Source organism: Sprattus sprattus, assembly GCF_963457725.1.
Source record: "Sprattus sprattus genome assembly, chromosome: 1".
Lineage (NCBI taxonomy): Eukaryota > Metazoa > Chordata > Actinopteri > Clupeiformes > Clupeidae > Sprattus > Sprattus sprattus.
In genome coordinates this window covers 49,070,301-49,142,389 of record NC_137920.1, presented here as the reverse complement: position 1 = coordinate 49,142,389, position 72,089 = coordinate 49,070,301, and the positions used below count along the sequence as shown (strand labels likewise).

Below are 72,089 nucleotides of genomic sequence, written 5' to 3'. Positions count from 1 at the left end.
TTTGTTGTAATTATCGGGAAAATAGTTGAAAGCTTGTTTGAAAGCTATTGTAGCCTAATTGTCAGTATAAAGTCTGAGTCTGACTACTTGCTAGATCATTGTTTATAATAGTATTGTGTTATCTGTGCATTGTATTAACTTGTTTTAAAACAAGGTGAGATATATTAAATTACTTTTAAACGTACAGGATACTTGTAGCTGAAAACTATATTAAAAATAATGTATTTGATCAGTGCACTTGCATTATAAGAGCAAAACAGGATTACAATGCATATAGTATACATATTTGGTACTGTTTAGAAGTTACCTTAAAATGGTTATAAGATACCATTGACTAGGCAGGCCTATGTATAAGATTGAAAAAAACCTAAACTTAAATAACCAGGACTACATCATGAAAGCACAGGTTTTACTTCACTTTAAATCATATCTTCTGCAGACATGAACCCTCTCAAACTGTCTATATTTGTATTGGTGCTATTTGTATTAACAGTGTAGGCTTATATTTTTTATATTCTCCTATTTTGGATTCAGTATAGGTCCAATGTAGTCAAATTATGCCTAATTATACCTATTATGAAGTCTCTGTTGAAATTCAAGAGGAAATTATGGATTAATAGTGGTTCCATGTCTTCTATTGACCAGCCTCAGATTATATACCTGATGTGTGGTGGTTAAATCAATCTTAGTGTTATTTTCTTTTTGAGTATGTATACTCTTCACTAACTGTTGTATATCACCCCTATTACATCTCAAAATTGTTCTAAGTAGCTTCACACTACGTCTTTGACCTTTTGGTCTTTCATAGGGCCAATAAATAGCTGGGGAAATTGGAAGTAACACTTTCTTTTACTAGAGAGAATAAATTGCAGTGCTATCCTATTGCAAGTGAGGAACTGTTTTTTTCCCTCTAAACTTTTTATGTTCAGTGTTCTTGAAAGGTGTAACATTAAGTACATTACGCTCCCCTCTGCCATACAGTTTAGATAGATGGATACTTTATTAATCCCGAGGGAAATTTAGGTCATCCAGTAGCTTATACACAAATTCCCTCTTCCTCCCCTTATGAGTGGCGTTATAAAGCTGAATGGCCCTGATGACAAAGGACTTCCTCAGCCTGTCCGATGAGCATGACATCGACAGGAGTCTGCCACTGAATATGCTCCTCTGTCTGTTGAGAGTACTGTGTAGTGGTTGGTGGACATTGTCCAAGATGGTCAGCAACCTACTCAGGGTCCTTCTCTCCGATACTGTTGTGAGGCAGTCCAGTTCAGTGCCAACAACAGCTACCGCCTTCCTCACCAGACTGTCCAGTCGCCCTGCATGTGTCATATGGCCCTGCCATTAAAGATAGTGCATTTTCGCCTGTTTGTAGGCCTATGTTTAAAGTATTCTGGAGCATTCAGGGACGCAATTCACATCTTCATCACACATTTTATTTAATGTTTGGAGTGTCCTGAACATATTCCATCCAACTTTTATTGAGACACAATCTTTAGTTTCTTCAGCAAAGTGTGATATGTGTCATATGGCCCTGCCATTAAAAATAGTGCATTTTCACCTGTCTGATCGCCGATGTTTAAAGTATTCTGGAGCATTCAGGGACGCAATTCACATCTACCTCACACATTTTATTTAATGTTTGGAGTGTCCTGAACATATTCCACCCCACTTTCATTGAGACACAATCTCTAGTTTAATCAGCATAGTGTGATATGTGTCATATGGTCCTGCAATTAAAAATACTGCATTTTCGCCTGTGTGTAGGCCTATGTTTAAAGTATTCTGGAGAATTCAATGACGCAATTCACATCTTCATCACACATTTTATTTAATGTTTGGAGTGTCCTGAACATATTCCATCCCCCTTTCATTGAGACACAATCTTTAGTTTCATCAGCATAGTGTGATATGTGTCATATGGTTCTGCAATTGAAAATACTGCATTTTCGCCTGTCTGATCACCTATATTTAAAGTATTCTGGAGCATTCAATGACGCAATTCACATCTTCATCACACATTTTATTTAATGTTTGGAGTGTCCTGAACATATTTCACCCCCCTTTCATTGAGACACAATCTCTAGTTTCATCAGCATAGTGTGATATGTGTCATATGGTCCTGCAATTAAAAATACTGCATTTTCGCCTGTGTGTAGGCCTATGTTTAAAGTATACTGGAGCATTCAATGACGCAATTCACATCTTCATCACACATTTTATTTAATGTTTGGAGTGTCCTGAACATATTCCACCCCCCTTTCATTGAGACACAATCTTTAGTTTCTTCAGCATAGTGTGACATGTGTCACATGGCAATACCCTGGCATTGGAGATAATCCTTTTTCACCTGTGTGATCTGTGTGTCAAGTGTTCTTTCACAGTGAATGACCAGAATAATTACTGTTAAACATATTTTACCCTTTCTTTACAGTGTACTGAACATGTTCAACCAACTTTAATGGAGGTATAATCCTTTTATCAGCAGATTGTGGTGTGTTTTACTGTTTCTTACTATAATAATAGCAAAATGTCCTGTTTAGTCAGTGTTCCTTATATTTAAACAAGAAAATCATAATTTTTTAACATCAGTGAATCGTTTTTAACCAATTTTGATGTTCCTATGAAATTAATATTTCTGACAGTTAAAGAAACACGGGGCTAAAAAGGCGCTTTTATTTTGAAAAATCGTAACCGGAAGTTGCCGGAGCTCATTTGACTACAGTTGCTCACAGAACGCTGCTTGTACACGGTTAAAATCTGTATATCTACGGTTGAAAGGCCATCATCTAAGCTCTTCAATGACCCCTTGCTTATCAGGATAACCCAATCAGCCAGCAAGATACGCGAACCTGTAACTAATATCATAGGTTGACTGACCTGTCAGTCTGACACAACGCGTGCACCCAAGAAGCAGCGTTCTGTGAGCAACTATAGTCAAATGAGCTCCGGCAACTTCCGGTTACGATTTTTCAAAATAAAAGCGCCTTATTTACCCCTTGTTTCTTTAACTGTCAGAAATATTAATTTCATAGGAACATCAAAATGGATTAAAAACGATTCACTGAAATTATGATTTTCTTGTTTAAATATAAGGAACACTGACTAAACAGGACATTTTGCAATTATTATAGTAAGAACCAGTAAAACACACCACAATCTGCTGATAAAAGGATTATACCTCCATTAAAGTTGGTTGAACATGTTCAGTACACAGTAAAGAAAGGGTAAAATATGTTTAACAGTAATTATTCTGGTCATTCACTGTGAAAGAACACTTGACACACAGATCACACAGGTGAAAAAGGATTATCTCCAATGCCAGGGTATTGCCATGTGACACATGTCACACTATGCTGAAGAAACCAAAGATTGTGTCTCAATGAAAGGGGGGTGGAATATGTTCAGGACACTCCAAACATTAAATAAAATGTGTGATGAAGATGTGAATTGCGTCATTGAATGCTCCAGAATACTTTAAACATAGGCCTACACACAGGCGAAAATGCAGTATTTTTAATTGCAGGACCATATGACACATATCACACTATGCTGATGAAACTAGAGATTGTGTCTCAATGAAAGGGGGGTGGAATATGTTCAGGACACTCCAAACATTAAATAAAATGTGTGATGAAGATGTGAATTGCGTCATTGAATGCTCCAGAATACTTTAAACATAGGCCTACACACAGGTGAATATGCAGTATTTTCAATTGCAGGACCACATGACACATATCACACTATGCTGATGAAACTAAAGATTGTGTCTCAATGAAAGGGGGGTGGAATATGTTCAGGACACTCCAAACATTAAATAAAATGTGTGATGAAGATGTGAATTGCGTCATTGAATGCTCCAGAATACTTTAAACATAGGCCTACACACAGGCGAAAATGCAGTATTTTCAATTGCAGGACCACATGACACATATCACACTATGCTGATGAAACTAAAGATTGTGTCTCAATGAAAGGGGGGTGGAATATGTTCAGGACACTCCAAACATTAAATAAAATGTGTGATGAAGATGTGAATTGCGTCATTGAATGCTCCAGAATACTTTAAACATAGGCCTACACACAGGCGAAAATGCAGTATTTTCAATTGCAGGACCACATGACACATATCACACTATGCTGATGAAACTAAAGATGGTGTCTCAATAAAAGTGTGGTGGAATATGTTCAGGACACTCCAAACATTAAATAAAATGTGTGAGGTAAATGTGAATTGCGTCCCTGAATGCTCCAGAATACTTTAAACATAGGCGATCAGACAGGCGAAAATGCACTATCTTTAATGGCAGGGCCATATGACACATATCACACTTTGCTGAAGAAACTAAAGATTGTGTCTCAATAAAAGTGGGGTGGAATATGTTCAGGACACTCCAAACATTAAATAAAATGTGTGAGGTAGATGTGAATTGCGTCCCTGAATGCTCCAGAATACTTTAAACATAGGCGATCAGATAGGCGAAAATGCACTATCTTTAATGGCAGGGCCATATGACACATATCACACTTTGCTGAAGAAACTAAAGATTGTGTCTCAATAAAAGTGGGGTGGAATATGTTCAGGACACTCCAAACATTAAATAAAATGTGTGATGAAGATGTGAATTGCGTCATTGAATGCTCCAGAATACTTTAAACATAGGCCTACAAACAGGCGAAAATGCATTACTTTTAATTGCAGGACCATATGACATATATCATACTTTGCTGAAGAAACTAAAGATTGTGTCTCAATAAAAGTGGGGTGGAATATGTTCAGGACACTCCAAACATTAAATAAAATGTGTGATGAAGATGTGAATTGCGTCATTGAATGCTCCAGAATACTTTAAACATAGGCCTACACACAGGCGAAAATGCAGTATTTTTAATTGCAGGACCATATGACACATATCACACTATGCTGATGAAACTAGAGATTGTGTCTCAATGAAAGGGGGGTGGAATATGTTCAGGACACTCCAAACATTAAATAAAATGTGTGATGAAGATGTGAATTGCGTCATTGAATGCTCCAGAATACTTTAAACATAGGCCTACACACAGGTGAATATGCAGTATTTTCAATTGCAGGACCACATGACACATATCACACTATGCTGATGAAACTAAAGATTGTGTCTCAATGAAAGGGGGGTGGAATATGTTCAGGACACTCCAAACATTAAATAAAATGTGTGATGAAGATGTGAATTGCGTCATTGAATGCTCCAGAATACTTTAAACATAGGCCTACACACAGGCGAAAATGCAGTATTTTCAATTGCAGGACCACATGACACATATCACACTATGCTGATGAAACTAAAGATTGTGTCTCAATGAAAGGGGGGTGGAATATGTTCAGGACACTCCAAACATTAAATAAAATGTGTGATGAAGATGTGAATTGCGTCATTGAATGCTCCAGAATACTTTAAACATAGGCCTACACACAGGCGAAAATGCAGTATTTTCAATTGCAGGACCACATGACACATATCACACTATGCTGATGAAACTAAAGATGGTGTCTCAATAAAAGTGTGGTGGAATATGTTCAGGACACTCCAAACATTAAATAAAATGTGTGAGGTAAATGTGAATTGCGTCCCTGAATGCTCCAGAATACTTTAAACATAGGCGATCAGACAGGCGAAAATGCACTATCTTTAATGGCAGGGCCATATGACACATATCACACTTTGCTGAAGAAACTAAAGATTGTGTCTCAATAAAAGTGGGGTGGAATATGTTCAGGACACTCCAAACATTAAATAAAATGTGTGAGGTAGATGTGAATTGCGTCCCTGAATGCTCCAGAATACTTTAAACATAGGCGATCAGATAGGCGAAAATGCACTATCTTTAATGGCAGGGCCATATGACACATATCACACTTTGCTGAAGAAACTAAAGATTGTGTCTCAATAAAAGTGGGGTGGAATATGTTCAGGACACTCCAAACATTAAATAAAATGTGTGAGGTAGATGTGAATTGCGTCATTGAATGCTCCAGAATACTTTAAACATAGGCCTACAAACAGGCGAAAATGCATTACTTTTAATTGCAGGACCATATGACATATATCATACTTTGCTGAAGAAACTAAAGATTGTGTCTCAATAAAAGTGGGGTGGAATATGTTCAGGACACTCCAAACATTAAATAAAATGTGTGAGGTAGATGTGAATTGCGTCCCTGAATGCTCCAGAATACTTTAAACATAGGTGATCAGATAGGCGAAAATGCACTATCTTTAATGGCAGGGCCATATGACACATATCACACTTTGCTGAAGAAACTAAAGATTGTGTCTCAATAAAAGTGGGGTGGAATATGTTCAGGACACTCCAAACATTAAATAAAATGTGTGAAGTAGTTGAGATTTACGTCCCTGAATGCTCCACAAAACTTTAACAAAGGCCTACACACAGGCGAAAATGCATTACTTTTAATTGCAGGACCATATGACACATATCACACTATGCTGATGAAACTAAAGATTGTGTCTCAATAAAAGAGGGGTGGAATATGTTCAGGACACTCCAAACATTAAATAAAATGTGTGAAGTAGTTGAGATTTACGTCCCTGAATGCTCCACAAAACTTTAACAAAGGCCTACACACAGGCGAAAGGGCATTATTTACAATGGTAGGGCCATACGACACGTTTCATACTTTGCTGATGAAACTAAAGATTGTGTCTCAATAAAAGGGGGGTGGAATATGTTCAGGACATTCCAAACATTAAATAAAATGTGTGAAGTAGTTGAGATTTACGTCCCTGAATGCTCCACAATAATTTAAACATAGGCCTACCCACAGGTGAAAATGCATTATCTTCAATGGCAGGGCCATGTGACACGTATCACACTTTGCTGATGAAACTAAAGATTGTGAGGAGAGAGGTGTGTAAAGATGTGGACAAGGGGAAAGGTGCTGTGAGAATCATGTTCTTTGATATATCCAGTGCCTTTAACACCATCCAGCCCCTCCGACTGAGAGTGACAAGCTGGTGCAGACGGGTGTGAACGTCCACCTGGTATCCTGGATCACTGACTACCTGACGGAGAGGCCACAGTTTATGAGACTGTGCTGTGCAGCACCGGCGCTCCGCAGGGGACTGTGCTCTCACCGCTCCTGTTAACCCTGTACACATCGGACTTCACCTTCAACACAGAGTCATGCCACATCCAGAAGTTCTCTGATGACTCTGCTGTTGTGGGATGTATCAGGGATGGACAGGAGGGTGAGTACAGGAGCCTGGTGGACAACTTTATGCAGTGGTGCAGGCACAACCACCTGCAGCTAAACACCGCTAAGACCAAGGAGATGGTGGTGGACTGTAGGAGGTCTCAGCCTCCTCTGCTACCAGTCTCCATCGAGGGGGTCAGTGTGGAGGTGGCTAACACCTACAAATACTTAGGAGTGTATCTGGACAATAAACTGGACTGGTCAGCCAACGCTGATGCAATCTACAAGAAGGGTCAGAGCCGGCTCTACTTCCTGTGGAGGTTAAGGTCCTTCAATGTCTGCAACAAACTCCTGCGCATGTTTTACCAGCCTGTTGTTGCCAGCGTCCTTATTATGCTGTGGTGTGCTAGGGTGGCAGCATAAAGAAGAGGGATGCAGGGCGACTGGACAGGCTGGTGAGGAAGGCGGTAGCTGTTGTTGGCACTGAACTGGACTGCCTCACACCAGTGTCGGAGAGAAGGACCCTGAGTAGGTTGCTGACCATCTTGGACAATGTCCACCAACCACTACACAGTACTCTCAACAGACAGAGGAGCATATTCAGTGGCAGACTCCTGTCGATGTCATGCTCATCGGACAGGCTGAGGAAGTCCTCAGGGCCATTCAGCTTTATAACGCCACGCATAAGGGGAGGAGGAGGGAATTTGTGTATAAGCTACTGGATGACCTAAACTTCCCTCGGGATTAATAAAGTATCCATCTATCTAAACTGTATGGCAGAGGGGAGCGTAATGTACTTAATGTTACACTTTTCAAGAACACTGAACGTAAAAAGTTTAGAGGGAAAAAAACAGTTCCTCACTTGCAATAGGATAGCACTGCAATTTATTCTCTCTAGTAAAAGAAAGTGTTACATCCAATTTTTCCATTTATTGGCCCTATGAAAGACCAAAAGGTCAAAGACGTAGTGTGAAGCTACTTAGAACAATTTGGAGATGTAATAGGGGTGATATACAACAGTTAGTGAAGAGTATAAATACTCAAAAAGAAAATAACACTAAGATTGATTTAACCACCACACATCAGGTATATAATCTGAGGCTGGTCAATAGAAGACATGGAACCACTATTAATCCATAATTTCCTCTTGAATTTCAACAGAGACTTCATAATAGGTATAATTAGGCATAATTTGACTACATTGGACCTATACTGAATCCAAAATAGGAGAATATAAAAAATAAAAGCCTACACTGTTAAAGTAAAACCTGTGCTTTCATGATGTAGTCCTGGTTATTAAAGGTTAGTTTTTTTCAATCTTATACATAGGCCTGCCTAGTCAATGTTATCTTTTAACCATTTTAAAGTAACTTCTAAACAGTACCAAATATGTATACTATATGCACTGCAATCCTGTTTTGCTCTTATAATGCAAGTGCACTGATCAAATACATTATTTTTAATATAGTTTTCAGCTACAAGTATCCTGTACGTGTAAAAGTAATTTAATATATCTCACCTTGTTTTAAAACAAGTTAATATAATGCACAGATAACACAATACTATTATAAACAATGATCTAGCAAGTAGTCAGACTCAGACTTTATATTAGGCTACAATAGCTTTCAAACACGCTTTCAACTATTTTCCCGATAATTACGACAAATGCAACAAAAACTCGTTCCATAAAAAAGGTTTTTATATAACCCAGTCGATTTACAGGGCTGTTTGTTGTAAAAACCTTTCATTTGGTACAAAAAACGTATTTTACTTCCTCGTTTACTTTTACTTCCTGGGGTTATTGTGGGTTATCGTTGCTGAAAGAACGGAACTCACCCAAGACTAGTTAGGTTTCCTCCGGTAGGAGGTAACCTATTGTTATTAGGTTTCCTCCGGTAGGAGGTAACCTATTGTTTCTGTACCTCCTATTGTTATCGTAGGTATTATTATTCTCCTGCCATGGGAGTTAATGGCAGCCCCTACAACCATATGGTAACTTTTTGTGAAATTTGGCACACTCATTAAGGACAGTCCCTTCTTCATTCTCACCAAGTTTCATGGCTCTCATTACACCACTCTAGCGCCACCAACAGGTCAAAGTTGGACTTTTGTAACACACACAACTTTTGAACCGTATGACCGATTTTCATAAATTAGGTACCATTGGATTCCCTGGATCAAGACGAATTAAACCCACCCCATGGCGTCAATTTCCGGTTATATAGATTTTCCGCTATTTCCGGTTTTATCAAAAACCTTTGAAAGCCTTCTCCTCCTACAATTTTTGGCAAATCTTCTTCAAAATCACCAGAGATGATCTTCAGACCTAGCTTCACAAAAGTTATGGAAAGAATTTTGATCCTCACAACCGTTTGTCCGGTACAGCCACTCAAATTCAGCTGAAAAGTCGCCAAACAGGGAGTGAAGTCATATCTTGGCAAATCTTTGTGAAATCAACACCAAACTTGATATGTCACTGGAAGACACTACAACATGTTCCCATGTGCAAAGGCAACTTCATATCTTAAACAATGATTGATATAAAGCAAATTGGATACATTGTTAACGCTAAAATAATGCTTTTCACATCAACAGGTCAAAAAGTGATGATTCAATCACAAGTTCATGTGAAGACACTTGAGAGTGTTAAAGGCACCCAGTGCAACTTTCGAGGCTTAAAAATAAACATTCAATTTCTAGTCTTTTTTACACGTAGTAAGTTTCAATAACTCCATACCATTACATACCGACATTCAAGCAGCAAAGATGAGACGTCGTTGTGTGGTGAGAACTGATAGAAAATCGATAACAACAACAATCGCCGCCATTTTCTTTATTTTTTGGTAACCTACAATAAACAAAGCAGGTTCCAGTCAATGGAAAAATGGCTTCTCCCCACCGGCGATTGTTGTTGTTTACGATTTTCTATCAGTTCTCACCACACAACGACGTCTCATCTTTGCTCCTTGAATGTCGATATGTAATGGTATGGAGTTATTGAAACTTACTACGTGCAAAAAAGACTAGAAATTGAATGTTTATTTTTCATTGAATGTTTACATAAAGTTGCACTGGGTGCCTTTAAGTACGCAAATCTGAAAATAACTTGACTGTAAGATGAAAAGTAGATTTTTGGTGAATATTTGAAATACGCATGGTTGAGTAAGAGCTAGGGTGATTCTCAAAGGAATGTGTGCCTTTGCGCCGCGTGGTTTAGACACAGTGACGACACATGGTACCCATAACAACGCTGGAAGGTGAACACTGAACAGACAACCAATTTGTCACTGAGTGAGGTAACGATTTTTTTGGGGAGTTTAGAAGATTGTCATTTACATTTGACCGTAAGTAATGGAAGCATGTCTACTACTGTTTAATTTGTATGTTAACCTCAATACAATTGTATTGTGTTTGTATTCTCGGTTGCTGTGTAAAGTTGAGGTGCTGAATTAATGTGTGTTCGTAAGCAATGGGCTATGTCTTTTAGCATAGCAAGGTATAAAACATTTTGACTTGTGGGACGGCGAGTGACGTTAATGTAATGTATGTGAATGTGCATGTACGGTTAGGTTATTTGTTCGTCATGTAGCTAATTGTGTTGTTTACATTTTTGATTTCCAAGTGTTTGTGACTGTTCTTGCAGCGCACTTGTTTTTGGTCGAAATGGTAGCCTGCTAGCAGAGATAGTTTGTACACACGTGGTGTGTAGTTACTGTATTGTGGACTTAGTATTGCATGTTTTTAACTTCGCGGTTCATGTCTTTCCTTCCAGTATGCTGGTGGTTAGTAAATAAATGGCGACTGTATTCTTTATGTGTTTTTGACACATGTGTACAGCACATACGTTTTTTGGCTCCCTTCGCAACATCCAAACTATCTTAAGCATCACTGTTGTCTCTATGTAGCTCTACCATACTCTCTTGAAGGAGCCGCGCCATTTTAAAATACGTTCTTGCAATGTGAATGTTCCCATTTCAATATGCTACTTAACGTTTTGTGCACGCATGTGCGTTTAACAGATCTTGTTTTGATGAGTGAGCATTTATCTGTTGATGCCCGAGTGTCACAAAGCCAGGCTATTCATATGAAACGTACGTTAATATGGCATTCAGTGTTTCCCCTAGGTTTACAGCTTAGGGGGGGGGGGAGGGGGGGGGAGGGGGACGGCAGCAGGGGCGCGATGCGCCGCGGCGGCGGACACAAACACTTAAATGAATTATGATGTTCATGTGTTTCTTTGAATGACAGCAGTCAATAAGTATAATTTTAAATGTTTTATGGTAAAGGTAACCTTAAATGACTTATTTTGTGATCTGGCGCTATATTTATAAAAAAAAAAATAAAAAATAAAAACAATTTTTTTTTACTTTACCTTCCAGGGGGGGCGGGCGGGGCCGTTGAGGGGGCGGGCCGCCACCCTAATATCATTGTAGGAAACACTGGCATTACTATAAACAATTGAAGCTATAATTTTTTTTTGACTTGTGTGAGACGGCGTATGAAATGAATGTACTGTATGATCAGGGTTTCCGCTACGTTCATTTCAGCGTGGCGGGCCGCCGCACCTTCGTCATTCCCCGCCACGCATCGGAAAAAATCGGAGCCCTGTTTTTTGGTGTGTTATTTGCCACATCAAAGGATTCGTCTGCCTTTCCCGCACTTGATCAGCGTTCCACGGCATCCACGGCTTACCACAGCCGGTTTACATACTCCCCCCGCCCCCTCTCGTTTCTGACACACTGGCCCTCAAACTAGAAACCGAACAACTGGATCAGAGGTACGTGACGTTGAATTAATTTTATTTTACATGTGAGAACAAGTTGTTGAACATTGTGCAGGGGTTACATCGTAGGCCTAATATGTTGTAGACGTAGACGGCTGGTTTCTCACATTGCGTCTATTTCGGGAGGCTAAATGTAAATAAGCTTCAGTAACGGTCATTTCTAAACGCACAGCTGTGTGTGGTCCCTCAATGAGCCCTGCACTTGTAGCGGATGACAACAGAGCAAAGTTTGTTAAAGGTAGCAAGTCCGAGGCCTGCGTGGTTTTAAAATAGGCGGACACCTTCGCAGAGCTCATAGATCTATTAGTTAGGCTAAGGACAAGCCGACCAACTTAGCGATTTCGTTCGTAATAAATACAAGAACAGTTAAACAAGTAGCCTAATAGCTAGTAATTCCCGCCGGAGTTTTCGAATCCAAAATGTCAACGCGTCCTCTTCAAAGATAATAATTCTAATGCATTTAGATCGTCTCACTCTGTCCTCTTTTTCAGATGAGTTTGCTGAAATACTTCACTAAAAAAAGGAAAGAGCCAGATGACGAAACGGAACAGGGTAGCCTACGATTCATTTCTCAAATTAACCTCGAGATATCCTGTGAATTCATAACCCCACTTGGACATGCGTTCGTGTGTGTGTGTGTGTTTTGCCTTTCAGCACCGCCTTCTCTTGTTTGACTTGTTGACCACTTTGCGGCACCCTGCTTAATGACGTAGTTGTAGCAAGCGCTGTACAGCATCATTAGGCTTCAGCAAGCAGGCTACTATGCGTGCAGTGTAAATATCCCCAAAATAAACACCTGCCCCTTTTGCTAAATCTTCTTATGATGACAGTATCAGTAGTCAGTAACAATAGTCATAGTAGTCACACAATGTATGTGAAGTAGGCTACTGTAAACAGTAATATTTTGTCATCATATTTCAACATGTAATGTTTTGAAATGAAATATAGGCAGGTAGTAGTAGTGGAGCTGGAGAATGCTGCCTAGAACCAAGAGAGTCAGATGTGAGGGAAGACAGTGAGAAGAGCCAGCCAACCAACAACAATAAAAAACCTGGCAAACACAGGGCTTCAGGTTGGGACCCAACATGGGTTGAAAAGCCTAGGTTTAAACCGTGGCTGTATAACACCGATCATGGCAAGTATTGTGTTGTATTTAGAAACAAAAGTACAGTTCTGTATTGAGCTGAAACTGGGCCCACAATTCGGTTAAAATGCAGGAAATTGCGTCTAAGAAATACAAAATTTTCTGGGGGGGGGCCCCCAGACCCCCCGCTGAGGTGCCACCGCACCTTACAGGAAATCCTGGGGGAAACCCTGATTTATTTGCGGTAGTTTTTACAGCGCATGTGTTTTTGGTCGAAGTGGTAGCTAGCAAGCACAGACAGTCTTTCGACATGCGGTTAGTAGTTACTGTTAGCACATGTATATGTGTGCTGCTTGTGCTGCTTGTGGAAAAGAAATGTAAGGAGGTGTTTAAGGCACAGCTGCTACACCTGGATGGAGACATCGATTCCCATAAGAACGATGCCTTCAGTAGCATCCAGGATGTTTTTGAGAAACTCCTGAATTGTAAGTATGCTTTAGTACATTATTGAGGACCCCACTTTGAGAACTACTAACAGCAGTGTTTTCTTGTTACTCGTTGGGATATTATAGGCTTCAACACTACCACTAAAGCCCTATGAAACGATATTAAATAACATAGTTTGTATACATCTTATGGGCATATAGGTGAACAAAAAATACATAATGGGCTTATTTTATAGCCTTATACTCTTACATTTAACAGGCTCCTCCGCATTACACACAACATTGATTATAATATGATTGGGAATTTGTAATGGATATAATGTATTAAATGTATGTATTGTATTTATTACATGTTATGATTATTTCACAGTACCAAAGCCAGTCTCCACCAGCATTGCACCTGCCCCCACCCTCCCTACTATCTCCACTCCCACCCTCATTACCCTCACCACTCCCACCCTAACCACCCTCCCCACTCCCACCCTACCTACCCTCCCCACCCTACCTACCCTCCCCACTCCCACCCCAACGACCCTACCTACCCTCCCCAACCCCACCCTACCTACCCTCCCCACTCCCACCCCACCCACCCTACCTACCCTACCCACTCCCACCCTACCTACCCTCCCCACCCTACCCACTCCCACCCCACCCAAACTACCTACCCTCCCCACTCCCACCCTACCTACTTTCAAACCCCGCCACTTTCCCCACCCACCCTACCTACCCTCCCCACTCCCACCCTACCTACCCTCACCCCACCCTCCCCACTCCCACCCTACCTACCCTCCCCACTAACACCCCACCCACCCTACCTACCCTCCCTACTCCCACCCTACCTACCCTCCCCACTCCCACCCTACCTACCCTCACCCCACCCGACCTCCCCACACCCACCCTACCTACCCTCCCCACTCCCACCCTACCCACCCTACCTACCCTCTGCCCACCCACCCTACCTACCCTCCCCACTCCCACCCCACCTACCCTACCCTAACACCACCCACCCCACCCACCCTACCTACCTTACCTCAACCAGCTCACCTCAACCTCCACCACCCTCACCCCGCCCACCTCTACAACTACAAGAATGGTAGGATATATATATATATAAACATACTTTTTAATTCCACATTTGTGGGAGATATATACAGGAGAAATTTAAATTCTTCTCTAAATATAATTTTTCTGTTTTTTTACAGAATACGGTCCTCCCTCCAGCACTTTCAATCAGTTTAATTAGCAGTTCTTTCAATCAGTTCGAATGATCAGTTCTTCCTATCAGTTATTGTTCATTTTTAGAAATCTATTCAAAACTTGAACTGATATTTATTATTTGTTTGTGAAAATCTCTACCAGTGGAGAGGTTTTATCGTTCATTTTTAGAAATCTATACAAAACTTGAACTGATATTTATTGTTTGTTTGTGAAAATCTCTACCAGTGGAGAGGTTTTATTCATTTTTAGAAAATCTATACAAAACTTGAACCGGCTAGTAACTGGCTAACAACTAGCTGTGTGCATATTTTGAGTATGTAATAATATATTGTTAATTTATTAAATGACATGTCTTCCTATAAATTGTATATCTTGTGTGTGTTTTTGAGGTGATATTTGTGATAATTGTGTTGTGTAACTGCTGTTTGTAATGACCACAATGAAATTGGGTGGAATATAGCTTATTATAACTTAAATCACTTCTACACATCTCAAGCATTGCAAAAACATATGATTTAGGCTAATTAAGATGATCTATCCTTATATAACACTCTTAAAAACTATGACACGAAGATCATCAAAATTTTGTTTTCATGGTTACTAATTGTGTTTTGAGTACTTCAAGCATGGCTCAATATGCTCTGTTGTCAATGCCACAGAGCGGGTGGGATCAAATGCTCTCCTTATCCAACGCCGAATCCGAATTGAACAAGCCACCTCAATGCTTCAGGAGCAGACAAGGCCAACCACCAACCATCCCATATCGCTGACAGAGCGGTCATATTCCATGACGATGATGAAACAATCACCCCCCCCCCCCACCCCACAAGAACAAAACACAAGAACAAAACACAAGAACACACGTTTACGAAAAGTATTTATCTCGAGACAAGGCATCGAAGAGCTCCACTTTGGCTGAAACAATTTCTGTGCTAAAATCAATTTTAATTTCAAGCACATGTACAAATTGTCTAATAAAGATTTTTCTTCACTGTATTGTAGTTTCTTTAAAGTGCATTGTTTTTAGTAGCACCTGGGTATTGACTGCAAACTTCATACAATACATTGGGTGCTGTATGTAGTGAAGAATGAAGCTGTGCAGAGATATGATATGATTTTTAATGCACACCAGCTGTTCAATCGCTCTGATTAAAATGTCTAGATGGGCCTGGATACAAAGATGTGAGTTGTGCTGAAAATTAACCCATTTTCACTGACCAGCATGGCGGCTGCCCACTGCTCCAGATGTGCCTCCAATATGTCTGAAGTTGACCCTGAAAGGGTCTGAAAATTCATGCATGAGTACCAGAAGCCGATAAATACAATCTCCTTGCAGACAGTAGTGAGAGGCTACTTCGACCTGGTTGGGTGATAACAATGTCATGACTCGATTTATAGCAGACAAACTATTGAACTTCATAATCCATAGTGAGTAACAACAAATACAATTTCCTTCTATCATACAATGACTCCATGCTTAATGTAGGCTACTTTGGGTGATGCCAATATTTAAATTGCTTTCTTTATGCCTAAGCCTAGGAATGCATGTTTGAAAATGAATGCGTACTGAAACAGTGAAAGTACATTCTATGTACTGTCCCCCCAGACAAGGCATGGATAGATATGGGACATGTCTCAGTGCATAGGCCTATTAAACTATAAGCAAATATGAACGTGGCCTATTCGTTACTCTTCAACCAAGCTAGTGCAGGGCGTTCCCTAGCAACCGGGGTCAGAATTACACGTTTTTCGATATTTCGACGAATTATGCTTCTTTTTATTCAATATTAATGTTGTGACTCATGTCACAACTTGCTTGAAGTATTTATGTGCATATTTTACACACTAAAAATCGCCTGTGCCAGTGTTTACAGCCCTAATCGTAATTTGTATATATTTTAAACAAAACCGCTTCATAGAACTACAAATACAGCGCCATTGTTGTAAGCACCTTTGAAATGAACGGTACACGTCGGTACACGTCATGGGAAATGTAGTCAATTTACAAAAATGGCTATATTGTCAAAAATGCATAATAGTTTTATATATAACATGAGGAACATGCTTAAATGACTAACATTTGCCACCTTCTTGAATATAAAGTCAAAACCTTGCGACATTGCTATTTTTTTTTAAATAAATGTTATGTTTCCATGTTTCCACATGAGGTACACCCAGTGGTCATTGTAAAAAAAAGCCAGGGGGGATGGTGGATCTGTGATCCTGCTAGGGGGTTCCGGGGGCATGCCCCCTCCGGGAGATTAAAATGGTGACTTATATTTTGATTATTGTTTAAGCACAAAGATAATTATTATATTCTATTACTGTAAAACAACATGCATGCTATGGATCAGTGACGTGCGGTGAGGTTCACAGCTGGTGAGGCACAGAAACCGGAAGTGATTACGTCATTCCGATCTCTAGTTGTTTAAAAAAAGAAAAATAGAAATGTATACATCATACATGTATATGCTTATGGTTTAAAAATTGTCATGTCACCAGAACTGAAAAAACATCATGTTTTATTGTCTAATACTATTACTTTTAAACGATTATTATTACAAGAAGTTATGCGGCTCAATAGTTAACTGACTTTTATGACAGCTAAACGTACAATCGGTGTGGTAATTGAACTTTTACACCGTGTCAAATAAGATATTAATCGTTACAAGGAAGCGTATGTAGCCCTCCCACCAATGATATGGCTCATTTCAATTTGTCTAGGGAAAATATAACCTTTTACATAACTCGGCAGTGATGGGCAGTAGCGTCACTACATTTGTCAGTAGCTTGGCAGTTACGTCGCTATTTACAAAACCAAGTAACTTTTCAGTAGCTAAGCTCTTTTATTGATCAAGTACCGCAGTAGCGTCCTCGAAAGCTAATTTATCCTGGACCTTTCTGATGTTCATTCATAACAGGCTTCCCTGCAGCCATTAAACACAAAAAATAAGCAGTACATCACTTTAGGCGAGACGAGTGAAAATATATAGATAGATATCGTCATTTCAAGTACACCAGACGCTGCTCATACATTTAAAATGAATTCTCCCCTAATTTTAAATGGGTAGTTTGCATGCAGATTCTAGGCAACCGGATAACTAGAATGCTGTTGATATTTAGATACAGCTGAAGATGATGAAAGTTAAAAAGTGAAAAGTCCGTGCGACGAGTGAAACTAAATATGTTTTCAGATGCCTTCTTTGTAATCCAAAGAAAAAGTTCCTGTCAACGTCAATGACATCCAACACAAACATACGAACACACGAATTTCATCCATTCAACCGTTTTTATCTGACTGACAGTTGTGTTGATCCCTAAAATTGAATTGACTTGGCATGCAGTTTGTTTAACTGAAAGTAGCTTCTAATGTATCAAACTACTTTTGACAGGTTTATGTAACTTAGCTTGCTACTTTTTTTTGAGTGTCTGTGTAGTGAAGCTGAATTTATTGTAGAGTAGCTGATAGCTTAGCTCACTACAAATATCAAGTAGCTTGCCCAACAATGCAACTCGGACACTTGAATTCGAAGTTGAGAAAAAAACACTTACATATTTATTTACACAACGTATTAACAAGCAAACAGGTAAACACCACAGACATAGCACACAATACCAAAATGTTCTACTGACCGGTATAATTTAAAGTTGGTGCACTCGCAAGCTCCTAATCCATTCACGGCTCCCTGCACCTAGCAGCCTTTAGCGAGGTTTGTGTTCCGCATGAATATGTCCCGTTGGAAAACATGAAACACTCCAATGCAATGTCAATACCTTCGGTCCCGTCGTTTGAATCAAACATTTTAGCTCCGCCATTGGTCTCCCATTATTAATCATTTCACGTTTGGACTGCAAGTCCAATTTTGAGAGCTGCTTCAGGTTAGCAATGCAATCTTCCATTTTCGCCGTCAAGGTCAAGTAGAAGTGTGTAGAAGAAGACAAGTCCAACGTAAGACTATATACCCGAGAATTGCGCTCTCGCTCGCCCCCTTTACTGAATCAGTGCTACTGCCTGCCTCAGTAAGCAATATTTTTCAATGCATTTTGAGCTCAACTCAAAGGTTCTGCGCTTGCGCACGCATGCGTAAAACCCAGTTTGGAGTGATTGCGCAATCCCTACTGAGGCACTGGTTCAGCTGTCCATAGACAGCAATGCATTTGCCTCAGTACACGGTGTAGCTGCCAAATGTGAGGACCTGCCTGATGTGAGTCCGCATGCGCAAACTTTGCGACACTATTGTAGTACAACGAGCCAGGTAATGCTGGTGTAGGCTACAGCATGAAGTGGAATGACAAGCGCATTTGTTTACGTTTGAAATCCACCAAGGTTTATGATGTTAAGCTTCATGTTTATTGAATTATTAGTTAAGCAGTGCATTCATTAGCCTACTAACAGTAATACAACACACTGAGCCTTATGCTGTAAACCGTTGACAAAATTATAAAACACTACGTTAAATAAACCTACATTATGCGTTAAGAGAAGCCAGATACGTTGATATTAAACCATGTATGAGAATGCACGTCTTGGATAGTTTGCTCCTGAGCATTCTGCCGTAAACCGTTTGTGTTTGCGCATGCGGACTCGCATCAGGCAGCGGCGGACTCACATCAGGCAGGGTCCTCACATTTGGCAGCTACACACGGTGTAGCTGCCAAATGTGAGGACCTGCCTGATGTGAGGCCGCATGCGCAAACTTTACTCACATCAGGCAGGGTCCTCACATTTGGCAGCTACACACGGCACGTCTACTGTCCCTGGGAACCGGAAATGCTCAAATTCAGCGATTTTGATAATAAAAATGCTCGAAATGATCGGAATCATGCAGAAATGACACTCGTAACACAGATAACTAGAGAAATATGAATATTTATTTTATAATACATAAATATATATGATTATTATAATTGAAAAAAAATATATTTTTTTAATTTTTTTTTTTTTTACTTTTCAAAATGACAGGTGAGGCTCTGCCTCCCCTGCCTCCTATGACTGCACGTCCCTGCTATGGATATATTACGTGTCAGATAGTCCTGACATTGATCTTGACCAAGGCACCTCAGCATTAGAGTTGGTCCCATGGCTACCACTTAGGGTAAATGCAGAGGACAAATTGGTGCAAGTGCAACTTCATACTCATGATACTTATAAATCTACTGGGAATTCATCCATTTAATGTTGAAACAAAACCTCACAAAACATTGTAAATGAACATGAATCCTCTCAAGTCAAGTCCATTTTAATTCAAGTGCAAGAACATGGATTAAACAAATGTATCATTTACAAAATCTGAAAATACTACATATAATATGATATCAGGGGATTTTCTAGAAAAAAAAATAGTATCAGGGAGCGACACGGCCCAGGCGGGGGATGGTGTGGAAGGGGGGTTACCCCTTCCACGGAGTGAAGCATTTTAAAAATTGAAGCTTAAATGGTACATTCTGAGGCTATCTTAGAGAGAAATTCCAGCTCTTGTGGTCATCCTTAAAAACAAGACATTATCAACTGTTGAGCAACGGTTTAACCTTTGATAGAAGTGTACAACTTTACTTTGTAAATGAACACATTTCAAAATATTGGCCAAACTTTTATTTACTAGGCCTTGGATTGTTCTTGCATACACAAAAAGATGTGTCTCTTGCAATTGTACACACTAACCAGGGTTATACCACTAGTTCAGTTCATAGTTTATAATAAAAAAAAAAATTCACAGCTCCAAAAAATTAACTTTTTTTTCAATATGTTGAGGGATATGATTTTTTAAAGTCTCTATCTGTCTGCAATACCGCTCTCTGCCTCTACGCAACTTCGGCGCTCTCACGCACGGGCATTGACAGTAGAATGAAATTAAATGAGATCAGACACAACACTGCAGGTATTACAGGTTCATCCTCATCAGACGGTTCACTCTCATCAGTTGCATTTGGCCTCTGAAAAAAGCTTTTAAGGCAAGTCTGCTTGGCCATGTTTGATCCTTCTCACTCAGCCGCTCCTTGTTTGTAACCAACGGTTTGCGCTTGATTTAAAAATGCAGCATATGGGTGTTGTTTAATAACTTTCAGACGGCAGAATAGCCTGTTCCATTAAAACATAATAAAGGCAGTGCACGTTTGCTTTATAGGCCTTAATATTAGGATTGTTGTTAAATTCAGATTGTGTTTGCGGGGCGGGATTTTAAAGAAATTCCAATCAGACAATTTGACCGTTACTATTGCTGACGCTAACTGACGTGACATATTTGCATACATAAAAAATGTAGAATGTTGAAAATTAAAAAGTGGCAATATTTCCACATTAATTGATCAAATAACAGGGGATGGGAAGGGGGGATGGCCGTTTCATAAGGGGGATGGTTTTGACCATTTTAATACCTAAGGGGGATGCCATCCCCCCCATCCCCCCTCAACTCGACTACTGGGTACACCAATGACAGAAACATTATTTATAACCCATATCTTTAACAATTAGCATACCAAATTTCAGACATATTTGACCTGTAGTTCTAGAATTTAGGCCTTCCGAAACCTGCTCTGTTTCCACCTATGGGTGGCGCTACTGAGCTAACCGGGGGGGTCCTGGGGCAATAGAAATTCCTCAGATGCTACTTTACATCAGGCTGAATAACATATGCTTATTTATTTCAGTCTATGCATATTTTCATTTTTCATCAACCGGGCATAATATGACTACAATTTGATGAGCATGACATGTAATCATCACGACCAGAAAATGTAAAGCAATATTTACAATTTAGGCAAAAAAATTTAGGCCTCGTGAACTTGTGTGCATCCAAAACTGTCTGAAAACTCAGCCGAATAGCTGTCTGGATGATACTTTGCAGGGTTGTCGCGTAGGTCAAAACTGACCAGCAGGGTGATGACATGCAAATCAGGTTTATTTCATATCAGAACACTTACATATATCAGATAAAAGTACAGTATGGATGTTTCAATGTGTCTGGTTTGATCCGTGAACTTGTGTGCATCCAAAACTGTCTGAAAACTCAGCCGAATAGCTGTCTGGATGATACTTTGCAGGGTTGTCGCGTAGGTCAAAACTGACCAGCAGGGTGATGACATGCAAATCAGGTTTATTTCATATTAGAACACTTACATATATCAGATAAAAGTACAGTATGGATGTTTCAATGTGTATGGTTTGATCCGTGAACTTGTGTGCGTCCAAAACTGTCTGAAAACTCAGCCTCAACTCAGGGTCTGCCAGATGTTACGGCCAGCTTGTTACCAGGCCGAAACAGAAAAGAGGGACACAGACAACAGGCTTCAAAGCAAATAATGATTTATTGAGTTACTTATTCATTCATTCATTCATTCATTCATTCATTCATTCATCGCAACCCTCTTCTTCTTCATCATCTGAAGAGTCTTCAGATACCGTGCTGTCCTGCAGAGGTACCTCCACTGCCACACTGCCACCCACGAAAGCAGGACTGTAAACCAGAAGAGCTTCAGTAATATTGGCCTCCAGCTCGAAGATCTTTCTTCTTACTCTATTTTGAAGTTCTGGTTTACCTGAAAAGAAAACATTTCACTATCATCATCACTGTTACATCATCAGGGTAATAGACTTGACTTCCCTTCCATGGACATCAACAACCGAACGCTGAAGGAAGAACGCACAGATCTCAGGTAGAGAGGTCAACAGATCCTCAGGGACACACACCATCAGAGCTTTGTTTTGTTCAAGTGGGTGTACACAGGCTACAACCTAACACCATAGGCCCGTGAGCTTCAGCTCGCAGAAGATCTGTCTGGACAGCAGAATCTTTTCTGCCACTATGAGGTTTGTGGCAATGTTTAAATTAACACTGTACTTTACATTTACATTTAGTAATTTAGCAGATGCTTTTATCCAAAGCGACATACCGGGAGAATAACATTCAAGCTACAGACTGTAATCTAGCTGTGCAAATGGCAACAAAATGAATACTTTTATGGCCTTTGTGGTTATGGTTCATGTTGTTGTTGTCATAATGTAGACATGTTTGCATAACTCAAGTTCTGCAGATATGTCAGCAGAGAATTAATGTGATTATGACTAATTGCTATCGGTAAAAGCCATCACACAAACTCATATTTATACAACATATTTATAAAGTGGTCTGTGAGTGTGTATTATTATGTACTTAGTTTCCTTTATACATGATGAAGTTGTCCTTTGTTCTCTTAGCACAATACTGTAGTTGGTCAAGCCTCATCCATAGACAACTTAGACAGAATGCTAAGAAAAAGTAATGTGGTGCAACCTCAAGACAGTAGTAAATACAAATACGTGTGTGTGTGGGGGGATCGAGTCCCTGATTTCTATGATTTAGGGAATATAGTCATGTGAGCAATCTGATAGTTGATGTGGGGGGATCATAGCTACTGAGGATAACAGTCCTTGTGTTCCACTACAGTTTAGTATGCGCTATGACTGCCATACCAACGGGTGGTGTCACAAAGGGTGGTGTCACTGCTCTGTCCCTTCGCTACAAATGGTGTCAGATGTGAGATGGCTTGCTGTGAGGTCATCGGAGCTTGCCCAATGTGTGAGCCGTATATGACACCCCCAGGATAGGTTGACCCTGGTGTGAGGGATGTAAGGAATTTTCGTGTTCAGTCAGCTGGAGGTATCGGAGTTAGGAGTCAGAGATCAAATCGGATAAGTATACAAGAGTTTAATGTAGAGACACATCAAAGTTCAACGATACAGGAGTAAAGTTGGAGAAGGCGCGTTCTGGGTAAAAACAGTTGGGCAGCTGCTTTCATAGTGCCCGAGCTGGTGACGTCTCGCAAACTCCTGTGTGACATCTAGGAACAAGCTGGACCTGGGTTGACACTGACTTCCCTGCCCTCACCCCATCAATATCGTCCCTCAAGCAGGCTATCAAAACCAACCTATTCAGATAAACCAACCCTGCATTACTGTCAAGTGTATTATAGCATTGACTCAGAATTGAATGTGCTGACATTTTAACAAGCAATGCATGCCCACTAATTTCGATTACACATTCTATGACAAGGTAATAAAAGAAATGTTGTGAATGATTTCCAGACATTCTTATCTTACCTGCCATAACTACTAGGACCAGTCTCTCACCGGTCAGTTGTACCTGTGCGAGTGGAATAAGTGCAACTTCTATGACAATCTTCCTAACATAACTGGGCTGATTCACTCATGCTAGTAATATTAGCAATTAAGCCATAGATATATAGTTAATCTTGTTCACTAGAGGATCAATTACTGACTGCTACCAACGCTATGCTGGGTTTAAATACATGCTAATGATACATGTCTTTAAACTTGTACAATCACTAGCTTAGCTAGCTTCGTTATAGCATGCTATCTTTTCTAACAAATTATAGATTATGAGGTGGAAGTTTAACAACTGTAACAACTCTAAACTTTCGGGGCTGTACAGCAGGCATTTACAGATACTATAGCATAGGTGGATGGTATTTTCAACAAAAATAATAATAACTCCCATGTAAACTATTTGTTGAATACTTACTTAAAAATGAATGGTAATCTGACAGCCACAATGCTCTTTCCGAGCCTTCAGAAGAAAATCTCGTGAGAAACGATATTTCACATCGCCCTGATTGGCTAAAATAATGCAAAAGGCTTACATTTTCAATTGCTTGCCCTGATTGGCTGAAATAATGTAAGACGCTTACATTCTCGGCCGTGATATTTTGTAGAGGGGTTACAATTCCACTAGGAGACCGGGTTGGTTTAAAGGACCCATCGTATGCCCATTTTACCACAAGTTGAAATGGTTCCTTGGGGTCTTTATGAAATGCCAGTAAAATATTTTGGTCAAAATACCACAAGAATAATTTAATACAGCACCCTTTTCACCCTGTCAAAAACAGCTCCCTACAGATTGACCTGTATTGAGTGCCTGTTCCTTTAAATGCTAATGAGCCAGCTCCCCCCTCCCCCCTCTCCCCTTCACTCCTCCCCCTCCTCCAAGACATTCGCTCGCTTTAGCCCTCCTTAGCCTTAGCCTGCACAGCCAACTACAATATGGCTACTGCAGAAGATAGAATCGAACAACCGTATCTGTTTGAGCCAGAGTCAGACCCAGAAGCAGAACATGAGGCTCCCGAACATATTCAAGAAGTTAGGGCTCAACAAAACGTTTCTGAATGGTGAGTAAACTTTGTAAACCTCCTTTTTTTGTTTGTTAATGGGCCACAGTCTCGTTCGCGGTGTTGGTAGCATAATGGTGCAAGTGAATCTAGTTACGTTAACCATGTGTGAATGTAGGAGTATGTAGCAAATACAGTGTGTTTATAAGTTCCTGTTTGTAAATGTTTATGTAAATGCAAGTAACGGGAACGCCATAAAGATATAATTGCTACATGAGTACGTTCTGTTGTGAACATTCACTCAACTTACCTCAGGACTCCGGAGTTGCATATAGTAGATGTATAATGGGCCCACCCACGTCCTCGCAGGTTAGAGAAAAGTACAGGCTCTCTCTCTAACGTTTTACTTGCATTAATTAGCGTTTAAATCGTTGTATTTGATGACTTATGTCTGTAATATGAACACAACGTTCAAATAAAGTTTACCTGCAAGGTTGTCACTTGATAATACTTTGTTTATACAGGTGTACTTAAATGCCTACAGAGCCTGAAAATGTATGCTGCAGGGAGATACCACAGGTAGAAGTATTTGTGAATTACATTGACATTGTAAATATGCAGTCATCATCTGTTTTATATTCCACGTCACTTACTCTCAATATTCAAGGTTACAAGAAGAATACTTCAGCTCGAGAACCCGACAGCATGCATGGTTGACCATCCAGGCCTTGGACCTGTGTGTTTGAATGTCTATTCTTTGCAGAATGCATAACATATATAGGGCAGATTATGGGCCTTTACGTGAAAGAGGAATAGAGCAGTAAGTTGTTTTTTTTGTATACATGAGCTATCAGTCATTTCTGCAATACAAATATGACCAAGGAAAAAAATACAATAAATTACCCTTCCCTCTGTATTACTTTGCTAACTACTCTTCTAACATGTGTCAATTTTTGACATGTGACTTATCAAACACTGAAGGCACACAAAACTGTGTATACACACTTTTATTGTCAGAAAGATTGCTAGAATGAATGCCATAGAGCTTTTTAAACATAGTTATTAAATGTAATGGCTGGTACATAGGTAATAAATACAAGGTATATTATAAATACAAAGGTATATTAAAAACATTGATTACAAAATTACACTTTGTGCTATCAATTGCCATACTGTTAAAGGCACAATATGCAACAATTATGCTTCAGGATTAGGGTTAGGATAAGCAGTTTAACCTTAAAATAACAGCTTAAAAAAAATTGGGGCGCTACAATGACTTTTAATATGGAGAATTGCGTCCGTGCCAATGGCATAGCAGGGTCGATAGGCATATAACTGCCTTCTGTAGTTTTGCCTGCCGATGCCCGCCGACCTGACTTTGATTACCTTCTGCCGATCTAGTAAGTAGCTTATTTGCCGTCTTGCTTAGTCTTGTGTTGCACATGATTGATGTTTAACTGTGTAAGGACAGTCGTTGAGTAATTAGTTTGTCATAATGTCTAAGTCAGCACATTTCAAGAGATTTCGTTAGTTTTAGCTCCTAGCATACCTTTAGCGAATAGCTATTAATCCTTAATGCACCTTTAAAAAAGGAACACTTTATATGTGTGTAACCTTTTATTCTCAAAACACAGTGTAACATTTGTTCAGACGTTACAGGTACAGAAGTTTTGTTAGCTGGTGTTGGGGCTATCTGGGCCGAAGAATCAGAGTGGTCCTGCCCTCTTGCGTTGTGCTCCAGATACGCAGAGTGTTCCCTGATGCACAGGGAAGGTATACGGGGTTCAGACATGCCCTTGATTGAACCTGGACACATAGCGGTCTATAACTTCCTGCTTGTCAGGTTTCTCAAACTGGGCAGAGAGAAACGCGGGTATTGGGATCTTCAGCAGCTCATTCACATATGGGGCCGGGTTCTGAAAAACCTTGTCAAAGATGAGGTCCAAGAGGTTATCCACGTACCCTATAATACAAAAAAACAATCCAAAACTTTTACATTGTTGCACATTTTTGTATATTATTTTATTTTATAATTATTTGGTAATTATATTCTATTTATTATGAAGACTATTTAAAAAGACAATGTTATGCTATTTATGTTTCACATACTGTTTGTACATTGTTTTTGTGGAATTTTTTGTGGTGCCAGTCACGGAAGGTTGGATCTGCTTTCACAGGCTTTGCAGTGCACTCGCCCTTCTTATATTTTGGGAAGTTCACTTTAAATAGCGGCTCACCAGCTGAACTTGTTGCTTGGGGACGCCCAGCATTTTCATTGAAATGCAGGGCTGCCAGGTAGAGAGCATGTGTGTATGGGTGTATAATAGTTAGTATAATACATAATAGGTATACATTTCTTAGAAAAGATTATTGTACTGTTACCTGCATAACATTCCAAGAAAAGGAAAGACTACGTTTTTTGGCGCAAAACGCAGAATGAGTCTGTGGAAAGCCTCCAACGACGAGGTCTGGTAGTGAGGGCTCAGCTTCCCCACATCTTTCAGGACCCTCCTGTTAGTCAACGCCTTCTCTAACTTGAAGAAGGCTGGTGTCCCTTTAAAAAAAAAAAACTATAGCTTCAAAGTGATTATGGCATTGGTTATTTGGTTTGTTTATACATGTATAGATAAACACAAGCCTTACATTTACAATGCAAATTGGGTGAACATACCTGCTTTCAACCATTTGCTTTTGTCACTTGAAATGCGTGGCTGATGCAAACACTGTGGGTAGAGAGGGTCATCATGGGAGTGGATGTCTTGGAGATGGTTCAGGATGGAGGTCCACTTAGCCTCTCTCTCTGGCCCTGAGTAGAGGTGCTTGCCTAAACAATAAGAGAGCAGTAATGTTATGCATGTTTTGGTAAATGCAGGTGAGTCTCTTAGCTGCTAATCACGTCGTTCATGAACAATTAAGTGCCCATTTAACATGTATGACCCCATCATTGTTGTGTGGAAGGTGTCACCAGCAGGATTAATTGCCTTCGTATTTGCAGGGGACTATTTACACCTCCCTCCGCCCCAGCACAAAGCATTTTCACAAGGGAATGTTGTGGATGAGAAAACCATTTCTCGTAAAGACACTATATACTTTGACACAAATTCCCCTTCATAGACATCCAAACGAACCATCTACTGTTAACCAAGATTAAATAGGCTAGCCTAACTGTTCACACAAAAATTCGTTGGCCACTTTAGCAATTGACCTATCGCTAAGCCCCGCCCCCCATTGTGACAGTTGCTAAATCGGACACTCTATCAGAGCTGACTAGAGTTTACAATGGCAGCTATCAGTGACAAAACTATATCCCAAGAGGCTCTAGACAACTTTTGGAGACAAAAGGACCTGATTTCGCCTAGAAGCCTTCAAAAGGGACTTAATTATGCAATAGAGGGATATGTATACAATTTAAAACTCGATATGGTGGATAACAAGCTTACATTTGAGGCGAGAATTTACAGAGCCCAATGCAAGAGGGAGAAGCCTCAACTCACGGTCATCGCGATTGCAGATAAATATATCCAATACCAGCATTGTTCATGCACCGCATGGGAAAGATACAATGATTTCACATTCAGTTAAGTTAACTAATCTGGAAGGCACCGAGATGTACACCTACGTTTATTAACTAGCAGGAACCTGCCCCTGACAGGACAGTGTCCTAACCATAGGCTATGGTCCTAACTGTCTAGCTTGTTAATGTAACCTTGTTAATTACCGGCATGCGTGTGTTTCGTTCACGTTGTCATGTTAATCCATTATTAAACCATTCGTTTGTTTCATAGAATGGCCGATTTTTAATAAACTGTCCCATAACTGACAAAGTTACGCTAGCGCAGCTATTGAATCCTTAACGTTAGCTAATTTGAACCAGAGATAACTTGCCTAAGCCTAGCATAACATCAGTGGTGAAAGTAAGCAGGTACTGTGAATAATGAGTAGGCCTATGCCTTTTATCATGTAGGCTTAGTTGATTGCTTTAGCAAAGGGAAATTCTAACAAGAGTATGGCAGAAAGCTAATGAACGTAGCGTTCACTTTGTGGTCTGTCACACAGCTTAATCCACTGGAGATATTTGGACTGGTCTTGTTTTCGTTTAGGATATGAGATACAATATACCCCATTGCCTATCTTCTCACGATAACTCGTATCAGTGTTGTATCTACCCCATGCACATCGTTTGGCCATTTATGTTGAAACTACATTACCACAATTACACACTTGTTTTTGTCCCGTTGTGGCTTGGGGAAAGGGATGAAATATACCCCATTCTGCAGCCTATCGGGATATCTACTGTCGGTGTTACATGTACCCCAAGCACATCGTTTGACCATGTTTTTTTTTTTTCATAAGCAACATCAATCGATCATTAAATTATTGTAACATGTCTCCTCCCTGTTGTTTTCAATGGAGTTATCGGAGCTGATGTCCGAGTCCAGTTCAGGCTGGAATGTCATTGGTTCATCTGCGTTCTAAGGGAGGCGCTTAGCGACAGGTCAATTGATGTGTCAGCTGGCTCCTACACACTACAAGATGCTAATGTCGCTAACTTGTACACGACGAACTACTAACGGCATACGGCACGCTACATACACCAGCTGGCTCAGAGGCAAGGTCTTATGGCCGGTTCACACTACACGATTGTCGGATATTCCTTCACGATTTAACATGTCACCCTATGCTAGCGCTTAGACCTATGGAAGCATAGTAGCTAGCTAGCCTCGCTGCTAAATTGATGCTAATAAGTGTAACGTTAGTAAGCTGATGAAGCAAAAGTAATGCTTGCCTCCAGACTCTTTTCCCCGCCGTTGTATATAAGGCCAGCCATTCGAAATAGGTTCTACACATACGTGAAATACATTCCCTATGTAATGGATACTTTTTACAAAAAGCCTCCACACATTGCCCACATTTCTAGCGAACTACTAAGCTATTTACACCAGCTGGCTACGAGGCAAGGTCTTACACGCTAATGTTACAAGTTATTGTTAGCGAAAACTACATACACATTTCCCCAAAAGCAACAATGGTAACATCTCTAACCTCCCCACATTAACGGTCAAAATAAGTACTTTTAGAGATACTTACAATTCCCGCGACTGAACTGCAACGAATAGATGGTACAGATCCCGCTTGCAATTTCAATCTTGTTGCCAGTCCAGCGTTATATTGGCCCAGATTCGTAAAACAGTCCAATTCAAAATGGCTTGCGCACACCAACAGACATTTGCCAATTCTTTCCGGCACATTACCATTGAATATGAATTCAATCCATTTCTCTCTTGTTTCTTCTGAGGCCGGGAGATTATGTACAGATCTGTGCTGAAATGTACAACCGACCACAGAGCATCTTGAGGGCGTAGTTGGCTTCATGCTGCTACTTCGCTATTCCAAGTGAATCCCAGAAATGGAGTGAAGTGAATTGAAAAATATCGTATCTTTAATGAGTGTAGGGGGGGCGGGGGGATGAGATGGGGGGACGGGCCAAAATCAGTATGACAGCCTAATGATAAGGAAGTTCATTGGCAGTCACTCAAGCATGACGTTTCTGACCTACGAGAACAATAACAGATCGCGGGATTTGTTTTTTACCGGAGTTTTTGGGTCGGTAGACATGCCAGATACTCAAATTAACGTGTAGAAGCACTATAAAGGTGGAATTTTCATAATATGGCCCCTTTAAACTTTAAAATAGTCTCACGCGGAAAAACCGTTTATGTCCACTGATGAAAATGGAGAGACGCCGGCAACGTTCGTGTCCGCTGCAGACATTAAAAGGCAAAACCTTGGCAAAAAAAGGAAAGCACACATAAATGAATGGAAGGACAGAGCCAGGAAAACTTTGAGTGATGCTGGGAAACCATACGTGAACCGAAGAGGAGTCCTGAAACGAGGGAAAAGTCCACCGAAAGAGGTGAGTGGAAGAACCGTTTATGTACAAAGTATCTACTTAACGTTAGCGGTTACAGTCAGAGGGGCGTGTAGGCTACTGAACGTCTACTAATGTTCATACAGCTCAGTCTATTTAACGGATCAAGTCATGAATGGGTCAAAAGCTGAGAAACTGAGGATTCAGTGGATGTTTAAAGCATGTATCTACTTCTTATAATCACGGAGAAATGAATCGAAACGTATTAGGTGTGTTTGATGTCTCCGAACGCCAGCCCAGCTGTGTCACGTAGGCTAGCATAGTAGTGACTTTGTTTCTGTTAAGGGCAAGGTGTGCAAGGAGACGTGTTCCAGACTGTGTTCAAGTCTAACAGAGCAAAGAAAGCTTCAGCTCTTTACAGAGTTTTATGCTGTCTCTTAGGAGAGGGCTATCATTCTTTCTGGTTTGGAGCAGGTAAGCGAACTACACGATGCAACACAAATAGGTCCATGAAATAACAAACGTGTTACATAAAAGAGAAGCAACCGGCCCTTAAGACTTAGGCCGAATCTCGATTCTTCCCCTTGCCCCTTTTGCTTTGTCTTGTCTTTGTCTTAACCCTAGCACTTGCAAGTTTAAGGGCCAAGGGCTGAGATCCTTCCCCTATGAAATGAGACGCCACTCGGTTTCGGGTACGTCATGCGTGACTGTATGAGCTATGAAACTAGCGATTTAAAAAAAGTCTAATGAAGAACATGGTTGCAAATATATATGTATACAACTGTGTAGAGCACGAAACAAGACTGTCGTCATTTTTAAATTAATTATAAGCCAAAAATACTTACATGTAGTGTATGTAGCATGATAGCTGGCAGGCTACCATATAAGCCAATGGAGTGGTGGTATACGCGCTAATTGTATCCTAAAACTACCGTTTGAAAGCTTCAGTTAAGACCTACAATACTATGCATCGTTCGAGTAGCACATTTCAGATCAAACCGAGTCATTATAAACATATAAAAAGTTGTGTAGATAGCTTTATTCATGTAAAATATTCCTCGCTTCAAGCAGCCGTGTTTTTTTTGAAAATTCCAGAGCTGGTTTCGTGGTGTGCTCTGGGATAGCCCTTGGAGGAGCAAGGTAGCTCTCCGATCATCTCAAAAACAAGGGCCATACACCCCTTAATCTTACCACTTAATCTTGATCAAAGCAAGCTATCTGGCTACAACTTAAATACATTTACACATTTTTACATTTACATTAAGTCATTTAGCAGACGCTTTTGTCCAAAGCGACGTACAAAGGAGATGCTACAAGCAATAGAGCCTAGTGTAACAATAAATACTATTTCACACAAGAATCAACATGCAGAATTGTAACAAGTTAAGTAGCCTAATAGCTGAATAACGTTATGACAATCAAGGTAGAAACAGAGCACTGTCTTTAATAGCATCTAAGACAAGTGTAGTTAGCTAGCTATCCAAAAATAGTTTCTGACTAGGTTTATGAGTTGAATTCCGCTAGGTTGGTAACGTTAAGCATGAAAGATTAGGCTTTACGTTATAGATATGATACAGCTATCAGGTAGTTGCACCCATAGACATACAGGTTGCACCACTTCAGAAACTGTACGCCAAAGACACATTGGTAGGGCGGCCAGTTGCTAACGTGATGATGGACCAGAGGAGTTGAGTTTATTCTCGACATTTCGACTTTATTCTCGACATCGAACGCATTTAAGAAATAAGAAGACACTTTTAAACACGCAATTTGAAGAATAAATACATTATTTTCGGTACCCCCCAAAGTTTCATTTTAATGCCATTTGGGGGGTATCAAGTCTCAATCGGGACCGTCAGACCCCCTACCCCCCCCCGGTACCCCCCGTAATTCGAACACTGCTTTTAGGGTCTCTCAAGAGTCAACCCTGAAGCAGCAGAACTTAGTGCAGGTTTTTAAGGGCCCTGTGACCTCTGGGCTGTTGGGCTTGTGACCTACAGACCCGTGCGATAATCTAGGCCTGGAGAGTGGAGCAGGGGAAGGTGTGTGAATATGGGGGTGGACTTTAAAGGTAGCGCCGGCCATTTTGATTTATCACGTGACCGTGGTGCGCACTATTTTTCCGCCATGCCGAAAGTACTACAGGGGATGTTGTACGGAAGGCCGTGTAGCCCCAGTCGAATAAACATCGAAAAGGACTTTGGCCCTGTGCAGAACAAAGCAATCATATAAATACAAAGTAAAAGTGGTCGAAAAGGGAAATTTTCACGCCTTCGCTCCTGCAAAGTCGTTCAAACTTCTTGTGTCACTTCCTGGGCAAGGGTTTAAAATAGTGTGAGCCAATAGGAATCTGTAGCTGAAAGTTCCAGCCAATCGTGATATTTTGTTTGGGGGAGGAAGTTTGTTTCAGCCTATCATATTCAACGAGAACCATTTCTTTAGGTTGTGACGTCCCACTTTTCCAACCCTTTGTAACCCAATAACCCAATTTTTTCTGCAAGGCTTCTCCGAACTGTCCCTTTACTAGTTACGGTAAGTTATTAACGTACTGAAGAATACAATATTGAAAAAGTGGGTCTGGGTTGTTTGCAACCAAGTCTGCATTTCAGTTAATTTGGAACTGCATGTATTTTACCTAACAGTAGCTAACTGTTAGCGATAGCTGTAGCTAAAACAGGCTAGTGTAATGTGGCCATGAAAGCCTTGCCCGCAAGATTCGATTAGCAAGCTAACTTTGCGATCTTAATATCCTAAATGTAAGGGTGAACCAATTCAGCTGATATTCATCAGTTAAAGTACGTACACAGATTATTTACGGCTTTTCTGCAGTCAAGAAAATCTAAGCCAGCTGCCTATCGATAACTTCCTTCATTGTGTGTCTAGTTACCTACTGTTAGCCAGCTGTTACATTGTCAGCAGATGAATCAAGAGCTCTTTGTCATAAACACGATTTATCTTTTACGTGATGGACATTTATGGAAAATCCACAATAGGGTTGGTTAACTCATCAAGCATTCATGTGAACTGTTAGCGGTAATTTGGATAGCTAAGCACAACAACAAAGATGTCCAATTCGGTCGTGATTTATTTGTCTGCGTCACTGGCTCAAGTTTAATACAACGAGGCTTATTTTCTTTTAAACTCGATCTCAAACATTTAACGCTACGTCTTATTCAAAAGATGCAAGGCAACAGACAAGGACCCCGTCCGGATCAGCAGAACCATGGACCTCCACAGAGAAGGCCTAATCATATGGACCAACAGAGGAGACCAGGTGGCGACAGTAACGGACAGCATTTGGAGAATAGTGAGCCGCCAAGCGCAAGTACGTGGCATCTAAGTAAACTTGAATACGTTAATAAATATCTTAATTACATATCTGTACATAGTCTCTGATTTGGAGCGTGTTAATGTGGAGCTTTCATGTGCTCTCGATTGTAGATGCTGGCATTACCATCGACCTTCAGAACTTTCGCAAGCCGGGAGAGAAGACCTTCACCCAGCGCAGCAGGTTGTTCGTGGGCAATCTCCCAACAGGCGTCACAGAGCAGGAGGTGGAGAAGCTCTTCTCAAAATATGGCAAAGCCTCTGAAATCTTCATCAACAAGGACAGAGGATTTGGATTCATCCGGCTGGTGAGTCTCTCTTTTTGTCTATCTTTCTCTCCCAGACCTGTCTCCGGTTATAGACTAAGTAAAGCTCAGGTATAGCCCGGGTATAAGCCGTCAGGTTTGTTGACAAGGCATTTTGTAATCCCTCGTTCCCATTCTGCAGGAAACCAAAACAATGGCAGACATCGCCAAAGCAGAGCTCGATGACACCGTGTTCCGTGGGCGTCAGATCCGTGTGCGGTTCGCCACGCACGGCGCAGCACTGACCGTGAAGAACCTGCCACAATTTGTCTCCAACGAGCTGTTGGAGGAAGCCTTCTCCATGTTTGGCCAGATCGAGCGTGCCATTGTGATTGTGGACGACCGTGGGCGCCCAACAGGGAAGGGAATTGTGGAGTTTACCTCGAAGCCTGCAGCCCGTAAAGCACTGGACCGCTGCTCAGATGGAGCTTTCCTGCTTACCACGTAAGTGTGCAGAATGAAGCGCTACTAATGGGATGGAATAAATAGCAACACTCACACCTTTGATTAAAGCACCTGATTGGAAATCCAAGGCACTGGCATGGGAGATTTTTTTTTAAACAGGGCTGCAAGAAGTGGGTCGAAGGATGTAGATCGTGAAATGTCTATCTAAGTAAAGATTCCCACCCTATCTTCTCAGAATGCCTGCTGATGTGGTTGTTATTTGGTGGGCATTAATATGTCGAAATTATGTTCTTGTAGCACGGCTCATAAAACCGAGTGCTATCAAAACCAAAGTCTAGAATTCATTCCCAGGGATTTAACTCATTGATTAAAGGGTTTCTATATTTGTACTGTAAATGGCTTTAGATAAAGACATCTGTTAAATGAACAAAAACCCTTGTCAGGTGGCCAGATAGCAGAGACACTGATCATGTCCTTTTCCTATGCTGTATGCCAAATGTTTTTGTTTCTGCGAAGCACATATAAAGGTGAATGTTGATGTTTGTTCTAAAACAGATTTCCCCGTCCAATTACTGTGGAACCGATGGAACAGTTAGATGATGATGAGGGTCTGCCAGAGAAACTTGTCAACAAAAATCAACAATGCCACAAGTATGTAACTAAAAGTCACTACTGTCCTGGTTGCTTAAATGCCTTTTGGTATGTGTGGCAGTGTGTACAATTCTAACAAATATTTGTATCCATTTTCCTATATTTCAAGACAGTTTCTTCTGATATTTTTTCATTGTGGTTTGAAAATGAATGCTTAATGTTTCTACCTAAAGTGCAGTTTTATGAAGCATGTGCATATTTGGTGCATTTACAGATTTGAGTAAAGTACTGTAAACAAACCACGTAGATGATTCATTTCGATAATGGCCCCGGGAGTGGCTTTTGTTAGTGTTTGTAAATGCATGCTCCTTAGAGAACTGTTATTAGTCCCAGGGTTTTTCCTAATCTGAGCCTCCATCATTAGTGTCCGCGAATGCATGTTCCTTGGAGAACCGTTATTAGTACCAGGGTCTTTCCTAATCTAAGTCTCCATCATGGCTGTGTTCCATCAGAGAGCGTGATCAGCCGCCACGCTTCGCCCAACCGGGCTCCTTTGAGTATGAGTATGCCATGCGCTGGAAGGCCCTGCTGGAGATGGAGAAGCAGCAGATGGAGCAGGTGGACCGCAACATCAAAGAGGCCCAGGAGAAGCTGGAGGCTGAGATGGAGGCCGCACAGCACGAGCACCAGGTCATGATGATGAGGCAGGGTGAGTCAGCAAGCCTTTGTCAAGCCAGGGAAGAGGCTCCCTGTTTACCCCTATTTAGATTCTTCAATTCAACTTGATTTATTTATTGCCATAACAATACAATTGTCTCAAGGCGCTTTACAGAGCCTGGACCCCCTTTAGTGCAAGCACAATGGCAGCAGGGGCAAGGAAAAATTCCCTGTTAGTCAAGTAGGAACCTTAGGCAGAACCACGGCACATAAGGGGGGACCCATCTGCTTAAGGTCGGTCGGGTGGAGATAGGAAGGGGGGAAGAGTTGAGTGGCAGAAGGGGAAAGAAAACAACAAGTGTTGTACACAGCATGCATTTAGTAGATTGTTGCCATAATTACATTTCGGGCAAACAAAGCAAAATGATGTTACTGTTAGTAAATGAAATGTCTGTTTCCAGCTTTTGTGTTGATATTGCATTTGTTGGGCAGGTCGCTGCTATAAATGTCATTGGCATAATGGCAGACACCTGTTAAGGGGTCTAATTAAGTCTCTCTTTCAATATGCATGTCTGAATGATGATCGTCTCCGATGGCACTTATCAATCATAATTCTTCAGTGTGAATTCCTATGTTTGTAAACAAACAAGACATAGCAATACCTCAGTGCAGAAAGAGGACAGTAAGCCAATGTCATGTTAGCTACATACAGTACTCACAAGTGACCGCAATGATGAGAACACAAATACATGAAATACATGCAACAGTTCGATCCGGTTTGAACAATTCATCAATGTCTGAATGGACAAGAGGCAATCCATGAGTCAGGGTATCCTGGAGGAACCTCACTCGGCCTCCTCTGAAACAATAACCGGGGAGATTCATATTTTATCCCCAGCGTCTGACCTGATCTGACTGTTTTATTTGTTGGTTTGTTCCATCAGACCTCATGCGCCGGCAGGAGGAGCTGCGGCGCATGGAGGAGATTCACAACCAGGAGGTGCAGAAGCGGAAGCAGCAGGAGCTGCGTATTGAGGAGGAGCAGCGCCGGCGGGAGGAGGACATGCGCCGCCATAATGAGGAGATCATGAGGAGGCAGCAGGAGGCTGGCTTCAAGGGAGGAAACTTTGGAAACCCAGAGAATGTCAGTGTTTGTGTGTCTGTGTTCATGTCATTTCTGTGCTGTAAAGCACTTTGTGCTACATTGATTTGCATGAAAGGTGCTATAAAAAAAAATATTATTATTATATTATTATCTCTAATATTTACATACACACCACTGACTTCAGTTATGTCTGGCGAATATCTGGAATTCCAAGTGTGACTGATATCTGTGTGTGTCTGTAGATCCTGCAAATCTTTATGATCGCTTTCCCTCTCTCTCAACTGTATTTTTAGACTTGGGATTTGGTTGGGTTAGTGAGTGAATATTTTGTATGTTTGTATACAGTGATCACTTAAGTGAATTAGCATGTACAGACTGAATAACAATGCACTTTACATTAATGAATGCGTGGCTATTCAAGGGGTGTTGCTAGTTAGCCAACACCACCATGTTGCCACTGCATTGTGCGCGGCATACAACAGATGTTCTGTACTACTTTGTGGACAGGCTGTGGAAAGCTAATGCTACCATCCACAGATCATGCTGTAATAGTCTTTTTACCCAGTGGGTGGGAGAGCTGATTAGATAACACCAATATGGTGACAGTCTGCTTGTCAGACAATGCTTGGGGACAGAACATCAGGCATGTATGGTACTGTGTGTGCTGGTGAATTAGGTCCAGGTCAGCCTATAGCATTAAAAGGCACAGAATGGTCGTTCGCAAAGCTATCAGCCACTATGATTGCTAACTGTCAAGACTTCAACATACTAGAGACTTTTGTTGCCTGAGTATGAGGTGGCTTAATTCAAGTTCAAGGAAGATACATGTTTCCTGTAATCTGTGGTAAGTGTTGACTGTGAGTAATTACTAAAAGTGTTTTATTTCTTCTATCCTGCAGAGGGAGCAGGACATGAGGATGATGCCAGGTGAGATGAACACATCTTTCTTTTTTCTTTTATCTCAGTATTAGTGATGTCAGTTTAACGCGTTATTAACGGCGTTAACGCAAGCCCATTTTAACACCGTTAATTTTTTTACCGCGCGATTAACGCGTTGTTAAAAAAAAAAAAAAACGTTTTTATTAATGTTCTTTTTGCTCTCCCATACTCTTTAAATGGCTAACGTTACGTTTGAGTGAATGGTGAGCGCGATACGGCGAAATGGATGATAAAAAGCTTCTGAATAGAAAGTTTACCTTTAAAAGTTGTGTTGTGCAAAAAAAGCGAGCTTCACTGTTGTATGAAAATGTCAACAGGCAGCTGGCTGAAAGCACAGAAGTAGTAGGCTTACCTTTTATTGGTAACCTTACTGTTACGGTTCATTGTTTTTGAAATAAGAGGCCTTACTTCTATGTTCACAGCAAACTTGAAAAAAAGAAAATATTAAGCCATGGTTTAACTGCACTATAGGCTGAGTCCTTGTTTATCTGAAATGTGCATTTTATAATTTTATTTTGTACGGCCCTGTTTGGCAATGTTGTTTTTCAATAAAATAAAACATTGCATAAAGCAAGCCAATCCACTTTTCCATGTTGATAAGAGCATTAAAAAAATAAAAATATTGAAGGGACATTTAGAATAGATAAAAATGTGCAATTAATAAATTTGCGATTAATCGCGATTAATTTTGAGTTAACTATGACAAAAATGCGATTAATCGCGATTAAACATTTGAATCGTTTGACAGCACTACTCTGTATATAATATATAGATATTTGAGCTCCACAGCCAATCGAATTGTTCATTTACAAGTTTCCAATAATTGGTTCAAAGTGTAAATCTACTACCTACTAGGTAGCCTGGCCGTTACCAGACTGTGACTCCATTTCATTCCGTCAGTCAGTCTGGGCCAACCCAATGCATTTTGGTTTCCGAGATGGGCGGGTGCTTATCTTGAGGTTTAAAATCATTGGAGTTCCCTTAACCAATCAGCAACGTTTAGTAAGCATTCGGTAGATTAAACTCTTCCCAAAGCCAGTTGGGAGAAGAGCTACGACGTCCTTTCCAATCATAAAACTTACAAGAAAATACTCTTGTTCTCCTTTTAATTTTCTGATGTTCTCCAGAGTTGAGACAACTTCTCCGATAGCTTTTCGTGTCTCTTCCTCCGTAGCCATTTTTGCTATACTGTTAAACTACAAACTCGGCTGGACTACATGCAACTCGACAAGGCGAGTTTTGCGCCACAGCTCTGAACTGTTCGCTGATTGGTCCGGCAAAATTTTGAGTTCTGGAAACGATTGTCAATGGGGCTGGGCCAGACTGAGTATGAGCTTGAAATCAATTCAGGCGGAAATACGTAGGCTGGTGTCACCAGGCTACCTACTAGGGCTGGGCGATAAAACGATACAAATAATTATCGAAGTAATGACTTCCCTCGATAAAGCTATCGTAACATTAATTCATTTTCAATAATATCGAGAATGTCGATAGAGAATAATTACAGGGTTCCCGCGGGGTCTTAAAAAGTCATAAAAGCATTGAATTTATGAATTTGGAAATAATACCTTAAAAAGACTTGAAAAGTCTTGAATTTTGATATCAAAGTCTTAAAAAATTCTGCAGTATAATTTCTCCGTATCGCATTCTCCTCAAAAGTTCCATTTGTCAACCACTATTATTTTGATTAAATAACGTAGCCTAAAAAAGTGGCGGAACTCATAATTGAGAGCGCAACGCTTCCCGGGTAGCAACCTTTTCTATGTCAATGGTCCCAACACGTCACTTGGCTATAGCAGTGCTACACAGGCACAGACCACAAGCAACAAGCCAAGCAGAAGTGCGAAAAATCAAAGAAAGAACACAAGAAAGTTTCACTAACGACGTTATGTTATTTTCTAACTTTTTTACGTTAGCTTGCTACCCATTTTATGCTGGGGTTATGGGGAAGTGTAAGTTTAATGAAGCGTGGAAGGATAAGCAAGCATTTTGCCACTGGTTGAGATAACCAGCCAGCTGCTAGCACTAGTGCAGCTCTTCCAGTTACAACCGCTAAGGTGGATCTGAGCACATCTTTTGGGTCCACACCAACTATGAAAGCAGAGGTGTTGTGGACCCTTAAAACCATCGCCAAACACCAGTCCTACAATGGAAATCCAAGTAATCTGCAAACACAAGCTGTCATTCAGGTGAAGGCATTTTCAAAAAACGTTTTAAAACTTTTTAATATGACATTAAACGTTGGTACGCTGCAAGGTCGTTTGGCTATGTAAGGTAGGCTATCCTGCTAATGTCAGACAGTTCTCTGACAGACGCGTCGCAAATCACATTAACCATTTTTGCTGGTTAGTGGTTACAATAACGGTGTTGACGGATAGTACAGTGTCTATTTCTCGGTCACTTTGGAAAAATCTAAGCGCTAAAACGTCGAAAAATGTACATAAGACACGTCGTCAGCGGAGTTTGGTTGCTAATAAGTTACAGATGCAGTATCTTAAATAACCACTAAATTGGCAGCTTGCAGATTGATGACGGCACCCTGAGGGGTTTCTAACTTTTCCCATTATAGTTTTATGAGTTAAATCGCAGAGACTATAACATCAGATAGATCACTACCTATAATTTGATGCGAATTTAGCTCTTCTATTTAGCAACCAGAAAACACAACTTTAGCTGCACATTTAAGTTTAATTTCTCAAAATTAGCTCACCAATAAAAAGCAGTCTTTGGCTTGTGTGGTTTTAAATTCACATTAAAAAATCCAGGTTCCAAACATTTTCGAAGCAATTTGACCTTGAATGTGAGGTAATTGATAGAGTTATCATCTGCCCCGTCTTTTGATGCAATCCTTTTAACTCTGGCATTGGTCGCTGTATTCATCACTTCACTGGATTGGAAGTCAACTTTCCAGGCTCTCGCACGCCCCCTTCAGTGATGCAGAGGTTACGTTTGCCTCCCCTATCTGCTTTTTCACTGAGGTTTTATGACGGATCAGCAAGACTAAATAGCTTCTACACATACATTATATATTCTATGGATACAAACGACGTAAAATAATAGTGTCTACAAAATTTCAGTGATGGTTGGGTTGGCCTGTGCCCGTGCAACATTTAACACATGAATGTTTATGATTAAACTGTTACCAGGGCCCTGTTCGGCGTACAACTGAAGCTAAGATAATTAATTTAGCTCGCAACTGGAGATTAACTAGCTCGCTAAATGAGAACAGGCCAAGCCGGTCTGGCGACGGGCGCTAATTTATTTTAATTTCAAGTTAATTTATCTCGTCAGCTAAATTGCGCGTGCACGTCCTGCTTTAAAAGGCATGAAAGGTCGATAACCAAAACCAGGATTTTTTGAACGGCATTATAGTCTAAACTCAAAGAAAAAGACTCATTGTTTTCTCCGCTAAGGCGGGATATGACCATGAACGCGTTATGAAGAATTCAAGACCATAATCATGTCAAAATTCATCACTGTCGCGAGTGCAACAGCATTAAAGAAACTGTCCATAGGCTGTCTAATTAGTGATATCTTTTCTTGACCCTAACATGTGACTGGTACAGCGGGCAGAGCGTAGGGCTTGCATGCAGTAAAACGCCGGTTCGATTCCCTTCACCTTCGTAAGAATTGTAGTTTTAAATCGCTTTGAATAAAACCGTCTGCTAAATGACTAAATGAAAATGTATTAATAAGAAATTCAATAAATTGAAGCAATCCAAATAAATTGTGTTTCTTTCTCTCTTCTTATCATGCACCCACCTTACCATCCACCTCCACCATCCACCATTCACTACCGCACAAACACTAGACACGTTTGCAAAACTAAACGTTTGCAATGATGTAAGTTAAAGTAGGTAAAACATCTTTAGCCAATATCTATTTGGGTTATGTGCTCAAATTTCCTGGGATCAAAGAAAACGTTAGTATTCATGTGCAAACTAAAAATCACGTCTCAGGCTGCATTATGAAAGTTATTTCGGGTTTATCAACTATACCAATGTCTCAACTCTACTTTAGGCTACCACTGTCGGTGGTGCAATAAATGACTCGAGAAGGTCTTCTAAATTAATTATTCCTTGTCGGGTGGATCGGTAGCGCTCATACAAGAACTCATCATGATGGAAAAATGGATCTTCTTGGCGATCGCAAAGAACTCTTCCTACGCTAATCAAACTATGACTCCTTGTCAATGGGATCCCTCCTTTTGGCGTGGGTGTGGCAAGTTTAGCCAGCTAAACTTTGCTTAGCCTGCCCTGGAGCAGGCTAGGGCTAAGCGATTAATTACCATGGAAATTGAGCAAAAGTTGCTTCGGCGAATCCGCTAAAGCGGTGTTGTCTTTTTTTAGCCTGGAGTTTAGCTCGCTAAACCGCTTAGCGAGTGTCGGCGAATAGTACCCAGAGCACAAAATAGTTTACAACAGCACAACGTTCTTCATAGATCTAGCCTCATCATTTTGCTGTCAAAGTTCACCAGATTGATGCATTGCACTTCAAAATGTGAAACATTTTCTAATACTGTATATTAAATATACTCCCCGTGGATCATGCCCCAGACCCTCCTACAGTTGAGTTGAGTTCATTGTTCATTGTTGAGTTCATTGTTTATTATTTATACTCCCCATAACCCCAGCATAAAATTGGTAGCTAGCTAACTTAAAAAAGATAGAAAATAACATAACGGCGTTAGTCAAACTTTTTGTGGTTGATTTTTCACGCCTCTGTTTGGCTTGTTGTCTGTGGTCTGTGCTGTGGTGTTGTAGCGTAAGTGCAGTCCACATTTTCACATTCGTGTTTTTCACAAAATGTTTTGTCTTTGCCGGTAGGTCTGTGAACTAGGCCGTGAAATAGGCATTAAGTTTTTATTTAAATGGTCTTAAAAAGGTCTTAAAAAGTCTTGAATTTGACTTGGAGAAACCTGTAGGAACCCTGTAATTAGGAACAGCAGTCCATTTAATTTCTGTGATGCAGCAGGAAGTTGCGGAGAAATGGTATCAGGGTGGCCGCGGGGCAATAAAAAGTCTTAAATCGTTGCGTTGTCTATGGTTAGGTCAAAGCGTAAACTACTGCGCAGCTAAAGCGTCTACATACAAGTGACTACAGTGTTTCCCACAGAAATTTTGGAGACTATGGGGGGGGGGGGGGCGCACATGTCCGGGGGTGGGGGGGGGGCGCGGTGGGCGCATGTTTACCGGTTTACCACTTTGGGGGGGGGGGGGGGGGGGGGGGCCTAAAATTCCTGATTTCGCGGGAGCTTCCCACTTTTGGGGGGGATAAGCCCCTACATAAAACCTGTTATTTTTCCTGTGACCCAACAAAACTAGGGGGGTCTGGGGGCATGCTCCCCCATAAGATTTATTTTTTAAAATAACCTTTTAAATAGTGTCCTCTAGTGGGTTTTAGGAAGATAAATTAACAAATTGAGATTTAAAATATGGCACAAATATAAACATATTGAAGACATCTGCTGAGATTTTGTTTGGGATTTGTGTGAAGCAAGAGCACCCTGACCCGGGAGAGAAAGCTTAGGAACAGCTACTACACTTTGCCGCCACATATTAATGTGAGGCCTCCTTCTCTGCAATGACTGATCAAAACAAAGCAGAGAAACAGACTGTGCCTGGAGAAGAGCTTGATATCAGCAGTTGCCTCCCTTTGTTTTAGGAAGAGAAATTAACAAATGTAGATTTAAAATATGGCACAAAAATAAACATATTGAAGACTATAATGGTCTAAAGGTGCTCATTATAGTTAATGTCAGATATCCTCTGTTCAATTTTCAAACTCTCCCTCACTATATTACTTTTTTGATCGAGCAATATTCCATGACACCTGATACGATGCCAACGTGACCGTTTCAGAGTACTTAGCCGAGTCTGACTGATGTATCAAAGAATGTACCTTGTGCTTGCCCAGCTCTGCTTTTAGGAACTCCTGGGCTATGTTAGCATCCAAGTTCAAGGCTTTAAAATGCGACCGTGACGTCTGCATATTAAGCAAAGGGGTTTTCCATTTCGCTCCGCAAATAATTCCTCCCATTCAGGCAAGAAGGCCCGGTGTTCATATTCATACATTCGTTTAGCTCTACGCTTTGCTGGATCCATGGCATTCTTTCAGTAGCTAGCTACCGCTAGTCTGGCTAGTAACTTTCTGAAACTGGGTGCACACATTAGAATGTTTCACTTTGGAACATTAACGTTACTTGAAGACATCTCTCAAGATCGAGTGATGACAAAATACACATGAATAAATACCCCCATTCAAATCGGACAGCTTTTTGACTGTATTTCCAAATATATTGCGAGCAAAATATGCATTTTAGATGGTTTAGATGGCCGGCAACTACTAACTGCTATCTTATCTTCAAACATAAAGTAACGTGTGCGCATCGGGGCAGAAGTCCGCAGAGGACAATTGTAAACTCGCGATCATCTAGTGACAAAAATGACATGCCGTTGTGCAAATAAGATAAATAACACAAAGCTATTTATTGTGTTTAATAAAATAACAAGCTATAGAGTATAGACCTGTTCTATAGGAAAGGTATCCTTAACTGACTTCCGTTGTGATCTGGCGCTTTATAGAAAATTAAATTGAGCAAAGTTAACTTGACCTTTCAGGGGGGGTTGCCGTTGGGGGGCGGGGCACCCCCTTATACAATGGTAGGGGAAACACTAACATATCTCAACAGTGTTTTGTTTTCGGCACAGTCGCAGGCAGACAGCCGAACTTCGTGCTCTCATGCAATCCCAATGAGAGCGACACGAACTTCGTCTGAGCAAAAAAAAAACTGTGCACGCAGAGACTATGGCGGCCGAAATTAGACTATGGCGGTGCGCCATAGTCTCGTCAATATGTGGGAAACACTGGACTAGATAGCCTACTAGCTGGCTAGCCTGCTAACTAGCTCTCTAGTCCTGTCAGTGCTATTTCCACACGCTACACCACGCCCGCTAGCAATGTATTAATTTTACCTTACAACGAACTAACAGTTTATGGAAATTAAACGAAGGTCACTTAAACATAGTTATCACAGTGTGAGACAGCAAAAAAAAAAAAAAAAAGTTTTACATTTACGTTACGTTCTAATATGTGACCGTTAGCACACCATTCATTCAACTCCATTGGTAGCTAACGTTACCACTTATTAGCCAGCTGTGCTGTAATCTGCTGTTGCTCTGATTTTGGGAGGTGGTCTACCTGTTGCTTTGATCGCTAACTTGCCACTGTAACTCAATCCTTGGAATGGTTTGAGTAGTAAAAGCATTGAAACCTTTGGTTTGTACAGGCGTTCTTGTCTGAAGCAAATATGCACCTTTGAAACAGACTTAATTTATATCGTCTTATATCGTTATCGAATGAAAATATAAATATCTATCGTGATCATTTTTTACCCATATCGCCCAGCCCTACTACCTACTGATTGGTATGTTTTGTCTTATTTTGCTGAAGGTCCTGGCGGGATGCCTGGGATGAACAGGAACCCATTGGCAGGCAATGCTGTACCCAATGCTGGAAACAACGAGGTAAGGTTGTTGATGCTAACTGGAACAGTCTGTTTCTGTTGGAACATAGATTTACAATTTTATGGTCCTGCAAATATTAATGTTAATGTTGGCTTATATTTATAGTTATATAAATAAAAACGCTTTTAAAGGCAGGAAACCTAATCAGCTCTGTGGCCAAAAATAGATAAAAGGTTTATGTTTTGATATTAAACATTCTGTATTGTATATCTGGCAACTGGATGAGATTTTTTCCGGTTTAAAAGCCAGTTACTTAAGTTATTTAAATTACTTGGATAGTAAACAAGGCAACTTGTTGTTCCCTGTGAAGCTTCCTTTGTTGGGATGTTTCATGTCCAGCACCATGGAGATTGTATTACATAATTGGAACTGTTTAAGTGAAACTTTGTTAAGAGAAAACAATTAACAAGATGCGATTTAATGAAAACCTTAACTGATATGGTGGAGTTGCCTTTCTTCTTTTGCTTACAAAAGAAGTCAAATAAAAGATACCACCCCTGACGATAGCCGTATTTTCCATTATCGGGCCAAACTCGGGCAAGCTTGTCCGTGCCAAGGCCAGTTGCGTCCCCATTGTCACCTCTGGGGCTTGGCGGTGCCTTCTCTGGGCTTGCAGCTAGGGGCTGTGGCCTGACAATTACCCTTGGGCCAAGCAGGGCATACTGGTGCTAGAGGTGTATCAAGGTGAAGGGCGGGGTTAGCAGAGTTGGGTAAGAGAGGTTCATGAATGCTATTTTATTGCAAGGAAGGATTATATGTAGGTGGCCCAGCCATGTTATGAATAACGTTGCATTGATGTTTGGAATTTCACTTTTCTTTTGATCAAGGATGTTTGATGACAGTACAAAACTCAGCCGGCTCAATTGAATACAATATGGATGTTGAATTAGCATCAAATTACTGCGTTATTGAAGCTAATGTATTGCAATGAATGATTTGCATTCTATTTAAGCCACTGTGTGCTTTAATCACAGGAGTTAACTTTACTTTTAGACAATTGAGACTAGCTTGCTATCTAACATGAAGTATTCCTATAGCTGTCTTATATTAAAAGCAATACTGCGCTGCTATCGACCCGGTAGTATAAATGAAAACAGATTGTTCTTGTACTTGAAGCCCAAGGCCATTAGCCCGGGTTGGCCCAAAGATAGCCCTAGCCCGCTCTGGCCCGATAGTGGAATCACGGCTAATGTTATATTCCAGCTTTCAAATCTGACTGACAATTATCTTGTATTCCTGTGAACCTGTCCATATTTTTTCTTATATCAAGGTAGTTTTAGTTTGTATTCATGGTTTGTTTTTTTGTGTCTCACCTTGTTGTTCATGCACCCCATCCTCCAGTAAACTTCACCTCAGTCATCTGTTGATGTCTCTTTCCAGGGTGCTGCTGGAAACCCTCCCATGCCAGTAGGTGGCGCCCTCTTCCCCAGGGGCCCCCCAGGACCTGCTGACTTTGCCCACAACAAGCGCCGTCGATTCTGAGACTGTACATTTTGTTTGTTTGTTTTGTTGTCCTTTTTTTTTCTATCTCATTTTGTAAGCCCTTTGTACACTGTAATTTTTGTTTTCTTTTTAAGTTACAAGCGACACAGAGTATTTGTAAAGCAGTATACATTTTTTTAAATAGGGAACTGTTCTTTTTATTTCTAGATCTTATGCTTTATGCTGCCTTTGTATAGACATGATTTGCTTTTCCCCCTGCTTGTATTTTGAAGATCAACATACTTTTATATAGTAGTAGGTACAGTCTGACAATATGCTTTTAACAACCTTTATTAAATCCTTACATGTTTTGGGAAAGTTGTGTTATTTTGTTCACTTCAGATTTAGCATATTTCCACAGAACTTTGTAACAACGGGTAGAGGATACTGAATAACCAGATGGACCTTTAAGGAAAAACACCCTGACTGGATGAGCTGGAGTAGACTGTTAGGCATGACTGGCTGGCGGGCATTTAACACTCTCCTACCAAACCACTAACCCAACAATTAAGAATTATATTCCATCAAAACTCCACCTAACAGGCAGATATCAAGACATAATGGATCTCTGCAATGTGCAAATAACAAGAAGTGGGATAGGAAGGACACTGTATAAAAAGTATACGCCTATAGTGTCCAAAGGTTTTTCCAGCTGATTTACTCGACACCATGTCAGTTCATCCATTGCCCTTGCTCTGCTTGAGAAGCTGCCCAATTATATCCCTATGCTGTAGCGCACCATGCGCATGTTCAACTGCTTATTGTGGACTCCACTTCCTTCCTTTCCATTGGAGCAGCGTTCTTAACTACTGGATCCTTAAACTGTGACGGTCATCTCCAGGCTGATCTTCGCACATTCAAACTCCTCAACCAAGCTGTTCATTGTTAACTCCCAAATAACTTCCATACGAATCTACAGACAATGTGGTAACCCAAGCCATTTTGTAACTGCCCTATTCATGACACTGTCAAATGTATCCACCTCTGAAATGGCAACTTCATACACAGTCGAAGGCCTCCTTGTGTGGCAAGAGCCCAAACTGCAAGCACCACAATTTCAGGTTACCAGGCAAGAATGTCTTATCAATAGTACTGATACATAGCCTTAAAAATAAATTCTTTAAGCCCCGAAACCCTTCTACATTTGCAGGAATTCACTTTCACCATTTCCCCTTTCATAGATGCTGTCCTGCAGTCTAGTTTCACCACCAACAGCCCATTTAGAAGCCCTTCAAATTACTTTCATTGCCATGGTAAAAGCCAACGGTGAAATGGTACGTTCCAGCTATGATGCTAATCTCCAAATAGTGCAGTTACTTCCTCAATATATGCTCTGAATGAAAATGACAAAATAAATAAATAGAGATCTCTGCCTTCTGTCCTTGCTGCTCATCATCAAATCATGCTAGCATCCAAACATTCAAAAAAACCCGGATTCCTGCCTTCTGCACGGAATTAACTCAAAAGTATTTGCCTTCAGATAGGAGACAAACCTTGCTACAACACTAAAAAAGATCTTTCCTTCAACATTACAACTAATTCAGATTTGGTCTACCACCTGCCTGACGCCACATCCTAGGAATTGTTTCTTTTTTCCATTCAATCACCATAAGCTTCCATAGATATTTCAAAACATCAGGCACACCTTAATAGCCATGATAAAGTTCCCCATCATCTGCCCATTACCATTGCTTCTTCACCTGCCTCCTTTCTCATTCAGCTCGTCGTCTTGAGTTGGCTTGATCTGGCTTTTCCTTCCTAGCTTTCTGACGAACTCCATATCTTTCCATGCCATAATTATAGATGACCTCACTTGTGTGGTACAATTTATTCTTCGCTGTACCCCTCAATCTTCAATCCTTCCACAATTCCTTTTAGATCAACATTGATGCAATTCCATTCCTTAGCTGCAGAGGCCCCTGGCCATCTAACCTTGGTTTCTGCCCACTACTTGTTTCTTCTTGAAAGATCCTGTGGTCTTTGGTGCTTAACCCACTGCTGGACTTCAACTGACTGTCAGAATAGTGCTCAGCGTGGGGTCCCTACTCCTTCATCCAGGCAGTTCTTCCTTCACTGGTGGATCAAGCCACAAGCAAAGGTTCTTTCCTCCATCCACATAAACAAACCTGAAGAGCTAACGCAGGGGTGGGCAAACTTTTTGACTCGCGGGCCACAATAGGTTCTAAAATTTGACAGAGGGGCTGGGCCAGGAACAGATGGATGGAGTGTTTGTGTGAACTAATATAAATGACATGTAAAAATCATCACATGAAAGGATTTGGCCTTTAACAGGTAGCAAAGCATTTATTTGCAAGGCAATTCAACAAATTGCACGAACATGAACAATACAAAAACATGTCGTAACGTGATCTGAGGCCTGCGCCCAAACCAATTACCTCACTTGAACTTCTTCATTATTTACATGAACAGGTTAGAGCAGCCACGCAGGCTCTGTGCGGCATAGAGCTGCAACGATAAGTCGACAAAATCGACGACGTCGATTGTGAAAAATGGTCGAACTGGATTTTTATATTCAACCCGTAATTTTTTTTTGGGGGGGGGGGGGGGCAGGCGCTAGCGGAGCTACCGGTAATTTCCATACACCGTTGCAATGCACTATAGGGATTGCAAAATAGCCTAGCATAGGAATCAAACTGCTGACAGAGAAGACAAATATAACACCTGCTTTCTATATTTTTTATAGCAGTGAAATATTGTCATGCCCGGCTTGGCCGTGCTGGGTGTGCCTCACTAAAACCCGGTTATAAATGACTGGGCTGTCCATCTCCCTCCGATCCACAAGGGGAGCCGTCTTGTCTGGCATATGTGGCTAGATGGCAGATGATTGGCGGGACAATATAAAGAGTTCCTGATGTGAGTTCGAAAGGGATCCTCTTGGATGGTCTATGTTTGCTGAGGGCCTGCAGCACCGGTTCTTTAGTCCTCTCTTTTGTTCCATTTAACCCCTACACATACACTATGCTGATCTGCACGACATTGAACTTTACTTTCTCTTGCCGCTCATTTACTGACCTTTTGTAAGTATTTTCATTGAATCAGTTAATAAATTATCGTTTGCTTTAAAACTTAACTCTGTGTGGTCTCCCCATTTATGTTACCTCCACATCGAGCCATGTGGTCTTAACAATATGAACATTCAAATATATATATAGAATAGAATAGAATAGAAAAGCCTTTATTGTCATTGTATTTACATACAACGAAATTTGGAGTGCTTCTCCTGTTGGTGCGACAAGGGACAACATATAACACAACAACAACATATAACACAACAATATTGCATATCTAAAAAACGGTAGGAATAGCATTAAATATATATAAATATTAAGTGTGCAACAAAGTGCCGTGGAATATATTAAAGTGCCTATGTATATATTATCATACAATATATACAGCACACAGCATGACAGAATATATATACTTATATACAATATATACAACACCAGTACACAGAATAAGAAATACAGAAATACAGAGATGGTATGTGTGACTTGCAGTCAATCAATAAATTGAAGTTTAGTGCATGACTGTATTTAGTGTTCTGATGGCCGTAGGGAAAAAAACTTCCTAAGACGTGTGGTCCTTGCTTTAAAGGATCTGTACCGTCTGCCTGAAGGTAGGAGAGTAAACAGGTGGTGGCCTGGGTGAGAGGAGTCTTTTAAGATGTTATTGGCCCTGCTAAGGTAGCGGGAGCGTGCAATGGATTCCAGGGAGGGCAGGGAGCAGCCAGTGATCTTTTGTGCTGTGTTGATGACCCTTTGGAGGGCTCTTTTGTCTGCTGCAGAGCAACCAGAGTACCACGCCGAGATGCAGTACGTCAGTACACTTTCGATAGTGGTGCGGTAGAAGGCCACCATCAGTTTACACTCCAGGTTGTTTTTTCTGAGTACTCTCAGGAAGTGTAGTAGCTGCTGTGCTTTTTTGACCGTCACTGAGGTGTTGGCAGACCATGAGAGGTCATCTGTAAGAACTTGAAGGAGTGGACCTTCTCCACACAGTCCCCGTTGATGTAGAGTGGGGCCGGATCTGCACTTTGCCGTCTGTAGTCCAGAATTAATTATTTAGTTTTTGTGGTGTTCAGTGAAAGATTGTTGTCTGAGCACCACACTGTCAGCTGATTCGTTGTCTAATGTTATGATCCCGATCACAGTGGTGTCATCAGCAAATTTAATGATGGTGTTGGTGGGATGGGTTGGAGTACAGTCATGAGTGTACAAGGAGTACAGTAGAGGGCTCAGTACACAGCCTTGTGGAGAGCCAGTGCTAAGCGTGATGGTGGAGGAGAGGTGGGTGCCGAGTTTTACAGTTTGTGGGCGGTTTGTGAGAAAGTCCTTTATCAAGGTGCAGATGGAGGGGGAGAGGCCTAGTGCAGTTCATTTGCTTCAAGTATGTCAGGGATGATAGTATTAAAAGCTGAGCTGTAGTCAATGAAGAGCATTCTTATATAGGTTCCACGGAGTTCCTGGTAGCTCAGTGCAGAGTCGAGGGCTACGTCATCTTCAGTGGACCTGTTTGCTCTGTAAGCAAACTGATGCGGGTCGAATGTGAGGGGAAGGGTTAATTTGATGTGGCGAGAAACACTTCATTATTACAGATGTAAGTGCAATTGGTCTATAGTCATTTAGGCTGTTGATGGCTGGTTTCTTAGGGACGGGGATGATGATAGCTGATTTTAGGCAGGATGGGATGGTGGCTAGAGTAAGCGAAAGGTTGAAGATCTTGGTGAAGACCCCAGCGAGTTGGTTGGCACAGGAATTGAGTACCTTTCCAGATACTCCGTCAGGGCCAGCGGCTTCTCTGGTACTCACTGATTTGAGCACACATCTCACCTCATGTTCTTGTAGGATGAGAGTGTGGATGCTGGGGGTTGGTGGAGTCAGTGTAATTGTGGTGGGCCTGTTGACCTCGAAACAGGCAAAGAAATTATTAAGTTCCTCTGCCAGTGAGGCATCAGCGTGGACAGTGCTGTTGTTGCTGTTTTTGTAGTTGGTGAGGCTTTGAATTTCCTGCCACACTCCCTGTATATTGTTTTACATGTGCACAATTTGAAAATATGCATGACAAAGATCATGCACCATTTTCTTTACCCTCCGTTCTCCTACCTTCATGTGCTGCATATCAGAAATTATAAAACAATTGGGTTCTATCGCATAATTTAGCTGTTTCTGATTGGACGAGAGACGTTCCATGCTAAAGGGTATTCGTCAACATACCAACAGTTACGGGACTTTTCACAGCTAATAATAAATCACTCCGCAATGAAAAATTTGCGTTGATGATAACCGTTAATTCAAAATTCCAAACCAAGACGTTGACAATGGAACTATTTTTTGTTACGGAGAAACAATGGCGAAATAAACCATTTTTAATAAATAACTTCGTGTTGAAATGTTAATTTGTTGACTGTAGAATTGTTTTATAAAACCAATATAGCACTCGTGGGAGTGGGGTAGGTAAGGGATAATCCCACGGGTGTTGTTGCCTACGCCACTCGGCCTGGCGGCCTCGGTGGCTACGGCCGAACACCACCCGTGGGATTATCCCTTACCTACCCCACTCCCACTCGTGCTATATTGCTTAATTATCTCATCTAAAAAAAACGACATACAATACAATGATAGTCCCCTCTTATCTCGGAACAGTTTTTTTTAACACAGAACATTGAAGCAATTAACTCTATCCTGTTCAGTTAGCAAATCAGTCAATCAAATGTCTTGCCAGTTTTGTCATGTCGATTTTTAAATATTGTGCTGCTTTTCTGATTCTGGTAGGGGCTATTATGGTCATATCTCCTGCTTTCCTTTACGGGTAAGTATTTCAACATGAAACATCTAAACAGCCTACCCCACTCCCACTCGTGCTATATTGCTTAATTGCCGACAGAAAAGCAAATTATTCTGAGATGGCTCATGTTACCATGGAAACAATAAACAAAGCTAGCTTTGGCCCACACATGCATTTGGCCCACACATGCATGCGCCATCTAGCGGGGAAATGGGGGCATTACAGGAAAAAGGTAAATTTAATTTAATAATACTAATATTTGGACAAGTTTGGTGGGCCAGATTAAAAAGCCCAAAGGGCCGTACTTTGCCCATGTCTGCCCTAAATGATTTGTTGCGTGTTTTGATTGCCTCAGTACACTCCTTGGTCCACCATGGCACTATCCTTCTCCTACCTCTCCCTTGGGATCTGGGTACTGCAGATGCAGTTGCAGCTAAAAACACATCAGACAAGCTCCTTGCCATGTCATTGACCTCTCCTATGATCTGTACCTGGCCTATCCTGGTTTCACAAACTTCATTAAAAACTTCCCAGTCTGCCTCAGATTCACCGTTTACCGGCGGCCGCCATTTTTATTTAAAATAGAGACGACTCAGTTTGACGTCACGGACAAGCCTGAGCCTGATTGGCCTGTTGAGCAAAAGGCATGCTGAACATTGCTCAATGATTGGCGCAGCTCTGCTCAACCATTGGTAGCTAGTAAGGACTTGGCAGTTCGACACATAGACATATATACATAGACACCGTATTGTCTACTAAAGAACGTTGCTGCAACGTGCCAACTCGCCGCCATCTTGAGGCTGTGATGACTTGCCTGTAAACAAACGCAAGTGAACGTTGGAGCTGCAGCTTTTCTGGTTAAAAAGCACTTTAGCATTTACATATATCAACCGATTTCATTGAGTCGTATATACATTGAAGGGTTAATGATCTACGTGGGGTACAAACAAAAGTTTTTGTTGTGGCGAGAATAAGATCTCACTACACCTTTTCTTTCAATCAGAAGACCGGAGGCTGGATGTAGAAATCTGGAGGTTTATTATTGTAATCAATAAGCTACAATAAGGAGATGGTCCATGGATTAGCTCGATCTCATTGTATGAATGGTCTGCAGGCCATTTTAAGGCCTGTAAATTGTGGGGTGTGTTCTATCTGGCTGTTTGCCAAAACCAATCAGAATTAACTATTCCCTCTTCTCTAACTCCCCTGAGACCTCCTAGGTGTATCGTGACAGGTTCCCCCAAATTCTGTGAGACCTCCTCCTAACAGGAAGTTTCTTGGAATGTGCCTGTGTAGTAACTTTATTGCTCCCTCTAACATCAGTGAATCATTTCTATGGCTAAGTCACTGTTTTCCCAACTAGTGTGCCTTCCCTAAGTGAGACTTTGACAGATGAGTTAATCCATGTTCATCTAAACATAAAATAGATTCCACATAATCCCCCCTATGTGTCTAATTGACACACAAAATATTTTATGATATCATAGAAAGTACACACAATCAATACACTTGCAGAAATGAAAGCCCATCTTAACGTCTATACAGCAAAAACAATAGCTAACCTTATTTTAAACCTTATCTGTAAATTTAAGCTATCAATACGTGATCATACTAAATTCCATTACACTCCAATATAACATATTATTGTTCCTCCAGATTAACACACATTCAACAATTATGAAAGACCATCGGGTCAGTCCCGAATGGTTAAGGCACATAATATGGTGTACAACATGTGAAAGCATATAAAAAGCAAAAACATAGTTCATGTGACAACACATACGTATACTTCAATAAATCTTGTAAGAGGCATATAACTGTCCTTATCCCGGATCTTACAGACACAATTAGAATATCGTACCATTATATTTGTAAATCTTTAATTTTCTAAAACACTTCATCATTCAAAAATCATTATAGCAATACAATGCAATCAATCATCCCCAGACAATTTTCCTGGAGAAGTCTTCTTACACAGAACGGCAACTACTCTAACAATACCGAACCCCCCTATGTAAACAACATATGTGATCCCATTATATAAAACTACAGCGTACTAACCACAATCCCATCAGTCTATGAATTGTCCAGTGTATGTATTCAGTGTATATTGTATAACTACCGGTGTGCGAAATCTTCAGCTTCTGTAAGCCGTCGAAGGGCAGAGGTTATGGCTGAGTTTTCACCCACGACCATCCTGCTGGCAAGGCAGGGCCAGCACTTAACCCTGACGTGTTATTTGTTTTTTAATTTTTAATCCAGGATTTATGTGGTCTGGTCACCCAGTTCCAACACGTCACCGTTGGAGTCATGTTTGCCTCCTGACCCATCTTGTTCTGAGCTGCACAATACCTGTAACATTTCCAAAGCCTTATCTTTTGCATATAACATTGTTAGACCAACTTTATTATCGTCCTTTTCAAATATCACAGTAATATAAGTGAACCTAGAGGTTATTGCTCATACTGCAAGGAATTTAAAACAGGGAAGACCACAACACACCACTTCTATAACCATGTTATGCGTTGCATCAGTTCCCTTCCCCCTACGGTAAGAAGCATCCATTCACTGCAGCATTTCCATGAACTAACAGCACCTCGCCCAGGTCAAGCTGCTGCAACAGAATGCTCCCCATTCTAACCCTGATACTATAAATTGAGGTTCCTGAAATTTTACAAAAAGTTAGTACAATATTACACATTAGAACCTTGACTGCTCACCACCATTGGCTGGAAGCTCTTTTTGTTTAAAACCTTCACCTATACCCAGTCTCCTGACTGGACCAGTCCATATGCGTCCACCTGTGTATATGTAATCTCAAAAAATTAGAAACAACAGATACACATAATTTCCACACGCCCTCTAAACATGCTCTAAAAGTGTGTTATATGATTGCCAACATTTTCAGTACGTTTATTTCATGCTTCATATATTCTTTTTTGTTATACTAAAATCATTGCTGTAATGCTTAAAACATAACAATGTCACATATTAAAAATATACTTACCCTCTCTCAGTTTTGGTCCTGTCCTCAGGCATTCCTCAATCCATCATATGAATCCATCCATATCTCCAATACCTTTTCATATCTATGTAGTACATAACTACCTATACAATTACACCTTCCATTGTAAAATATTACCCAAAAGTTTTATCGGTACTCCTTTTCTCTGATTAAAGATGCTACAAACATAGCATTATGCAAATGTTATTTTCCAAAACTTCCCATAAATAAAATGACCAAAAGCCCATAAATCTAATTTTCTGTATCCTCCCCCCTTACACACTTAAAACTAAAAGTGTGTGCAAATAAACAAGGCAGATAACATGTATGGAATTACCATGTGGCCACAATAGTAAGTCCATCATTTACCAAGCCTGCATTTTAACCCACTTTGAAATACGCTTGGTCTATTCCCCTGACCTAATGTCATCACATATATACACAATATCATTTACTACTAAGCTTGACTATAACTGAATTGCTGAGGACACTGTTTTGCAAGACATCCTGAACACGTGGCTTATCAAAACATTAAGGCTGCCCCCCCTTAGTCACATAATAATAACAAAAGGACTTATATTGGTGTTCACAATCTGTATACTACATCAACCCTACTCAATACCAAGATGTATCACTAGTAAACATAAACCTAACAGGGCATGGCATTCCTTCCTCTTGCCCATCACACACTGAAAGTACAATTATCCGTAGTATACCTTCCTTTGATGCCATTTCTGTTCCTCAACCAAAACCACTTATTGTAAACATTACAGCCAAGCCTGTAAGAGACACTTAAAACCACATACCGTATTTACATATACTTTTGAGAAGTTAACACAAAACCAAAACAATTCCTCATGCAGATCTTTAAATATAAGCCATTTGACTCCATACTCAAACTGGCCTTCTTCTAAGTTTCACTGACCCCTTCTCTCTGTCATTCTCCACCAAACTGTATAACTAAGAATACTTGAAACTTCGAAACTTTCCACAATCTACTTGTCTTTTTTTTATCTATCTATCCATTTTCTATGTATCTCTCTCCACTTCAACATGTCTATATTTCATTTCCTCATCCGTACTATGTATTTATCTTCAAACCAAAAAATAAAAACTCATCTTTTGTCAAAGGCCTGTGTGACTCAACATGCCAACATCTATACCCCACTCCCCCCTTACTTATCATACAGTATGGATTTCCATGGGGACAGGCTGCTGTGTACTCCTCCTCATCACTTATTTCCACTATCTGAGGTTCCCCTGTTAAGTGTCTTCTCTGCATCAGGGTATTGTCCACTGACATTCTCACTCCTTCTCTCTCTGAGACTTCTGAGGCCACCCAGACACTGGTTTTGGCTCTTTTCATCATCTTGCCTACATCTCTTGTCCTGAATCCTGGGCCTACCTTAAGTGTAACATGTGGTGTTGCGTTAGACACATCATAAACGGTTTCATAATTTTTTTGTTGCCTAATTTCACCTGCACTCCAACTCCCTCTGGTCCTGTGACCACACACTGCGCGTGAAGCCAGATTTGCTCTTTCTCCCGCAGCGCTACTCTCCATTTTGCATCCTTTTCCTGACATTCATCTGTACATGAAGCCTCACATAACATCACAGTACAATGTAATGGACACCGGGGTTCCCTGAGAGCAGGATATCTGTCATGTATAAAAGTTCCCCATTCACTAAAAAGCTTGTTCTTCCACCCCATTTCCAGAAAATGTATCCAATAAACCTGTTTGATTTGTGATGTGGCAATTGTTTGGTGAACCATGGTGGGGCGTGGTGTCTGGTCAGTCAAAGAAAGTCCATTTGGGGTGCACTCAATTTGGACTCCCATGCGACACAATACGTCTCGCCCTAACAAATTTATAGGAGTATGATCTGACATCAATATTGGCATCCTTACTTTCTTCCCACTCACTTCAATTAACACTGGAGCAGAAAATGGTATTATTTGTACTTGTCCTGAGTATCCTATTATCTTTGCTACTCTTCCTGTGCTAGACCGGGGAAGATGTTGGGCATCTGCAGACCCCACACAAGTATAAGTTGATCCAGGATCTAAAATGAATGTGTAAAACGAGGTTTTCCTGGACCAAAAAAGGGACCGGGTCGTCTGGAAGGTTTTGAGTGAATTCTTCTCTCGCTTGGATTTGCTGAAAATGTAACAGTTTATTAAAACATCTCTCTTTATTAATACCTCTTATCTGACTCCATTTCTTGTCTGACCCCACTCTTTGAGGAGCTCAGTCTTAGCTCCGTATTTCGAATGCATATAAATACCGGGTTTGGTAGGCTGATCTCCAACTCATTTAATTGTATACCTATCGTCTGTAATATGAAAAAAAAAATCTTACAAGACCCAATAACAAGTAAGAGGACACGAACATACCAGGCTGCTTGACGTCGTCTACACACGAAAACGTGCGGGTCTCTGATGCAGATGACCTTTGACTCATCTCTACCCTCCCTTTAAATACCCATTCTATTGCTTAATAATTAAACTTAAGACAACTGGTTATTCATGATATTTACCCCCCTTTACTGCCCGAAACCAAGAGGGGGGAGAAGGACCCCCTCAGCCAGGAAGGGGTGTAACCTCCTTGGCTCAAAGCCTTTCTGACTTTTCACAGATCCCACCTGGATCAGATCTTTGTGATCTATCTTCTAACTAATATGTACACTTCTAGGATTGAGACCATGTTTCCACTCAGACTGATACCATTAAAATAAGTCCAAACATCATACCAAAATTACTTTGCACTCTTCCATTCTATTTTAACCCTTCTCCTCTTCAGCCCCTTGTCTCAAGCTGTGATCTGGGTACGTGAAAACTCCCAGAGAACAGTTGAATCCACAGGGTGTGTGAGATAAGGCTCCTTGCCAGGGAGAGGTGTCGATTATTATGCAAACCATATGCTCAACCTTTTGTGAGTGGCCCCATAAACCGATCCTTGCCCCCCAGCACTGAGTTCATTATCCTAACACAGATAGAGTTCAAAGCATCCTTGAGAACAATGGGTTCCTTCCTGGTCACAACTTTCTCAGCAGACTCTCCGGATCCACCCCAAATGCCTTACAAATGTGACTGCTTTGCCCTCAATCAGAACCTTTAGCATTGGTTCTCTGTCCGCTTGTTTAGATCAGTGGTTCCCAACCTATGGGTAGCGACCCAACTTATGGGTCGCGACCAACTTATGGGTCGCCAAAGATCCACGGGGGGTCGCGAGGCCCTCTTGATTTTGAGGGGTTTAATTTGAATAGCCTACCATGATATAGACATGTTGAATAAATGGCAAAGCATTTAATATATGCATAGAAGTAACCAAATTTAAGTGCTACATTTAGCCTTTATTCTGTTTTTGAACAAAGACAAATTTAGGAATAAAATGATAAACTAAAATGAGTTTTCGCAGGAAACCGAGCGTATCATGTGACTCTCTCTCGTGCGTGCGCTGCGACTTACTGAGAGAGGGAAAGATGGCTACGCCACAGGTAGGAGAGAGAGCGGAGGAATGTGTCAAAAAGAAAAAGAGGGGGTACCAAGAAAGTTTTATAGAGTATGGATTCATAGAAGCCATGGATAAAGTTCGAGCTGAATGTATATTTTGCCGTGACAAACTAGCGAACGAAAGTTTGAAGCCCTGCAAGTTAAAGCGACACCAGACCACAAAACATCCGGATACGGTGGGAAAACCGAAGGAGTTTTTTCTAAGAAAAAAAGAGCTTCTTGTTGCTAACAGGCCACAGAACATTAAAGACAGTTTGTTGAGGGCTGGAAGCGACCACAGGCAGGCAACATTGGCATCTTTTGACTGTTCTCTTCTAATTGCCAAAGACAAAAAGCCACACACCGCTGGCGAAACACTGATTAAACCTGCGTGCATTAAAATGACAGAGAGAATGTGTGGACCGCAGGTGGCCAACAAATTTAAGACTGTGCCACTGTCCAACAACACAGTGAAAGATAGAATCGACAGGATGGCAGGGAACGTCGAGAACACACTAGTCGAAAAACTGAAGACCGGCCCCTTTTCCATCCAGCTGGATGAAACCACCACTGTGGCCGAGGAAGCAATCCTCATCGTTTACGCACAATACATCGAGGTGACCGAGGTAAAACAGGACATTCTTATGTCTGTACATCTGAAAACCACCACAAGAGGAGAGGATATTTTTAGTGCAGTTGACACGTACCTCACAAGCCACAACATACCCTACAAAAATATAGTGGCATGCTGCACTGATGGAGCCGCCTCAATGATGGGGAAAAATAAGGGCTTCAATAGCCGTTAGAAAGAGAAGGCCCCGCACTGCTTGGTGTTTCACTGCATGGTACACAGGCACGCACTGGCAGGCAAACATCTCTGCGAAGACCTGAACGAAACATTAAAGACAGTGGTCAAAATAGTGAACTTTATAAAAGCTCGCCCGCTCAACAGGAGAATCTTTGCACAGCTGTGTGAAGACGAGACGCACCAGACTCTCCTACTTCACACCGAAGTTCGCTGGCTTTCCCGGGGGAAAGTGCTGACGAGATTCATGGAACTGAAAGACCAAATACAGGAATTCTTGGCCGTTCACAACCAGAAGAAATTGGCAGAAGAAATGAAAGACGAGTTTCTAATCAAGACTGCATATCTTGCTGATATATTCAGTCTGTTCAACGAGGCAAACAAACGTATGCAGGGCGCAGAAGGCACCGTCATTGAGTGCAAAGAAGCAGTGGATGCGTTTGTGCGCAAAGTACAACATTTTCCTTTGCTACTACAACAATCAGGTGAGGTGTTACCTGATGCTTTGACCAGACAATTCACCTGCCATATGGATCGACTTCAAGAAGAGATGCATTCCCGCTTTTCGGATATTCATGAACTTGTCTCAAAAGACACATGGGTGATGGACCCATTTCTCGCAAAAGAAGATGATGTGGCGCACCTCCAGGCTGAGGATGAGCTCATGGATATAAAGTCCAATTCCGTCTGCAAGCGATTCTATGATGAGCATGGATTCAAGCAGTTTTGGTTGGCAAAAGGACCAGGAGTCGCTCCGAGGCTGGCTAAGCATGCGATCACCAGATTCATCTTGCCATTCGCCACAACGTACCTGTCAGAGACGGCTTTCAGCGCTCTGGTCACCATCAAAACAAAGGCACGCAACAGACTGGATGTGCACTGGCTCAGGAAATACAGTGGCAGAGCTCTCATTAAAAGGTTGCCTGGCCTAGGTTGCCTGTTTGTGCACAGTCAAATGAAAAGGAGATTTAAAAAAAAAAAACTGTGAACACTGTGAAATTAAAACTGTGGTAATTTTACAAATGATTAGGCCTACTCAGTTTGTTGTTGCCTGCCTAAGTGTTTACAATAGTTAAATGTAAGTGATGAAGGAAAACAGTGAAATTTACGTGCTATTATTTGAATTTTATTTTTTAAGTTATTCCCATTTTCTGTGTTATTGCTGCTCTCATATGGAAGTAGGCCTATATTATTTTTGAAGAAACATGTTTTTTACAAATAGCCTATTAACCTATCTGAAGTTTATGTGGAAGCCTAATTTCAAGGGTTTTTTCTTATTGGTCTGTGTCATTTGAGCAGTAATACTGAAGTTCATTTTATGTTGAATTCTTGAATACTTGAGTAATACTGAAGTTCATTTTATGTTGAATTCTTGAAATGTAGCCTAATAAAGCGCAAATGTGAAGGATGTAGGCCTAAACGTTTTTTTCCGGGGGCGGGGGGGTTGGGTCACCAAAGCTTACAATGGTAAAAATATGGGTCCCTGAGAAAAAAGGTTGGGAACCACTGGTTTAGATAACATCACAAGTTGACCCTCCCCCATAGAGTTCCCCAGGCCCCTTCTATAGTGCACACCCCAGTATGGAGTAACTGAACCCCCGGTTTCATTCATCAGTGGCTGAGCATTCCCCCGAACTACCACATTCCGCCTCACGGTACACCAGGGACGTGCAGTCATAGGAGGCAGGGGAGGCAGAGCCTCACCTGTCATTTTGAAAAGTAAAAAAAAAAAATATTAAAAAAATATATTTTTTTCAATTATAATAATCATATATATTTATGTATTATAAAATAAATATTCATATTTCTCTAGTTATCTGTGTTACGAGTGTCATTTCTGCATGATTCCGATCATTTCGAGCATTTTTATTATCAAAATCGCTGAATTTGAGCATTTCCGGTTCCCAGGGACAGTAGACGTGCCGTGTACTGACAATAATGACTGGATGCAGCCTGCGGGACGGGGCGGGGACATCCACATCCATATCCATGTGCTACGTTCCATGTGTTCTGCGCATGTGCCGAACTTCTGGCAGGGCTTGTTTTGAGTGTATTTCAGTCAGAGAGCAGCGGTTCCCATGCTAGATCGGTTATGGCAAGCTTGTTTCTGGGAAATATGTGTATGTGAATAAAGGTTATCCATACGACTTTTTATATATCCAATCCACTTGGTTTGTTGTTTATTGTTCAGGTCAACCAGAATATTGTAGGCCTTATTTTAGGCTCCGGTTAGCTAACATAAAATCCAGTGGAGGACGTAGATAGTAACTAGCATAGCTATCAACGATAAATAGTTGATTATTGTTAACTTTGCACATGAGCAATTCTAGCGATCTCAGTCACTACGCGGAGTTTGAGTATTCAACGATGACTTTCTTGATGACTGTATTGGCAGCACATCTGGGCGATTATAACACTGGCAGAACAGCGAGCGCAAAGCTGGACTTGGTAGTCTCTGATATGTGGTGTCCTGATGTAACTGGCCGATCGATATGAATTAGATGAAATAACTAAAATAAACGATTCAGAGCATTGTTGAGTGAATGTCTTTCCTGTTATGTAAAGCACATTGAGTTGCACAATTGCCTTGCCTTACTTTGCAAACTGCACATTTTATCTTATTATACGGTATTCATTCACTTATTCTTTATACAACTACCATTCAGAACTACATTTCAATAAGACAATCATTGACAGCCAACAAAATAAGTCTTACTCTTAAGGTTGAGATAGGGTGTGTAAATCACAACAGGGAGGATTTTATGAAAAGTTAAATATTTGACACCACAATCAGATCTTTGCCTCAGTGCTTACCGTCTTTTCTGTGATTTTCTCCAGATTGTGGTTTAGCCTATTGTGGATTGTGTGTGTGTGTGTGTGTGTGTGTGTGTGTGTGTGTGTGTGTGTGTGTGTGTGTGTGTAAAAGGGTCAAATCAATAAGACTGTGCTGTACATTAACAAAACCACAAGAACTTTTAATAATTGTCCTAAGGGGATAAAAAAAAAAAAATTAAATTTACATTAAAACCAAACAAAAGAAACAGCTGGTGGAAACAGAACACACAACAACATACAATTAACAACAACACAATCTAACTATAACACATTGCCTGGATACAGAGCTTCCGCTGATCAATGCACGTTTGGAAGAATACTTGCATGTCCTCCATTTCACTGAACACAAACATAAAGGAGTCTTTATCCTCTTGGTAACCCTCTGGGTTATCATCTGTGTCATCGATGCCCTTTAAATTATTCAGTGCTTTCTCCTTGTCCTCCTCTGACATGTCCCTGTATTTTGGCAGATTAATAGTCCCCCTGAACAGTGACAGGTTGCCCTCCAGCCACTGCACAGCAGCTTCCATGTGTGCAACAATCTTTGGGGTCTGGGTTAGGACGGGAAATGTATTTAAAAAAAGAGTTTAGTAGATTTCACATTATCCCAGGGAACTCCCATATCCCACCATACCCTGACAGGTTACCTTACCTGCACACATGGTCGTTTGCAAGGAGGGGGGGACTCCTCCATCAGGGCCTCCACCCCCAGGCCCACAATCAGGCCCTCCAGCAAGCCCCACTGGCCCACCATCAGGCCCACCATCAGGCCCCCCAGCAAGCCCCACAGGCCCCCCAGCAGGCCCCCCAGCAGGCCCACCATCAGGCCCACCATCAGGCCCACCAACAGGCCCCCCAGCAAGCCCCACAGGCCCCCCAGCAGGCCCCCCAGCAGGCCCCCCAGCAGGCCCACCATCAGGCCCACCATCAGGCCCACCAACAGGCCCACCAACAGGCCCCCCAGCAAGCCCCACAGGCCCACCATCAGGCCCCCCAGCAAGCCCCACAGGCCCCCCAGCAGGCCCACCATCAGGCCCACCATCAGGCCCACCAGCAGGCCCACCATCAGGCCCACCATCAGGCCCACCAGCAGGCCCACCATCAGGCCCACCATCAGGCCCACCAGCAGGCCCACCATCAGGCCCACCATCAGGCCCACCAGCAGGCCCACCATCAGGCCCACCATCAGGCCCACCAGCAGGCCCAACATCAGGCCCACCATCAGGCCCCCCAGCAAGCCCCACAGGCCCACCATCAGGCCCCCCATCAAAGGCGCAAGACAGCAGACACTACCTGCTCTCTGTGTGGCCTGCACCTGAAGAAGCGCAATCTGCGGGTGCACATGCAGCGCAAACACATGCCTGTCAGGGAGGATATTACCGCCACTCACTATCTCCCTGCACAGTGCATTGATGGTAAAAATGGTGTCTTCGCTGTGGCTAAATCATTCTGCACCCCGTGCCTGCCAGTCCATGTCCGCAAAAGGACTTGGGGGGCACAGCAGGGGTGCAGTTGTGAGGTTGATATCTGCCGACTCAACTCTGAGTGTGCTGACCGTTCAAACCTGATGGCCTTTGAATGCTACCACCTCAGGTCCCTGGCATACTGCCCTCCAGGACACGGTACAGCCACTTTGAGTGAAGGCAGCCTTGATGTCATGGTCACATATGACTGTAAACACTTAAGCTGGCACTGTCCGTGCGCAAAGGCACGAATGTCCTGTGTGCACAAATTTATAGCTAAATGGCACCTCTTCTCCACTGAACCCTCCCTGTTCAAAAAAACCCGGAGCACGGAGGAAAGCATATCCACCTCATGCCTTGATTCAGTGGACGAAGAAGAAGCTGTGCAGTTTGCAAAGTAAGGCAAGGCAATTGTGCAACTCAATGTGCTTTACATAACAGGAAAGACATTCACTCAACAATGCTCTGAATCGTTTATTTTAGTTATTTCATCTAATTCATATCGATCGGCCAGTTACATCAGGACACCACATATCAGAGACTACCAAGTCCAGCTTTGCGCTCGCTGTTCTGCCAGTGTTATAATCGCCCAGATGTGCTGCCAATACAGTCATCAAGAAAGTCATCGTTGAATACTCAAACTCCGCGTAGTGACTGAGATCGCTAGAATTGCTCATGTGCAAAGTTAACAATAATCAACTATTTATCGTTGATAGCTATGCTAGTTACTATCTACGTCCTCCACTGGATTTTATGTTAGCTAACCGGTCGAGAGCCTAAAATAAGGCCTACAATATTCTGGTTGACCTGAACAATAAACAACAAACCAAGTGGATTGGATATATAAAAAGTCGTATGGATAACCTTTATTCACATACACATATTTCCCACAAACAAGCTTGCCGTAACCGATCTAGCATGGGAACCGCTGCTCTCTGACTCAAAAGCGCTGCGAGAAGTCCGGCACATGCACAGAACTGCGAGAAGTTCAGCACATGCGCATAACACATGGAACGTAGCACATGGATATGGATGTGGATGTCCCCGCCCCGTCCCGCAGGCTGCATCCAGAGCCCCCTCTGTACTGAGGCAAATGCATTGCTGTCTATGGACAGCTGAACCAGTGCCTCAGTAGGGATTGCGCAATCACTCCAAACTGGGTTTTACGCATGCGTGCGCAAGCGCAGAACCTTTGAGTTGAGCTCAAAATGCATTGAAAAATATTGCTTACTGAGGCAGGCAGTAGCACTGATTCAGTAAAGGGGGCGAGCGAGAGCGCAATTCTCGGGTATATAGTCTTACGTTGGACTTGTCTTCTTCTACACACTTCTACTTGACCTTGACGGCGAAAATGGACGATTGCATTGCTAACCTGAAGCAGCTCTCAAAATTGGACTTGCAGTCCAAACGTGAAATGATTAATAATGGGAGACCAATGGCGGAGCTAAAATGTTTGATTCAAACGACGGGACCGAAGGTATTGACATTGCATTGGAGTGTTTCATGTTTTCCAACATATTCATGCGGAACACAAACCTCGCTAAAGGCTGCTAGGTGCAGGGAGCCGTGAATGGATTAGGAGCTTGCGAGTGCACCAACTTTAAATTATACCGGTCAGTAGAACATTTTGGTATTGTGTGCTATGTCTGTGGTGTTTACCTGTTTGCTTGTTAATACGTTGTGTAAATAAATATGTAAGTGTTTTTTTCTCAACTTCGAATTCAAGTGTCCGAGTTGCATTGTTGGGCAAGCTACTTGATATTTGTAGTGAGCTAAGCTATCAGCTACTCTACAATAAATTCAGCTTCACTACACAGACACTCAAAAAAAAGTAGCAAGCTAAGTTACATAAACCTGTCAAAAGTAGTTTGATACATTAGAAGCTACTTTCAGTTAAACAAACTGCATGCCAAGTCAATTCAATTTTAGGGATCAACACAACTGTCAGTCAGATAAAAACGGTTGAATGGATGAAATTCGTGTGTTCGTATGTTTGTGTTGGATGTCATTGACGTTGACAGGAACTTTTTCTTTGGATTACAAAGAAGGCATCTGAAAACATATTTAGTTTCACTCGTCGCACGGACTTTTCACTTTTTAACTTTCATCATCTTCAGCTGTATCTAAATATCAACAGCATTCTAGTTATCCGGTTGCCTAGAATCTGCATGCAAACTACCCATTTAAAATTAGGGGAGAATTCATTTTAAATGTATGAGCAGCGTCTGGTGTACTTGAAATGACGATATCTATCTATCTATTTTCACTCGTCTCGCCTAAAGTGATGTACTGCTTATTTTTTGTGTTTAATGGCTGCAGGGAAGCCTGTTATGAATGAACATCAGAAAGGTCCAGGATAAATTAGCTTTCGAGGACGCTACTGCGGTACTTGATCAATAAAAGAGCTTAGCTACTGAAAAGTTACTTGGTTTTGTAAATAGCGACGTAACTGCCAAGCTACTGACAAATGTAGTGACGCTACTGCCCATCACTGCCGAGTTATGTAAAAGGTTATATTTTCCCTAGACAAATTGAAATGAGCCATATCATTGGTGGGAGGGCTACATACGCTTCCTTGTAACGATTAATATCTTATTTGACACGGTGTAAAAGTTCAATTACCACACCGATTGTACGTTTAGCTGTCATAAAAGTCAGTTAACTATTGAGCCGCATAACTTCTTGTAATAATAATCGTTTAAAAGTAATAGTATTAGACAATAAAACATGATGTTTTTTCAGTTCTGGTGACATGACAATTTTTAAACCATAAGCATATACATGTATGATGTATACATTTCTATTTTTTTTTTTTTAAACAACTAGAGATCGGAATGACGTAATCACTTCCGGTTTCTGTGCCTCAACAGCTGTGAACCTCACCGCACGTCACTGCGGTACACATTCTTGAGAGATTACCTGGTTGAACACAAGTCCAGCAGATCGGCGGGCCATAACTCTGCATTCTTCCCCTTTGTAAGATAAAATCAAAATGTATCGATATAGCATGCATAAAACAGTGAGTGAGGTTCACATGGAAAAATGTAAGACCAAGAATACAGCAGTGACAGGTTCCCCCAAATTCTGTGAGACCTCCTCCTAACAGGAAGTTTCTTGGAATGTGCCTGTGTAGTAACTTTATTGCTCCCTCTAACATCAGTGAATCATTTATATGGCTAAGTCACTGTTTTCCCAACTAGTCTGCCTTCCCTAAGTGAGACTTTCATACAGATGAGTTAATCCATGTTCATCTAAACATAAAATAGATTCCACATTTTCTCTCCCTGCTACTTAAAATATTGATAGTTAGGCTATAATCGCCATAGATATATAACAAACATCACATATGTCTATGATAATCGCTGTAAAAGGCTCACTGTTCTTGTGCTCCCACAGCTCATTCTCTTTGAAATACTGAAACGAAATCGAAATGATCGAAATGGTGCTTCAAATACTAATAATTGACCATCATTAAGAAAAAAGGACACGAATCTGCAAATAGCCTAGCATAGCATACAAATCAAGCTACTGACAAAGGCAAATGTAAACAACCATCAACACCTGCTTTCTATATTTTTTATAGCAGCGAAATATACACATGAATTTATTGTAGTGTAGCTGATAGCTTAGCTCACTACAAATATCAAACAGCTTGCCCATCACTGAACATTTCAACCTGGGCTGAGACAAGTAGCCAAGGTCCCAAATTAAGAGACAAGGAGCAACATTTACAGGAGAATCATTTAGATTATCCACCTTGAAATGTTATTGAGCTAAGTTTGACTAAATTATGTCATTGCAATATAAAAATTGAAAATAAAAAAGTGATCTGACTTCGTTTACAAATAGTGATCTAATTTAGATTGTAGCTAGTTAACTAGAAAATGCATTTCCTGAAGGAAATACCAGTGCATGAAATGCAAAAGTTAGGAAAGGAAGAAGAAAAGAAAGAAGAGTGAAAGAAGGAAAGAAGAAAGGATAGAAGAGTGAAGAAAGGAGAGAAGAGAGGATGAAGGAAAGAAGAGTGAAAGAAGGAAAGAAGAAAAGTAGGAAGAGTGAAGAAAGGAAAGAAGAGTGAAAGAAGGAAATAATAGTTGAAGAAGGAAAGAAGAAAAGGAAATAAGAAAGGAGAGTGAAGAAAGGAAAGAAAAGTGAAAGAAGGAAAGAAGAGTGGAAGAAGGAAAGATGAGTGGAAGAAGGAAAGAAGAGTGAAAGAGAAAAAGAGAGTGAAAATATTGAAAAAAGGAGATACAAATGGAGTGAAGAAGAGAGATTGAGTGTGAGAGAAAGTAGACTGAGAAAGAAAGATGGAGAGATGGAGAGAAAAAAAAATAGAGAATGGATGGTGTCTTAATGTTCCTAGTTACAGTTAAATTGAGAGGGACAGAGAGAGAAGAGGTTCCTTTGATTTGGCACAGGTGTCAGTAAAGCACAGGTGCAAGCCAGTTTAAAGACCCTATTATGATGTCATAATTGCCCAATGTAAGTCAATGGGAGAAATTTATATTCATTTTTCTTTAATATCTTAAAAAGTATAAAGTTTAGAAAAGTGAAAAATACATAGCATAAGTGTCGTTTACAAGACCTACGCGACAAAGTTTGAATGAAGTTTCTACGTTAAGCGGTTCGGGCTGAATTAATCGCAGAAAAAGGTAACAAGAATAAGAAGAAGAAGAAGAAGAAGAAGAAGAAGAAGAAGCCTAGGAATAACAATACAGGGCATTTCATGCACTGTAATAAGAAGAAGCCTAGGAATAACAGGGCATTTCATGCACTGTAATTACTGAAAGCCATACTCAATATAACATGTACAACTACTGAAAGCCATACTCAATATAACATGTACAACTAGAAAATGCCTTTCCTGAAGGAAATACCAGTGCATGAAATGCAAAAGTTAGGAAAGGAAGAAGAAAAGAAAGAAGAGTGAAAGAAGGAAATAAGAAAGGAAAGAAGAGTGGAAGATGGAAAGAAGAAAGGAAAGAAGAGTGAAGAAAGGAGAGAAGAGAGGATGAAGGAAAGAAGAGTGAAAGAAGGAAAGAAGAAAAGAAAGAAGAGTGAAGAAAGGAAAGAAGAGTGGAAGAAGAAAAGAAAGAGTGAAGAAAGGAAAGAAGAGTGAAAGAAGGAAATAATAGTTGAAGAAGGAAAGAAGAAAGGAAAGAAGAGTGGAAGAAGGAAAGAAGAGTGGAAGAGAAAAAGAGAGTGAAAATATTGAAAAAAGGAGATAAAACTGGAGTGAAGAAGAGAGATTGAGTGTGAGAGAAAGTAGACTGAGAGGGATAGAGAGAAAGATGGAGAGATGGAGAGAAAAAAATAGAGATTGGAAGGTGTCTTAATGTTCCTAGTTACAGTTAAATTGAGAGGGACAGAGAAGAGGTTCCTTTGATCTGGTGCAGCTGTCAGTGAAGCACAGGTGCAAGCCAGTTTAAAGACCCTATTATGATGTCATAATGGCCCAATGTAAGTCAATGGGAACATTTAGATTCGTTTTTATTTAATATCTTAAAAAGTATAAAGTTTAGAAAAGTGAAAAATACATAGCATAAGTGTCCTTTACAAGACCTACGCGACAAAGTTTGAATGAAAATGCCTAGGAATAACAATACAGGGCATTTCATGCACTGTAATGATTACCTCCAGATCATTGCCGGTTGTCCAGTCCACCTGGAATCCCTCCTCCTCTCCTTCCGTGTCCACAAAATCCCATTCCTGTGCCGTATCTAATGGATCCTCTGGCACAAAGTCATTATCCTCCTCCCTCTCAGACTCAAATCCTTCAAAATCTATGTCGAAATCACTGCCATCGCTATCAAAATACTCCATGTTCACTGCTACTTCTCGCTAGCCAGCATGGTATCACTGAAAACAAACACAGAATATCGCGTGGCTATCTGATTGATTGACGTGGTTTTCACCCAACCAAAGTTCGTTTTGGTGGTCACCTGATCTTTACCAAAGCCTTAAGACCCACCCCATGTGTATTTTTAACCAACCAGAGTGAGTTATATGCTGCATTCGTCATGAAAACAGCACGTATACAAAATGCTGCGCTACGCAGCAACCGGCAGGAAAGCCTATGTTGCGCTACGCAGCAACCGGCAGGAGGGGCTATGCTGCGCTACGCAGCATCCGGCGCCAATGGGTTAACATAACCTATCACACATACTTTTGGTTTATTTTTTATTCAAGTTTCTTGTATTTGTTTGGTGTAATCTGATTTCCATTTGACTAATTTACCTATCATTTAATTTCAACTTAAAATGATTTCATTATTTAATTTATATACATACATTATAGCACAGGACGGACATACAGGCATCGACCCAAGCTAACGGAAATACGACTATGAGTGCAGTTTGCTTATGTGGCAAGGTCTGCAAAAACCCGCGAGGTCTCAAGATCCACCAGACCAAGATGAGATGCTTGACTGGGAGGCAAGTGGAGCAACGCACAGGACCAGTGCCTGGTGAGACGCAGGAGGAGCCCGGCCCGGAGTCACCCCACAGTGCCCAGACCCTCCACGCCCCACAAGCCCCACCCCAAGTCAGGCAGTCAGAACACCGCCGGGTCAAGTGGCCTTCCGCCAACAAGGTAAAAGAGTGGTGCCAAGGCCTTTTAGACTTTTAACACCTTTTAGACTTTTCTAAGTTGACTGACATGCCTTGATGTTTTTGTACATTTTGCTTAACTAAAAACATTGATGCACAAATGGAATATATGATTCTATTCGAGAAGACCTCAGCAATAATATTAGAAAAGGGTTCAATGTTTCCGTGGTTGTTCTTTTTATGTCTCTAAGACGAAAACTAAAAAAAAAAAATATCCCGGACGAGGGATATAGACCTTTTAGTGTTAACACCAAGGAGCCAACCCTGAGAGAGGTTGAGGACATTGTCAGAGTAGCTAGATCCACCTCAGCACCAGGTCCCAGTGGCGTATCATATGTTGTCTACAAGAGGTGCCCAAGGCTCTTGCAACGACTGTGGAAGATCCTAAAGGTCATCTGGAGGAGGGGGAAGGTGGCTCAGCAGTGGAGGCATGCAGAGGGCGTATGGATTCCGAAGGAGGAGAACTCGCACACCATCGAGCAGTTCAGAAACATCTCACTCCTGAGTGTGGAGGGCAAGGTGTTTTTCAGCATTGTTGCCCGACGCATGACGGAGTTCCTCTTGAAGAATGCATACATTGACACCTCTGTCCAGAAGGGGGGGATCCCAAAGGTACCAGGATGCATCGAGCACACAGGAGTTGTCACTCAGCTCATCCGAGAAGCCCGGGAGGGTAGGGGGGACCTGGCAGTTCTGTGTCTCGACCTGTCCAATGCCTACGGGTCAATTCCACACAAACTGGTGGAAACCTCGCTTGTCCGGCACCATGTTCCACGCAAGATCAGGGACCTCATACTGGACTATTACAGCAGCTTCAGCTTGAGAGCCACCTCTGGAACAGTAACATCAGCATCACATCGGCTTGAGAAGGGCATAATCACTGGGTGCACTGTCTCAGTGATCTTCTTTGCCTTAGCCATGAACATGCTCGTTAAGTCGGCAGAAGTCGAGTGCAGAGGACCGCTCACCAAGACAGGTGCACGGCAGCCCCCCATCAGAGCGTTCATGGATGACCTGACTGTTACCACAGCATCGGTA

General features: G+C 41.2%; 1 protein-coding gene across 2 annotated transcripts; it reads left to right on the top strand.

The window, feature by feature from the left end:
- The first annotated feature begins 33,141 nt into the window (after positions 1-33,141).
- Positions 33,142-47,340, top strand: nono (non-POU domain containing, octamer-binding). 2 transcript variants are annotated; one of them, XM_080856498.1, is made up of 10 exons: positions 33,142-33,231; positions 33,880-34,024; positions 34,141-34,334; positions 34,474-34,775; positions 35,292-35,387; positions 35,840-36,036; positions 36,929-37,128; positions 37,989-38,016; positions 45,481-45,554; positions 46,935-47,340. In XM_080856498.1, exons 2-10 carry the CDS (start codon positions 33,880-33,882, stop codon positions 47,034-47,036), a joined length of 1,338 nt encoding a protein of 445 aa, XP_080712624.1. In that variant the 5' UTR covers positions 33,142-33,231; the 3' UTR covers positions 47,037-47,340. The 2 variants fall into 2 exon arrangements, with proteins under 2 accessions (XP_080712624.1, XP_080712625.1); XM_080856499.1 differs by lacking the exon at positions 33,142-33,231 and adding an exon at positions 33,246-33,270.
- The last annotated feature ends 24,749 nt before the right edge of the window (positions 47,341-72,089 follow it).

Excerpts from the sequence above, each read along its gene's own strand:
- nono (XM_080856498.1), top strand. The coding sequence starts at position 33,880 with ATGCAAGGCAACAGACAAGGACCCCGTCCGGATCAGCAGAACCATGGA. Across the intron at positions 34,025-34,140 it reads TAGTGAGCCGCCAAGCGCAA|ATGCTGGCATTACCATCGAC; the intron begins GTACGTGGCATC and ends TCTCGATTGTAG. Across the intron at positions 36,037-36,928 it reads GGTCATGATGATGAGGCAGG|ACCTCATGCGCCGGCAGGAG; the intron begins GTGAGTCAGCAA and ends TTGTTCCATCAG.